Genomic DNA, 72,089 nt, shown 5'->3' with positions numbered 1-72,089 from the left:
ATGTATCCCTCCCCCCTTAGTGTTCTCCTGCTCATCCTTCGTGGTACACACCTTGTCCTTGGTCTTATGCACCTCAATGCCCTTCCCAACCTACCAATTAGTCATTTTAGCCATATGCTCCCCTACATCATCAATGGAATACCCCATCACAGGGGTGGAGGCCCCCATTCAACCAATATCCAGCCTTACTTCCTCCACCTCCATCTCAACCACAACTCCTTCATCCAAATCCACATAAGGAACCTCATATGCCTTCTCAACCAAATCCAAACCCAAACAACAAATAGGCACAACAAGTCTATAGTGGAGAGACATCTTACCCTTCCTATGCTTTGGAAATTCAATAAATCAACCTCGGGTCTGGACGAGTGCTTCCAGAGAACCAACCTCCATCTCCACCTCAGGAGCTTGAAGAGGAAAAGGAAGAGAGTGTTCCTAAAGCCAATCAACCTCATTTTCCTAAAAGATTGATCCATTCTAGTCAGCATACCCAAGAAGTGACTAAACCTCTGCGAGAATTGGAAAACTTGTGTGTTAAAATCCCACTCATCCAAGCCATCAAGGATGTCCCCATCTAGAACAAGTTAATCAAGGAGAAATGCTTCAAACATCCTGGGAGGAGAAATAAATACACCCCTATCATTAATTTCACTAGACAGTTGTTTGACTTAATCCCAGGGAGGGTGATTTTCCCAAAGTATTTAGACCGTAGGATTCATGTGGTATATGTGAACATTGATGGCATCATTGTCCCCCACACCTTGATTTATCTTTGGGCTGCCATCAATGTGATGACTAAGGAGACCATGCTCAAACTAAATCTCTAAGAATCATTGAGGACGACCACAACAATATTGCAGCTTGTAGAAAGATCGATAGTATCTCTTGTGGGAGTCGTTGAGGATGTGATGGTCTCTATTGAGTCCTGGAAGTACCCTACTGACTTCTTAGTTCTCCAGCCCAAGACAAAATTCAATGGTTATCCTCTCATCCTTGGATGGACATGGGTAGCCACTGCTAATGTTTACATAAGTTGCATGGTTGGGAACATGACCATTAAGAATGGCCATTTGTCCAAACAGTTGGTCTTGTATCCTCGTGCTCAACTATCCTTAGAGCATGACTTACCCTTATGGTTGGAAGAGGAAGATGAAGTGTACCATACCACATCCTATCCAATATGTACCCTATATACTATTATATGAGGGGGAAACCTGATGAAGATGACCTAATTGATCAAATCCGCCAGAACTAGCCCCTCAACACCATGCCTCCTTATGAGCTAGTGAAAGAATCCAAAGATAACCCATGGACTAATTTGTGCCTAACTGAATCAAGTCCTTCTCATATATAAATTGTATAATTTGGTCCATCTAAAACATTGAAAATCAACCCCTTGCTCTCAGCCCATCAGGAAGAGAAGTTGTGCAACATGTTGAGAGAGCACTTGGATACTTTTTCCTAAAGCTATAAGGAAATGAAGGGATTGCACCCTTTGGTATGTACTCACCATATCTACACCGGTGTACCAAGCTCAGAGGAGAATGAACTTAGCCCTCAAAGACATAGTCAGAGAGAACTACAGAAGTTGTTGGATGAAAGGTTCATTTACCCCATCTCAGATAGTGAGTGGGTATCTCCTCTATTTCTGCTCCCAAAGAAGAATGGAAAATGGAGGATCTATATTGATTACAGAGAGTTAAACAAAGACACTACAAAAGACCATTTCCCTCTACCTTTCATTGATCAAGTCTTGGATGGTCTTGCAGGGAAGAAGTTCTTTTCTTTCCTGGAGGGATTTAGTGGTTACAATTAGATCCACATCACCCCAAAGGACCAAGATAAAACCAAATTCACCTATCCTTGGGGTACCTTTTCTTATAGGGTCTTTCCTTTTAGATTATGTAATCCCCGTTCCACTTTTCAAAGGGAAGTTCTGAGCATCCTTGTTGAACTACTCCATGACCCTGCAAAAATATATATGGATGATTTCACTACCTATGGGTGTGATTTCCTGGGGCCTCTCTCTAACTTGGGGAAGTATTAAATAAGTGCATTGAAATGAACACATCCCTTAGTCATAAGAAGTGTGAGTTCTTGATGAATGTATGGATTGTCCTAGGTCACTCAATATCCTAGGAAGGACTACAAGTGGAACCAAATAAAATTTCTATCATAAAAAGGGTCCCTACTCCTCAAAAGCATAGGGATGTCAAGAGTTTCATGGGTTTAGCTGGATACTATAGGAGGTTTATCAACAACTTCAACAAATTAGCCTCACCATTGTTTGGATTGTTGGCCAAGGACTCTAAATTTTGCTAGTCAGAAAGTTTCCAAGTGACCCTAGAAACCTTGAAGGATAATGTTATGGGTGAAACCACCCTAGGGCTTTGGGTTGAGAACGCCAACAAAGCAGAGGGAAAACCTCAACAAGAAATGCTCAAGAAGTCATCAAAAATCCTTACCCTACTAAATCGTGTAGGAGTGTCCTGACCTGGATGTCCTTCGTTTGGGTAGATCCCGCAGGGTGCAAATCCTCAGCTTCTCCCGATGTTCTTGAAACCTGAAAATTATTCAAATGGAACATACACGATAGTAGAAACATAAAACATATACATGATGTTAAATGAATGACTAATTATACATCAATATAAGATTCATAAATGCATTACAACATAATTTTGATGCATAAACACATTTCATACCGGAAACATAACAACATTCCTTTTATTGAAGTAAGCTATAAAAAAGGTGGAGAAATATGACCTGAGTCCTTCTCTGACTCCAAGCAGAACCATCTTCCAGATCCTTCCTTTCCCGACCTTCAACAATCTTCCTCCATCACCAATACAAGGATATCTTAAGCAAGATGGGGGATATCTATAATCAAGGAAACAAGTGTTTTCTGAAGCATTGGGGAGTGCAAGAGGCATAGGGATCCTTCATAATCGATCAGGGATAATCTCACTATAGTATCAATATCTCATCCTTTCTCCCTTAAGGCCTTCCCATGGAGGTTTATTTATACCTCTCCAAATTAGGTTTTTCAGTTGGGAAACATTTGGGCCACGAGAAATAGGAGGTGAGTAACAGGTAAAACCCGTGAACTCCACTCGAAATTAAGGAAATTTAATTTTTTTAAGTGTTTTAACATATGTACGCAGTTCGGATATATGTTGACCCGCATGTACACTCTTTTATCACATGGAAAAGTAGCGTATATGGAATTGTTGAAGCCTCGAAAATCGGGTCTACAACAAGGGGGATACCCACCCGGTCTGGACCTTGAAAGCAGCTCCTTTTCCATTTGGGATGGTGGGTCCGACTGGGGATAATGGGACCAGTTTCCCAATTTGTGTGTGTGTGATGAGAATTGATATTTCCTTTCTAATAATTCCTAAGTAAAATGCTTTTATTCTAAATCTAATTTAACAGTATGCAATTGTATTCTAATGAATAGAAATATCTAATTCTAAAACTAACCCGGGATTTAACCTTTCAGTTATGCGATCTAAAATAATTTCTAACAACAATTGGTAATAAAGATCATTCAATTGCTATGAGAAAAGAATTCAATAAAAATGAACCATTTCGTATAAAAAGTTAGCCGAAACAATTGTGAGAAACATATTGCATAATAAGTCATTCATACATTAAGCATAAATAGAATAGTCATCACTGTACAGGAGTGCCAAATGATAACTCGAACATTCAAGCATTCATATATAAATAACTGAACATAAATATCACCTTAACACATAAGCAGAAACCATTAAGAAATAAAAGTACCATTGATAACAAGTTCTACTCATGAGCTTCAGCAATAATGATTTATCTCTTCCTAACTCAAGATCTACTAAGAGTACAAAAGTGCATTTCAGTAGCAGATATTAAACATTGATATCAATAAATCTTGTTCCATTCATTCATAAAAACCTCCTCCGAGGGTGCAGAAGTGCATGTTCTGAGGAAATTTTTTTCACAAATTTCAGGACCCTTCTCTAAATGCATGAGACAGGTTGAAATACTACTAGCTAAATCCTAAAAATAGTCTATTACAAAAATATAGGACGAGGTTTTGATGACCATCCTCATCTAAGGCAAAAATAAATCAAAACTAAAACTAAAACTCAATTTGGAAATTCACTATATATGTATATGTTCTCTGTGGTCACAAGAATTCAACATCGGCTTGAGGAGAGCTGGTTGGCTGACCTCCGATTCTAGTTTCCCTATGAAAACAGAATTGGCAAGTGTTGGCGCTAGCTTCTCGGCAGAGTTAATAAGGCTTTTGAGAGTCGTGCATTCACTATGTGGTTTAACCAAGTACTACCAGTAAGAATCCCAATTCAACTTGGTTAACTTCTTGATGGACTCTTCTCTTTCCTCAACCTTTTGTCTAAAGCTTTTATGTAGATGCTAAATCAAATGATCAGAAATTTACATACCACTTAAGGATATCCCTAATAAATACCACTGGTTTTTAGAGCTCGAGTTTTTCCTTTATCCTTTAACATTTTTTCCTACAATTTTTCGGGCTTACAGGCAAATGAGTGATCAGAGGCTTTCCTTCTCAAGGGGTTTTGCCCAGCGATGGACTAATCGTGCATCGGAAACTGCCTTCGTTTCTCAATTCGGGCTTCCCTGGTGATAGTTTTCGCCTGTTACGCGTTTTTGTTAGAGGATATATAAACCTTAAATTTTCTGGAGTGAACGACCCAATAAGTTCTTGGCTCTGAGTCTTAATTGTATGTCTGTTATTGTTAGCTACCTATACCAATAGGTTTCATATTTCATGATTGGCAAATAAAAGTTCCAAATATGCTCTGCTTTGGTGATTCAAAGATCCCATATTTCCATGAGAAGACAAGGTGTGTACAAAAGTTTGATGTTGACTCAATTTGGATGGATAGTCTAACAGCCTAATCTGGATCATGCCATGTTTCAATTTTGTGTTGTAGAATAGAGAAAGAAGTCTGTCCAAACTGTTTAATCTTAGCAGACCAGTAGTTAGGTAGAGAAAGTAAGGTTCCCAACTGCTTAATCTGGGACCTTGGAAGCAATAAGGGTAGCCTTAGATAGAAAGTCAAAAGAAAAAGCCAAAAGAAAAGAAAAGGCACATAAGGGTCTGCAAGTCTAAGTGCACCCTCCATAAAAAATAAAAAAAAATGCTAGGCAATTAGATGGGTAGGTAGATGGGGTTGCAGAAATGTCATTCATTTCAAATGAATCTGCTGGTCTGGCATAAAGGAAACATCAGTGGATAGAGAAGCTCCTCTTCTCCATCATGTTGCAGCAAAGCAAAGGAGCATGACTAACCCCCTTTTCTCCCCTTTCACATTCATTACTAACATCCCTTCATTAGTTGTGTTCATGAAAGAATTTAAGGTTTTATGTTGGCTCTTATTCCTTTAAAAGCCACATTTCTTGTCTAAAAATTCTTTTCATTTTGATCTACTCCCTAAGCTAAGTTGTTTTCACATAAACTTAGTGATATCACTCCTCATTCACCTCTTCCATTCATATTAACCCCTAACTTCTTACTATCTAAATCCCCTATGTTACCCTTTCCCTATTATTATAAACACTATGGTGTATAAACCCCAAGCATTCTATAAATATCCCTTCCCCCTGGCATTATAGCCATATGTTCACAGTCAGGGATTAAATTGACATCCGGTCAGTTTAAGAACCCAAACCCTACCCCTCTTCCCCCTTCAGAAGTTATCTAAACCATTAACCCCTTCATTTGCTAAAGAACCTTGTAAATAAACCCATTTTCACCCCTAACCCGCTCATTTGCAAAAATACATGAAAAACCCACTTTTTCATTTTACCCAAAGTTTGGGCGCTATGCGCGTTTTTATAAAAATACATTGGAAACCATATAAATTTGCCAAACTCCAAAGGTTCCCGCCGGGCGCATCTTCCAAAATATATATTATTTTAAACCCCACCCGTATTCGTATTGACCTGACACATTAACGATCCGTCGACCGTCGGATCTGGCCCTTTTCATCCGACGGCTCTGATGCATTTCGGAACGGGCCCGACGTCCGAAAGTTACCTTCCGAAATTTTTCAGAGGGTGACGTTAGGCCTCTGCCACGCGTCACCCCCAAATCGTATCGGAGCACCCTCTGACAATTCTGCTTCCGTATAGAGAGCGGTGCGATATTAAACCGCTTACCGTTTCCGGTTTCTGTGAACCCGCCTGGCCAACGTCACTACCACGTCATTACCGCATCACTGCTACATCACCGCCGCGTCAGCGCCCTCGTCCGCCACTGCTCTGACCTGCCCGCCACCTCACCATCCCCGTGGACCACTCCCAAAGCGCCACGTCACTCGATGACGTCATGCTGACGTCATCCGACCTTGACCCCACCTGATGAAGTCATGTTGACATCATCCAAAAAAGGCACCAAATAACCCAAAAGTCTATATTTTGGCCAAAATTCATGTTTTTCGTTACTTTTGCGAAAAAGACTGTTACTCCCCCTGCATGCATTTTACGTCCAAATCCATTGCCGACCAGTTGAAATCAACCAGGAGACCGCCGCCGCTTCCATCCCACTTGTATTTGCAAACTTTTCCAAGCAATTCACCAGGTATTTATCAAATTTACCTCCCCTGCGCTCGGTTGTGTCCATAATTTTCTGAAACAAATTTAAAAGAGTGGGCAAGCTTATAATTTACCGGAAAATCCCCTGTGGCTAGCGTCCATTTTCAATTATAAAGTCGAAATTCACCTGCAGAGCCTTGTTTAGCCAAATTCTCACAAAACATACAGTTAAGTTCGCGCATTCGTGAACTAAGAACCCAAGCCGCACCAATTCACCCTGAAGAGAATTGTAAGGCCGAGCATTTGCTCTAGTAGTCCTTTGGGCAGTATTCCAATTGCTGCTGTTGCAATTTACCCTCTCTTCCTTGCAATTCACCTCCCTATTGCAAAAATACTCCTCTGTGTTGCTCTGCATAGTAACACCAGTGCATACAAATAGAAGCCTAAAGTAACCATGGATGCACCTATGGCTCTTGTAGCCTTGAACATTGCTCCATTAAATGCCCCTCAGAGAGAATTGGAATGGCAACCATTAGCAGACCTGGATTATCAGATATCAGAAGAAATGCTAATGCACAGCAAGTACCACATCCACTTGTTAAATGAATTGAAGATTAAACATGAGACTGGAACAGATGTATTGGGCATTTGGGATTCTTTCCTCCCTCTCTTCAAGCTCCCTCAAGTCAACCAGTTTCCCGACCTAATCCACCTATGTGTTGAATGCTACGACGCCACTCAGAGGGCTGTGATTGACCCTTCAGGCTCAGTTGTTTTCTATGTCACCCCTGAAGCCATCAGAGAGATGCTGCACTTCAAAACTGAGAAGAAATTAGTCCCTTTATCACTAGCTGATCTGATAAAGCAAGGAGCTAAATTGACAGATGCTCAGGTGACCAAACTAAATCAATTGTACATTGACTCTGACACTGTGAAGTACCCTCCCATTTCTCATGTTTACCTCAACCAATTGGTCAAGGACCTTGTAGACATGATCAGTCCCATTCTGGGCTACAATTCAATTGAATTTGTTGATGAAACTGTGCTAGTGATGATGCTCATGTTTCCCCCTGGCAAGTCTCCAATCTGCTATGACTATGCCACCTACATATCTGACAAAATACATGAGCAATTAATGAACTTGGCAAGAGAAAGGGTGTTCAGATACACCTCTTACATCTACCACTTAATTTTGTATTATCAACATGAGAAATTTCACTTTGCTATGAAGAGAGTGGATGCACAAGGCAATCCAAGGTCAATAGTCTATTGGTCCTCTGCTATCCATTGCAGATCTTGTTCTCCATACACTTATTGTGAGTTTATAGACCTCTTCATCCACCCAGCCATGTCTTTGCTTATGAGCTCACCTCCTCCAAGACTAACTGATGAAATGCAGAGGATTCTTCAGCTGTCCAAGGCATACAGCATTGGGGACTGGTACTATTACCAACACCACACAGTCATTAGAATATATGGGTGTGAGTTGCCCCCATACAGATTGCCCAGATATGTGCCCATGAGATTGTTTGCCCTTGAATACTTCAGGCAGTTTGGGAACGCTGATGTGCTACATTTTTCAGGCAAAGGCAAGAAGGCACAACTCAAAGTGAGAAACCAATTAGGCCACTTCATTTACAACAAAAGGGAGGAAGGTTGGCAAGAAGCAGACGGAATGCTAGAATCCCTTGGCCTACAGACCAGTTTCCTTTGGAAACCTTATGACCCCAATCACTTCATAACTTTAAGAAGGGTCAAGTATAGGCTGGCCAGTTATGACCATGTAAGGTTGCCTCATATAGAAAAATATGCAAATCAAATAAAGTGGAGGAGAGGCACCTTAGAGGAAGCTGTCACACAAGAAGAATTAAATCAAAGAGCAGTTAAAAATCTTCAAAAGATGGCTGACTTAGAGCTTTGTGCACAGGTATTTGCTCTTCCACACACTCAAGTGGGAGCAGCTGCCTCACCCTCCACAACACATCAGCAAGCAGCCAAAGCTACTGATCAAATCTCTAGCAAAGGTAAAGAGAAATAGATGGAGCCAGAGCAGCCACCTCATGAACAGGTACAGCAGCAGGAAATGCAGCAACAACAACACGTACAACAGCAACAAGGGGGGCAGCACGAAAAAGAACAGCCAGTGCAACAAGAGCAAACATCACAGGCCCCAGAATCCACCGGGAAGCAAGCTCAGGATAATCTGCCTCCTAGGCAGGAGACAACAATGGAGGCCTCAGTCCTCCAAACCCCACAAAAAGAAGACATAAGTAGAAAGAGGGACAGAGAAACTCCCCTCACAACATCAACAACTCATGGGGAGAAAAGACACAGAATGAATCCTCTTTCTGAGGAAGAAATGCCAATAGGACAATCTTTGGGCATGGGCCCACCTAGCATGGAGGCATCTGCAAGTTCCTTCCAGCAGGAACAAGAGAGGACAGTGGGAGGAGAAGTCAGCTCCTCAAGCCAGCAAAGAGGAGCTGAGGTGGGCATCAAGCAGCAGTTCATTGATATAAAGAAGAGGAATGAGCCCATAAGAGTACAACTATATAATCATTTGTTGAAAATGGCTCCCACTAACCAGCAAAGACTAATGTCTGCATATGATGTCCAGGAGGGCAAGATGATCATGAGCCACTTTATGCCAGCCGTGTTGCAGCCGCAGTCAGCTGCAGATTACATAAGGACCAACCTTGAGGTCCTTGCCAAGGACATCCACCCAATGGATAAAATCGAATTACATAAGCAAATGGGTGAGATGGTGTATGCCTCCTTGGCAGATAAGACATTGGAGAACTACAGGCTAGAAAATAGCCTAAATAATACAGCTTCCCAACTTGAGTTGGAGAGAGCATCCTCTCAAGCAAAGGACAACAGAATCAAAGCCTTAGAGGAGATAATCATAGAACTTGGGCATGATCCCAAGGACATCAAGGTTGTACAAGCATTATTGAAGTTAAGGGATGCAGATATGGCAACACTAAGGAAAATGGTAAAAGTCCCAGCAACCATTCACTCACAAACTGGAGAAGTTGCCCAGCTGAGACATGACCAAGATGCATCAGCTATGCTGGTGTCCCTATACAAACAGCTGATCCAAACACAAGAGAAATTGGGAGAATCAGAGGCTGCACAGGCTGCACTGCAGGCAGCATTACAACAAAAAGGAGGACAAACATCTCAGCCTCCTCCAGAAATAATTAACCTGGAGGAACCTCCTCAGACTACAGCTCCTCCTACTGAACAGACAGCACCATCTACATCAGCAACTGCACCAACAACAGAGAAGGCTCCAAGCCTGGACATGCAGAAGCTCAAGAATGAAATCCGAGCCCTGGAAGCCCAAATGGCAGAGCTTAATGAGGCCAGGGAGAGTCTAGCTAAGCTCAATGAAAGATATGACAAATCCAAGCAGACTGTAGCAGAAAAAGGAAGGGAAATAAAGGCCCTTAAGGATAAGATAAAGGAGCTGGAGAAGGAGCTCACACTTGACAAAGTGACAACTGAGCTTAAGACAGTTTTATGGGCCAACATTGGCCAATCAATCACTGATTAATGGCAATACATTGAGACCATTCATGAACAAATAGAGCTCATAGGAAAAGCACACAGAGAAATCCAGAGATCAAGGGCATCTCTAGGAAATATGCCTGAGGTTGCCAATAGAATGATTAATGTGCTTAACAACAGAACAAGTGCTCAGCTGGCAGCCATGGGAATCTCCAGTAGAACTGAAACCATCCAGCTGATAAAGAGGGTCCTCACACTAAGAAACCTGGTACAAACACTGGAAAGAAGAAGCCAGGATATGTAGACAGAGGTTAATAAGTTCACGGACAAATTTGTGGCATTGCAAAACAGAGGTCTTCCTAGCTTACTGAACAGCGCAGGAAGACTACTTTCCCATGAAAATTATGCCAAAAGGGTTAACACATTTGCTACAAATCAGATTACAGAAAGACCCAGCACTTCAGAAGAGTCAGGGCCAGCATCAGGGCAAAGTCTCTACAACAGGGTTGAGAATTTATTTTTCATTATGAATGAGATCCAACATTTGTTTGAAGTGCCTCCAAATTTCTACAAATACACAGAGGCAGATTAGACTCTAGAGGCAATCCTGAGACATCAATTGCCCACACAGGAATTCTAGACCAAAATGATACAGATAATACTGTAAACCAGAGCCTGTATTCAAGTTTTTCTTTTTATATAAATTATCATGCACAGGAAAATTTTGATAAAATCAGCATGCATGGAGAAGAAAGGGCTGAGCCAACTTAGCAAAACTATTCGGCCACTAAAGCAGCACTGACAGTCATAGGTGACAGGGCCGAAAAGATACAGGAGGACAGAGCCACAAAGACACGTCATCCAGCATTTATAACAGAACATTCAACCGACTCAGTGGCCTCCAAAGGTCAAAAAATCTTCTGACAGAATTGAAGAGCATTTATGTTGTATTCAAAGCTGTAATAACTTCTTATCTATTGTTCTGTACAAGTTGGTGAACATATTTATTTCTCAGATGACTCAACGCCTCAGATATTTTGTATGACCGTTTGTATATATACCCCCCTCGCATAAGTTTGCAAGGTGGTTGTTGATTTCTCTTCTAGAGTTCCTTATGCTGTAAATTTTCAAAGTATTAATACAAAGGTTGATGGAATTTCCAAAGCTCTGCATGATCTGAGTCATTGTGGTGTTTTGCTGAATGTTACAGGATTCCTGCGTACTTCATGGCACAATAAGTTTTCCTTAAAAACTCTTCGTTATGTGTTTTGTTATCCTTTCATAGCTCATTCATGTTTCTGTGTTTCATAGTTAATGGCAAAGAAAAAGAATAGTTCCAGGATTTATTCACAGAATACCCTGAACTCAATCCATGTTGTTATAAATGTTTTTCTTCAGTTATAATCATAAGGTGTAATTCTTAACTGCTGCACCTCCAAACTATATCTTTCACAGTGATTGTTGTTTCAGGAATTCAAGTATGCTCCTGTGCAATATATCTCTTTCTTACACCCCAGCTTAGTGGAGAATTCTTAATTGCTTTTCACTGGTTAAACACACCTCATAATTACAAATTAAATTTTGTTTCCTGATGTATTTGAATGGCCCTGCAGTTTCAGCAACTCAACTTAATATCTCAGACAACCTGTAGCCACAGACTCCATTGCCCAATGGACTAGAACTATCTGAAGGTTTCCACCTTACCTACAGAAGACATCCTTCAACCAAAACATAAAAACAAATCCTGAACTCATAACTAGCCTAAAATCTTCACAAAACAGAGACAAACCTTAAAGAGAGAGCCCTCTCTAATTACAGTTTGGCTAGAAGCTGTAATCCAAAGATTGGTTAGTGGTTACCCCGGCCGTATTCACTTGGGAGTCAAAGGGAAAAACCTGGGTGTTAACATAATTGGCGACTCCACTGGGGAATCCCTCAGGATTTTCTAATTTCTGTATATTTCTTTAAGCTGCTTCAAGTCAATTTTCATCCTAGCTTTAAGATATACACAGTCACTCCAAAATCTTGTCTGGCCCTTGTAGACACAAAAATATTCCAAAAAATATACTCAAAAACAAGTTCAGAAGTTGGCTCCCAAGAAGAATCCACGATATACAAGGTCAAATCCTGACCCAAATCCTCCAACTGTTTTTGAAAATCCTAATACAATCCCTAAGATCATTAGAAAGCAGCAGGGACAAGAAACTCTTGCTGATTCAAGTCCTGAGACAGATCATCCAAACCCTGTTCCAACTCCAATCAAGGTTCTATTTCGGTCTACCCTTGATTCCCCCAGTTCACCATCCACATCTCAAAGCCCTCCTTTCACACCTCCATCCACTGCACATATTCCCTTGACCAACACTCTAGTTTCCACCGTTCCCACCACCCCTGTTGTACCAGTCGTTCATGTTATCCCAGTTATCCCTGTCAATCCTATAAATCCTGCAAATATGGCTAATAGATATGCACCCCTGCAGTTGCCTGCTAATGTTGCAGCTCTACCTCAGGACTACCAATCCAAGATCTCATATTTTGACTCCACTGGCCCTTTCACAGCAATTCAGCATGCCAGAAGGATGCAAGACCATTTTGAGAACTATGAAATAGATGATGACAGTGTGAGAATGAGAATCTTTGTTCAGAGCCTGACAGGGGATGTAAGAACTTGGTTTAGATCACTGGCTGTAAATACCATCACAACCCCTGATGAGCTTTATCAAGCCTTTACTAACAGATGGGAGAAAAAGAAAGATCCCCTGCACATACTTGGTGAATATGATACAATCAAACGAGGTCCTCAAGAGACCGTTTTGGAGTATTGTGCAAGATTCAACAACGTATATAACGCAATACCACAGAATTTAAGACCTCCTCCTGATTTAGCCTTGTACAAATTTCCGGATGGTTTTGACCCTGATATGGCATATCAGTTGAAGGAAAGAGCTCTTGAAACCCTTGAAGATGCCCAAAAGGTTACTATCACAGTAGAGGCTAACCTGATTGCCAAAAGAAACAGGGCAAGATTGGAAAAGAGAACCACCTTCAAAGAAGAACCCTCAGCCTTTGATCAAAAACTGGATGCAATACTCACTGGTATGAAGAGATTGGGGGATAGAGTAGAATCAGTTGAGAGAAAGTCATCATGGGAAGCACCACAAAATAACCCTATCAGGAATCCCAATTTTAGGAGAAATCAAAACCCAAACGTTGGAAAGGCCGGTCCTGATCCAGACATAAGGCCCCCTTTCCAGGAAAACTATACTGAGGCATCCACTTCAAATGAGCAAACAGATGACACCCACATTAACCTGATGGGCCTTAATGACGAGCAGCAAGTTTTTTTGAGTCAAGAAGATCATAAGGATGATGACATTCAGAAATTCCAAACCAGGTCAGGTGATTCATTTGACTTTAAACAAGGATATGACACAATTGTTTATGAAGTTCATAAGCAATACAAGCTAAGAAGCAGAACTATAAATGTGACACAGCCTGACAAGACAAAGGACACTCCACAGCCTAAGGAAGCTATTGTCACACAACCAAGTGACAAAACTGGTCCAATTACAGATGAGGTAACAGTTGAGGAAATAACTGAAACATCCCCCTCAAAACAGCAACCAGTAGATACAACACCCTTCCAACACAACCCAAGCAACATTTCTCAAAAGACAAGTAAGAGGGATAAGCCTCAAGATCAAAAAGAGAATCAAGAGGAGGGCATCAAGGATTCCATTGAAAAGGAAAGGGCTATTAACCAAAATACCAAGACCCTATCTGAAAGACCCTTTGACTTAGAAGCTGAAATTGGCAAATTGAAGGTAGTTATTCCTCTTTCAGAACTAGCCAAGCATGACATTTATAGACAACAAATCAAGAAGTCCCTTCAAATTACTCGTAATAAAGATAATGTCAATGTGTTGGATGACACCCCAGAATTGCTTTTCGGTCCAGAGGTTGATGGAAATACAACAGTTACAGGGGTCTTACCTTTCTATGTCAGCCTGCATGTTCATGATAAGATACTACACAATGCAATGTTTGACTCAGGTGCCTCTCACAACTTGATGCCTAAATCAGTCATGGAAAGAATGAATCTAGATATTACAAGACCATATAAGGACCTATTCTCATTTGACTCCAACCAAGTTAAGTGTTTAGGCTTAATAAAAGACTTATGTGAGTCCCTAGTTCAGTACCCAAATAAAACAATTCTAATGGATGTTGTAGTTGCTGATATCCCACCCAAATATGGGATGTTGTTATCAAGATCATGGGGGGCTAAACTCCAAGGTTCCCTACAATTAGACATGTCATATGCAACCATCTCAGTCTTTGGTCAATCCAAGAGGTTATATAGAGAGTCACTTATGAAATACATGGTCAGTAGTGAAGAAAAACCTCAAAACTTTCCCATATATGCTGTCCATTCTGATATAGATTCGTATATTCTCTTCAATGATAATTCAGGTCTTACAAATGATGATGAAACCAAGATACTCAAACAAGATCAAGACATTAATGAAGAAGCTGCTGCTCTAGAAATAAAGCTGATCCAATCAAGTGATGAGACTGTCCTAAAAGACAAACTAAATGAAAAACCAGAACTTCAACTCACAATCCCAGATCACAGAGAAGTTATTAAGTCTCCCCTAGAACAAAAAGTCCTATGGTTCCTTGAATTTGATGGGTCAGTCAACAAATTAGGGGCAGGAGTTGGAGTTTGGATACATAACAAGCAGAACAATCATGCAGAAGGTCGAGCCTATAGGCTAAATTTTAGATGCACTAATAACATGGCAGAATATGAAGCTCTTTTACTAGGCCTCAAACTAGTAAAATTCTTACAAGCCACAAAGGTTTCAATACTAGGAGATTCTGACCTAGTTGTCCAACAAGTAAAGGGTAATTTTGTCACCAATGACAAAAGACTGAGATCTTATAGATCTTCTGTTGCTGAAATACTAAATTCCTTCACTGAATTTCAAATTGCCAAAATTACTCGGACCCACAATCTTCATGCTCATAGTTTAGCCACATTTGCAAGCACCTGTAAACTACCCTTTGAACCTAGCCATTGCTTTACAGCTGAGGTAAAACACAGACCTTCTGTCCCAAACAATGTTAAAGATTGGCAAGTATTTGAAGATGATACACAAATAAATAATTTCTTGACCTTGCAACAAGAATTTGCAGGATTAAACATTGACACTGAGGGAGCAAGTCAATCACAAATACAGAGTGAACAGAATAACAAGCCAATATCACCCAAGACAGCTCACCAAATCCTACATCCAACAATTTTTAACAAAAACAACATACAAGAAATTCAACAAACCAAATATGAAGAAATAGCTGCTACAAAGGCTGAGATCATAGAGCTGAAAGACAATTTTCTTCCAACAGGCCTAACTCCCTTAGAGGACATCTTTGACTCAAATGATATCCCTAGAAAACCAAAAATGCAGCCCCTTAATGCTGCCATTGAGGAATGCAACATTGGAACTATTGAGAAGCCCAAAATAATAAAATTGTCTGCATCCTTACCTCCTGATCAAAAACCTAAATACATTGACCTCTTCAAAGAGTTTCAAGATGTCTTTGCATGGGGTTATGAGGATTTAAAATCCTATGACACCTCTGTTATCCAGCATACCATCCCTCTCAAGCCTAATCAAAAGCCATTCAAGCAGAAATTGAGAAGGATCAATCCCATGCTTCTCCCTTCAATTGAAAAAGAACTGCAAAAAATGTTTAAAGCTGGCATCATAGCACCCATCAAGTTTTCTGATTGGATTTCTAATTTGGTACCTACAAGAAAGAAAACTGGTGAGATAAGACTTTGTGTTGATCTTAGAAATCTAAACCAAGTGTCCCTCAAAGACAACTATCCCTTACCCAAGATGGATCACATTCTCCAAAGAGTGGTAGGGGCCTCAAGGATCTCATTACTTGATGGATTCTCAGGCTTTAATCAAATCCTAGTGCACCCTGATGATCAAGACAAAACTGCATTCACAACCCCGTGGGGAACTTTCAAGTATGTAAAAATGCCTTTTGGGTTGAAAAATGCAGGAGCAACATTTCAAAGGGCAATGGATATTGCTTTTGCCAAAGAGATTCATGACTTTCTTGTCATTTATTTGGATGACCTCACACCTTTCTCAAAATCTGACCAAGAACGCTTGAAGCATTTAAGACAGATCTTCTTAACATGTAGAAAATATGGAATTTCCTTGAATCCCAAGAAGTCTCTATTTGGTTTGGAAGAAGGTAAGCTGTTAGGGCATATCATTTCAAAGGATGGCATAAGAATTGACCCAGACAGGATACAAACTATCTTACAAATGCCCCACCCAAGAAACATCAAAGACTTGCAAGCTTTCTTAGGGAAGATCAATTTCTTAAGAAGGTTTATCCCAAACTTAGCAGAACTGATCAGATTATTGAACAACATGTTGAAGAAGGATTCAAAAGTGAAATGGACAGTAGAAGCAAATCAAGCCTTTGAAGGTATAAAATTGGCCCTTACCCAAACCCCAGTCTTAACAAATCCTCAATTTGATAGAGAATTTATCATTTTCTCTTTTGCCTCCCAGCATATTATTGCTGTTGTTTTATTACAGAAAGATGACCAAGGAAATGAGAAACCCATTGCTTTCTTTAGTAGAGCTCTTAGAGATGCACCTCTGAAATATCAGATCATGGAAAAGCAAGCTTATGCTTTGGTCAAGGCCATTAAAGACTTCAGGATTTACATCCTTTATTCCCATGTTATAGCTTATGTGCCAAGTCCCATTGTGAAAGACATACTCACTCAAGAAAACTTAGAGGGAAGGAGAGGAAAATGGATTGCCAACATTTTGGAATTTGATATTGAAATAAAACCTAAAAAACTAATAAAAGGGCAAGGTTTGGCCAAACAAATGACAGAAGCAAACTTCCAAGCCTTAGACATAAACCAGTTGGACAATGAACCGGAGCTGGCGACTCCAAAGATCAATGTAGCCTTTGAACAATCCCCTTGGTATTCTAATATCTGTTATGTGTTACAAAACCTGTGTGCTCCCCCAGGATTGTCTAGAACTAAATGTAGGTTCCTAAAAATGAAAGCTTCCAGATTTTGTGCTATGGATGGCAATTTGCTTTGGAAAAACCATGAGGGTATATTGTTAAACTGCCTGACTGAGAATGAGACTAACAATGTCACCAAAGAATTTCATGCAGGTGACTGTGGTGGACACTTGTATTGGAAGTCCACTGTGGATAAGATACTGAGGGCTGGTTACTATTGGCCCACTGTTTTCTCTGATGTCAAGAAATTTACCACCTCATGTCATAAATGTCAAGTGTTTGAGGGAAAGAGAAAGCTACTACCACTTCCTTTGAGGCCTATTGCAACAGAGAGACCTTTTCAACAATGGGGCTTGGATTTCATTGGAGAAATTCATCCCTCATCTTCAAGCCAACATAGATGGATTCTAAAAGCTACAGACTACTTTACTAAATGGATTGAAGTTGTTCCATGCAGACAAGCAAATGATTCCACTATCATTCAGTTCCTTGAGACCAATATTCTTTCTAGATTTTGTTGTCCTGACAAGATAATAACAAACAATGTTGATGCCTTCATATCTAAGAAGATGGTGAATTTCTGCCTCAAATTTCACATTACCTTGGGTCATTCTACTGCATACTATCCCCAAGGAAATGGCCTTGTTGAATCATCAAATAAAAACCTTGTGAACATCATAAAGAAGGTGTTGGAAGAAAATAAAAAGAATTGGCATAAGAACCTTGTCAATGCCCTATGGGCAGATAGACTAACAACCAAAAGATCAATTGGGATCAGCCCATATGAGTTAGTTTATGGATTAGAAGCCAAATTCCCTTCATCACTAGGGATCCCTGTCATGAAACTTCTTCAAGAAAGCCAGGCAGAACCAAATGATGTGCAAAGAAGGGTAAATCAAATTATATGTTTGCAGCAAACTAGAGACCAAGTCTATCACAGGGTTCAAGTTTTACAAGAAAAGTTAAAGAAAGCCTTTGACAGAAGGACTAAGGCTGAAGATTTCAACATAGGTGATAAAGTCCTCAAGTGGGATTCAAGAAGGGAAGATAAAGGAAAACATGGAAAATTTGATTCCCTTTGGAGAGGACCATTTGTTGTTCAAGCAGTGCAAGGAAATAATACTTACTTCCTTAGGAATCTTGATGAAACTGATTTGGATGAAGGTCCTATGAATGGCAGGATGTTGAAGCACTATTTTGACTACTATCCATAACTGTAGCCTAAGTTTCCCTTGTACATATTCAGGTGTATATTTTACTTTCTGTTAACATGCAAAAATGCAGTTTCTCAAGTTTTATTAGTTATCAGTAAAAGGCAAATAAGTTCAGAGATCTACCAAGAGGGGAAGAGCACAATTTTGAGATTTCAAAGAGGAATACTCCAAGTTGGGTAAGAGAACTCATGGACCAAGGCATTCTGACCTGTTGTTCTTGGTCTTTCAAATGGAAAAACCATCCCCATGTGGAACCACTGTTAGCTACCTATACCAATAGGTTTCATATTTCATGATTGGCAAATAAAAGTTCCAAATATGCTCTGCTTTGGTGATTCAAAGATCCCATATTTCCATGAGAAGACAAGGTGTGTACAAAAGTTTGATGTTGACTCAATTTGGATGGATAGTCCAACAGCCTAATCTGGATCATGCCATGTTTCAATTTTGTGTTGTAGAATAGAGAAAGAAGTCTGTCCAAACTGTTTAATCTTGGCAGACCAGTAGTTAGGTAGAGAAAGTAAGGTTCCCAACTGCTTAATCTGGGACCTTGGAAGCAATAAGGGTAGCCTTAGATAGAAAGTCAAAAGAAAAAGCCAAAAGAAAAGAAAAGGCACATAAGGGTCTGCAAGTCTAAGTGCACCCTCCATAAAAAAAAAAATGCTAGGCAAGTAGATGGGTAGGTAGATGGGGTTGCAGAAATGTCATTCATTTCAAATGAATCTGTTGGTCTGGCATAAAGGAAACATCAGTGGATAGAGAAGCTCCTCTTCTCCATCATGTTGCAGCAAAGCAAAGGAGCATGACTAACCCCCTTTTCTCCCCTTTCACATTCATTACTAACATCCCTTCATCAGTTGTGTTCATGAAATAATTTAAGGTTTTATGTTGGTTCTTATTCCTTTAAAAGCCACATTTCTTGTCTAAAAATTCTTTTCATTTTGATCTACTCCCTAAGCTAAGTTGTTTTCACATAAAATTAGTGATATCACTCCTCATTCACCTCTTCCATTCATATTAACCCCTAAATTCTTACTATCTAAATCCCCTATGTTACCCTTTCCCTATTATTATAAACACTATGGTGTATAAACCCCAAGCATTCTATAAATATCCCTTCCCCCTGGCATTATAGCCATATGTTCACAGTCAGGGATTAAATTGACATCCGGTCAGTTTAAGAACCCAAACCCTACCCCTCTTCCCCCTTCAGAAGTTATCTAAACCATTAACCCCTTCATTTGCTAAAGAACCTTGTAAATAAACCCATTTTCACCCCTAACCCGCTCATTTGCAAAAATACATGAAAAACCCACTTTTTCATTTTACCCAAAGTTTGGGCGCTATGCGCGTTTTTATAAAAATACATTGGAAACCATATAAATTTGCTAAACTCCAAAGGTTCCCGCCGGGCGCATCTTCCAAAAAATATATTATTTTAAACCCCGCCCGCACCCGTATTGACCTGGCACATTAACGATCCGTCGACCGTCGGATCTGGCCCTTTTCATCCGACGGCTCTCATGCATTTCGGAACGGGCCCGACGTCCGAAAGTTACCTTCCAAAATTTGTTAGAGGGTGACGTCAGGCCTCTACCACGCGTCACCCCCAAATCGTATCGGAGCACCCTCTGAAAATTCTGCTTCCGTATAGAGAGCGGTGCGATATTAAACCACTTACCGTTTCCGGTTTCTGTGAACCCGCCTGGCCAACGTCACTACCACGTCATTACCGCGTCACTGCTACATCACCGCCGCGTCAGCGCCCCCGTCCGCCACTGCTCTGACCTGCCCGCCACCTCACCATCCCCGTGGACCGCTCCCAAAGCGCCACATCACTCGATGACATGATGCTGACGTCATCCGACCTTGACCCCACCTAATGACGTCATGCTGACGTCATCCAAAAAAGGCGCCAAATAACCCAAAAGTCTATATTTTGGCCAAAATTCATGTTTTTCATTACTTTTGCGAAAAAGACTGTTACTCCCCCTGCATGCATTTTACGTCCAAATCCATTGCCGACCAGTTGAAATCAACCAGGAGACCGCCGCCACTTCCATCCCACCTGTATTTGCAAACTTTGCCAAGCAATTCACCAGGTATTTATCAAATTTACCTCCCCTGCGCTCGGTTGTGTCCATAATTTTCTGAAACAAAGTTAAAAGAGTGGGCAAGCTTATAATTTACCGGAAAATCCCCTGTGGCTAGCCTCCATTTTCAATTATAAAGTCGAAATTAACCTGCAGAGCCTTGTTTAGCCAAATTCTCACAAAACATACAGTTAAGTTCGCGCATTCGTGAACTAAGAACCCAAGCCGCACCAATTCACCCTGAAGAGAATTTTAAGGCCGAGCATTTGCTCTAGTAGTCCTCTGGGCAGTATTCCAATTGCTGCTGTTGCAATTTACCCTCTCTTCCTTGCAATTCACCTCCCTATTGCAAAAATACTCCTCTGTGTTGCTCTGCATAGTAACACCAGTGCATACAAACAGAGGCCTAAAGTAGCCATGGATGCACTAGTGGCTCTTGTAGCCTTGAACATTGCTCCATTAAATGCCCCTCAGAGAGAATTGGAATGGCAACCATTAGTAGACCTGGATTATCAGATATCAGAAGAAATGCTAATGCACAGCAAGTACCACATCCACTTGTTAAATGAATTGAAGATTAAACATGAGACTGGAACAGATGTATTGGGCATTTGGGATTCTTTCCTCCCTCTCTTCAAGCTCCCTCAGGTCAACCAGTTTCCCGACCTAATCCACCTATGTGCTGAATGCTACGATGCCACTCAGAGGGCTGTGATTGACCCTTCAGGCTCAGTTGTTTTCTATGTCACCCCTGAAGCCATCAGAGAGATGCTGCACTTCAAAACTGAGAAGAAATTAGTCCCTTTATCACTAGCTGATCCGATAAAGCAAGGAGCTAAATTGACAGATGCTCAGGTCACCAAACTAAATCAATTGTACATTGACTCTGACACTATGAAGTACCCTCCCATTTCTCATGTTTACCTCAACCAATTGGGCAGGGACCTTGTAGACATGATCAGTCCCATTCTGGGCTACAATTCAATTGAATTTGTTGATGAAACTGTGCTAGTGATGATGCTCATGTTTTCCCCTGGCAAGTCTCCAATCTGCTATGACTATGCCACCTACATATCTGACAAAATACATGAGCAATTAATGAACTTGGCAAGAGAAAGGGTGTTCAGATACACCTCTTACATCTACCACTTAATTTTGTATTATCAACATGAGAAATTTCACTTTGCTATGAAGAGAGTGGATGCACAAGGAAATCCAAGGTCAGTAGTCTATTGGTCCTCTGCTATCCATTGCAGATCTTGTTCTCCATACACTTATTGTGAGTTTATAGACCTCTTCATCCACCCAGCCATGTCTTTGCTTATGAGCTCACCTCCTCCAAGACTAACTGATGAAATGCAGAGGATTCTTCAGCTGTCCAAGGCATACAACATTGGGGACTGGTACTATTACCAACACCACACAGTCATTAGAATATATGGGTGTGAGTTGCCCCCATACAGATTGCCCAGATACGTGCCCATGAGATTGTTTTCCCTTGAATACTTCAGGCAGTTTGGGAACGCTGATGTGCTACATTTTTCAGGCAAAGGCAAGAAGGCACAGCTCAAAGTGAGAAACCAATTAGGCCACTTCATTTACAACAAAAGGGAGGAAGGTTGGCAAGAAGCAGACAGAATGGTAGAATCCCTTGGCCTACAGACCAGTTTCCTTTGGAAACCTTATGACCCCAATCACTTCATAACTTTAAGAAGGGTCAAGTATAGGCTGGCCAGTTATGACCATGTAAGGTTGCCTCATATAGAAAAATATGCAAATCAAATAAAGTGGAGGAGAGGCACCTTAGAGGAAGCTGTCACACAAGAAGAATTAAATCAAAGAGCAGTTAAAAATCTTCAAAAGATGGCTGACTTAGAGATTTGTGCATAGGTATTTGCTCTTCCAGGCACTCAAGTGGGAACAGCTGCCTCATCCTCCACAGCACATCAGCAAGCAGCCAAAGCTACTGATCAAATCTCTAGCAAAGGCAAATATAAAGAGATGGAGCCAGAGCAGCCACCTCATGAACAGGTACAGCAGCAGGAAATGCAGCAACAACAACAGGTACAACAACAACAAGGGGGGCAGCACGAAAAAGAACAGCCAGTGCAACAAGAGCAAACATCACAGGCCCCAGAATCCACCGGGCAGCAAGCTCAGGATAATCTGCCTCCTAGGCAGGAGACAACAATGGAGGCCTCAGTCCTCCAAACCCCACAAAAAGAAGACATAAGTAGAAAGAGGGACAAAGAAACTCCCCTCACAACATCAACAACTCATGGGGAGAAAAGACACATAATGAATCCTCTTTCTGAGGAAGAAATTCCAATAGGGCAATCTTTGGGCATGGGCCCACCTAGCATGGAGGCATCTGCAAGTTCCTTCCAGCAGGAACAAGAGAGGACAGTGGGAGGAGAAGTCAGCTCCTCAAGCCAGCAAAGAGGAGCTGAGGTGGGCATCAAGCAACAGTTCATTGATATAAAGAAGAGGAATGAGCCCATAAGAGTACAGCTATATAATCATTTGTTGAAAATGGCTCCCACTAACCAGCAAAGACTAATGTTTGCATATGATGTCCAAGAGGGCAAGATGATCATGAGCCACTTTATGCCAGCCGTGTTGCAGCCGCAATCAGCTGCAGATTACATAAGGACCAACCTTGAGGTCCTTGCCAAGGACATCCAGCCAATGGATAAAATCGAATTACATAAGCAAACGGGTGAGATGGTGTATGCCTCCTTGGCAGATAAGACATTGGAGAACTACAAGCTAGAAAATAGCCTAAATAATACAGCTGCCCAACTTGAGTTGGAGAGAGCATCCTCTCAAGCAAAGGACAACAGAATCAAAGCCTTAGAGGAGATAATCATAGAACTTGGGCATGATCCCAAGGACATCAAGGCTGTACAAGCATTATTGAAGTTAAGGGATGCAGATATGGCAGCACTAAGGAAAATGGTAAAAGTCCCAGCAACCATTCACCCACAAACTGGAGAAGTTGCCCAGCTGAGACATGACCAAGATGCATCAGCTATGCTGGTGTCCCTATACAAACAGCTGATCCAAACACAAGAGAAATTGGGAGAATCAGAGGTTGCACAGGCTGCACTGCAGGCAGGATTACAACAAAAAGGAGGCCAAACATCTCAGCCTCCTCCAGAAATAATTAACCTGGAGGAACCTCCTCAGACTACAGCTCCTCCTACTGAACATACAGCACCATCTACATTAGCAACTGCACCAACAACAGAGGAGGCTCCAAGCCTGGACATACAGAAGCTCAAGAATGAAATCCAAGCCCTGGAAGCCCAAATGGCAGAGCTTAATGAGGCCAGGGAGAGTCTAGCTAAGCTCAATGAAATATATGACAAATCCAAGCAGACTGTAGTAGAAAAAGGAAGGGAAATAAAGGCCCTTAAGGATAAGATAAAGGAGCTGGAGAAGGAGCTCACACTTGACAAAGTGACAGCTGAGCTTAAGACAGTTTTATGGGCCAACATTGGCCAATCAATCACTGATCAATGGCAATACATTGAGACCATTCATGAGCAAATAGAGCTCATAGGAAAAGCACACAGAGAAATCCAGAGATCAAGGGCATCTCTAGGCAATATGCCTGAGGTTGCCAATAGAATGATTAATGTGCTTAACAATAGAACAAGTGCTCAGCTGGCAGCCATGGGAATCTCCAGTAGAATTGAAACCATCCAGCTGATAAAGAGGGTCCTCACACTAAGAAACCTGGTACAAACACTGGAAAGAAGAAGCCAGGATATGCAGACAGAGGTTAATAAGTTCACGGACAAATTTGTGGCATTGCAAAACAGAGGTCTTCCTAGCTTACTGAATAGCGCAGGAAGACTACTTTCCCATGAACATTATGCCAAAAGGGTCAACACATTTGCTACAAATCAGATTACAGAAAGACCCAGCACTTCAGAAGAGTCAGGGCCAACATCAGGGCAAAGTCTCTACAACAGGGTTGAGAATTTATTTTTCATTATGAATGAGATTCAACATTTGTTTGAAGTGCCTCCAAATTTCTACAAATACACAGAGGCAGATGAGACTCTAGAGGCAATCCTGAGACATCAATTGCCCACACAGGAATTCTGGACCAAAATGATACAAACAATACTATAAACCAGAGCCTGTATTCAAGTTTTTCTTTTTATATAAATTATCATGCACAGGAAAATTTTGATAAAATCAGCATGCATGGAGAAGAAAGGGCTGAGCCAACTCAGCAAAACTATTCGGCCACTAAAGCAGCACTGACAGTCATAGGTGACAGGGCCGAAAAGATACAGGAGGATAGAGCCACAAAGACACGTCATCCAACATTTATAACAGAACATTCAACCGACTCAGTGGCCTCCAAAGGTCAAAAAGTCTTCTGACAGAATTGAAGAGCATTTATGTTGTATTCAAAGCTGTAATAACTTCTTATCTGTTGTTCTGTACAAGTTGGTGAACATATTTATTTCTCAGATGACTCAACGCCTCAGATATTTTGTATGACCGTTTGTATATATACCCCCCTCGCATAAGTTTGCAAGGTGGTTGTTGATTTCTCTTCTAGAGTTCCTTATGCTGTAAATTTTCAGAGTATTAATACAAAGGCTGATGGAATTTCCAAAGCTCTGCATGATCTGAGTCATTGTGGTGTTTTGCTGAATGTTACAGGATTCCTGCGTACTTCATGGCACAATAAGTTTTCCTTAAAAACTCTTCGTTATGTGTTTTGATATCCTTTCATAGCTCATTCATGTTTCTGTGTTTCATAGTTAATGGCAAAGAAAAAGAATAGTTCCAGGATTTATTCGCAGAATACCCTGAACTCAATCCATGCTGTTATAAATGTTTTTCTTCAGTTATAGTCATAAGGTGTAATTCTTAACTGCTGCACCTCCAAACTATATCTTTCACAGTGATTGTTGTTTCAGGAATTCAAGTATGCTCCTGTGCAATATATCTCTTTCTTACACCCCAGATTAGTGGAGAATTCTTAATTGCTTTTCACTGGTTAAACACACCTCATAATTACAATTTAAATTTTGTTTCCTGATGTATTTGAATGGCCCTGCAGTTTCAGCAACTCAACTTAATATCTCAGACAACCTGTAGCCACAGACTCCATTTCCCAATGGACTAGAACTATCTGAAGATTTCCACCTTACCTATAGAAGACATCTTTCAACCAAAACATAAAAACAAATCCTGAACCCATAACTAGCCTAAAATCTTCACAAAACAGAGACAAACCTTAAAGAGAGAGCCCTCTCTGATTTATAAAGATAAAAACAAAGTCTTCTCTGTAAATCAGTTTTAAATATGCTCATTTATCGTAGGTAGAGCCTCTGCTGCTAGCAGGCGTTTATAGCCTCGGCAGGGTTACCTGTTACCCAGCAATGATCCTGTATCCTACTTGGAGAAATATATGATTTTCAAAGGGAAATCTATATCCACACTTATTGATTTTATTTTCTTTTAATTCTTAAAGAACAATGTCTTGGTTTGGTAGCCAAATTATGGCAGTGCCACTCACTTTATTTATAACTTTGTTGAACAAGCTGGCTCGTGATGAGACCCCTTGTCTTTTGATTGCAATAATCTTGAGTCATTGCCCTGTTGTGGTATGCAGTTTTGGCAAAGTCAGCAAGCTATAATATTTATGATCATGATAAGTCGGCTCGTGATGAGACCTCTTATTCTTTAAGTTTACAGTGTATCACTGGATTATTCCTTGAAGCTCATAATTCTCTAGGTGGGGAGGAAGTCATTGGTTCCTTAAGAATAGCTCTGGACGACAATGGTAGAGTTTTTGGAAAGAGATTTTCTACAGAGAATCTTTGTTTTTTGTTATTGATGCTTTTCATTGATTGATATAAAACAAATTCCCACTAAAGGTTTCTTTTTATCAAAATTTGCAAGGTTGAAACTAGTATCATTTCCAGGCTTATAGCCTTTGACTGTATCTTTCAATAATAATGACCAATTTTCCAAATCAGTTCTATTTATACAAGTGAAAAACAAAATCTAAAAGAAATACTAGTCTTTTTCGTGAATTCCAAATGTAACCATTTACAACTGGTTTTATTATCAAAATAAAGGAAAAACTAATTTACAAAAAATAGAAGAAGTGATCTTCTATGGAAAGTATTTTTTGAGGATCTGCCCGTTAATAGGTAAAGATTCTCTTTTCCCTACTAAATCCTGCAACATAAAAGTGGATGGACCTATGATTTCCGCAATTTGGAATGGGCCAAGCCACATTTGTTGGAATTTCGTATGTTTACCTTTTTCTTCGTGAGCCTTATCCCATTTTAAAACTAAATCTCCAATTTGAAAGTCCTTTCTGGATACCATGTTTGAATCAAAAGAAGCCTTTACTAATACTTGATGATGAGCATGTGTTATTTTAGCCTGTGCTCATTTCTGTTCTAGCTTAAGGATTTGCAGTTGTCTTAGTTTTAAGGATGAAGTTGGTGTTTCATCAATAAATTGAACTAAGGCCAAAGAGGGAATTGCTAGGTGAGTTGGCAGAACCTCTTCTTTCCCATAAACTAAATTAAAGGGAGAAGTGCCAATGGAGGCTTTCTGCGTTATTCGGTCTGCCCACGGAGCATACATCAAAGATTTGTGCCAATTCTTATGATTTTGATCGATAGTTCGCTTAATGATTTTGATTAAGTTTTATTCGTTGATTCGGCCAACTTGTTCCCCTGTGGGTAATAATTGGCAGAGTATTAAGCTTAAAACCTCTTTTGAGCGCAAATTCAGTCATAGCATTTCCAGAAAAATATGATGTATTATCAAACATTAAAGCAGAGTGTAAACCAAACCTGGTGATTATGAACTGATCTATGAAGTCAATGATGTGTTTAGCATTAGCTGTCCTCGAAGGAACTACTTCTACCGATTTAGTAAAATAATCTGTAGCTGTAAGGATATACCTATGTTATTTAGAAGAGTGAGGAATGATCTCACCTATTATATCCAATCCCCATTGATTAAAGGGTTGATCGATATTGACTGGTTGCAAAGGCAACAACGGCTTCTTTTGTCTTCTAGTAGCAGTTTGACAAACTTAATATTTCCTTACATAGATATCCGCATCTTTAAATAGTGTAGGCCAATAGTACCCTACGCGCAAGATTTTATGTGTTGTAGCATATCCATCATAATGTCCACCTGTTGGTCCATCATGGAGTTCTTGCAACACTTTTCCAGCTTCAGATTTCTCAGGACATCAAAGGAGAATAGAATTATAATTCATCCTAAAAAGTACATCGTTTATGAGTTGATATTGCTTAGCCTTCAATCTTAGGGCTCTTTTCATTGTATAATCCAGGTTTGAATGAGCATATCCGTTCTTTAGATAAAATTTGATATCAGCATTTAATGATTCAATATCGTTTAGGCTTACCTCATACATTTGTACTTCCTGATTTTAAGATGGTATTTTAGAAATAAGTGATGCTCCAGCCAGCATTTTGCAAAAGCCTTGACCTTTTACAATCTTTGGTGGTTTAATTTCAGCGTCGTATTCTTGTAAGGTAGTAACCCAATTTTCTCTTTTCTCACCCACGTCTTTCTGTACTAAGAGATTTCTTACTGTTGGAAAAGGTAGTATGATTTTTGTATGGATTTTAAGAAGGAAGGGTTTGAAGTGCTTGATCGCTTTGAAAATAGCATAAGCTTGTTTCTTGACGTCAGAATAATTTAATTCGTCCCCTTGTAGATTTGAAGAGTGAATTCTTTTTAATCATTGCTTGTAAGGGAGATACAATCCTTGAGAATTCTGGAACAAATCTCTTAACAAAATTAATCTGGCCAAGGAAGGATTGCATAGCTTTCTTGTTGTGAGGCAAGGGTATTTTGGAAGTCTCCTTAATTCTATCGGGATCAATATGGATTCCAGATTTTGACACTATAAATCCAAGAAGTTTTCCTTTACTTAATGTAAAAAGGACTTTTTTGGATTAAGTGAAATCCCATACTTTTGGCAACGTTGGAAGATCTACTTTAAGTCTGTAATATGATTACCACGTTTTTTAGAATATACAGTTATATCATCCAACTAAATTACTATTAATTTGTTTACTAATCCCTTAAATGCAATGTCCATGGCCCTTTCAAATGTGGCGCCAGCGTTGATCAGACCAAAAGGCATCTTTTGATATGCGTAATTACCCCATTTGGTTCTGAACGTGGTTTTTAGTTGATCATCAGGATGGATCAAAACTTGGTTGTAGCTGGAGAAACCATCTAAAAAGGACATTAATTATGATCCTGCAAACGCTTGCAATATTTGCTCCATGGGAGGCAGGGGAAAATTATCCTTTTGGCAGGCTTTGTTAAGGTTTCAAAAGTCAATACAAATTCTAATGTCTCCGTTTTTCTTTCTGACAGGAACCAAGTTGGAAACCCATCTAGAATGTCGAACGGGAAAAACAATTTTGGCTTTCAATAATTTGTTGAGCTCAAACTTAATCTAGCTTTCTAGATTAGGATGGATCTTCCTCAACTTTTGTTGGATAGGTTTTTCATTGGTTATTATTGGGATAGTATGTTATATGATAGAAGTGTTGTAAGTCTTAAGGTCATCGTAGTTCCAGGCAAAGACACTTTTGTATTGTTTCAGGAGACGAACATAAGCTAATCTTTCTTCCGGGGCTAGGCCAAGACCTAGGTTGATATTCTGCAGCTTGGTATCAGTTCCTAGATTTACTAATTCATAGTTCAGAGTTGAACTCTGAAGTTTTGAATTGGTAGATCTATTGAATCGGTCTTTCAAATCACATAGGTCTTCCAACTTGACTAGTGATTTTGGCATAGCATTATTAGTGCTTTCTTGTTGCAATTGTTTGTCATGTTGGTCCTCATCAATTATCTAATTAGCGTAAGATCCATTTGATGTGAGTAAGCTTACAATATCAGGATCATCGTTGAAAATTCTCCAGTTTGTAACATTATCAAGAATCGAGGGTCTAGAGATCAATTAGATTGATAATCTGTCTGGGCTATGGTCTTCTGAGGGAATGAGCTTGGAAGCTACGTTTTCCATGAGGTCAGCACTAGATACTTGATATCTAATCCAATTTCCTTGTATAATCCTTGGACTAAAGCCTCGTATTCTGCAGTGTTATTGGTGCAATCGAACTCGAGTCTACAAGTTAGCATAGTTTTGTTTCCCTCTGGACTAACTAATTTGCAAAGTATCCATGAAGCTTTTCAGACCTATCCCTACTAATAATTAAGCCATAAAATTCTGAAATGTCTACAACTAAAATATCAATGACTTGACATACCTTTGGATTAGATGAGAGCCTTATGGTAACCTGATTTAGTTCACTGATCACTTCAACCTGTGACTGGTCCAGCTGAACTATGCGTACTGTAGATTTTTGAGGTTGAACGTTTAACTTTGCACATATTGATTTAGGTAAGATATTAGATGAAGCTCCTGAATCTACCAAACAATTATGCAATTTTTTGTTGAAAACTTCATAAGTAAGAAGAAATGGGGGAGTATGATATCTTGACCTTCCTCCAATTAAAGCAATATCATTTGGATAAACTTTATTAGTCACATTAGTTGGAGGTCTTCCCATCTCATGAGAAGCTTGTGAGATTACAATGGCAGGCAGAGGTGCAACAGGTATTGCGTGTAACTCTTTCAAAAGTAGCTTTTGTTGATGTTTTAATTTGCTCAATTCATGAAAAGTAATGTTAGCCCTAGTATTCTTCATGTCTTCAACAATATTATACTCCATCTCATCAGAAACAATCAATGTTTTAGATGGAGTTGGTGAATCAGATTGGACTGGGCTTGTTTGAGTCGCTTTGGGTGATGATTTCTTACCTACGACTTTATCTTTAGATATCGAGCTTGTGCTCTTTTGTTTAGGAGTAGTTTGTGGAGGATTGAGTTGATTTCTACTTTTGGTACTGACTGGTGATGCCTCTTGATCCTCTTCATCTGGGAGGATGAAGTCCCACATTCCCTGTACTTCTACAACTTCTTCTTCATCAGTAGGTTCCTTATTAGAAACTTCCTCTTCTTCTTCTTCTGATTCTGCATTTGTGATAGCATTGGGAGGCTTTGAATCAGTTGAAGGATTTTTTCTATAAGGCTTGTAAGGCTTTTTAGAATAAGTCTCTGCTACTTGTTTCTTAATGTCAACCATTTCGTTAGACATGGTTTTCAAAACTTTCTGCAATCCTTCTAAATCAAATGGGTCTTTTGATTATTTTTTCTTGGGATCTTCTCTAAAAGTGACCTTCTTAGATTTTTGTTCATCGAAAGCGTTTTTCTTTTCTAAGGCTATGATACGTTTTTCTACTGCTATTGCTTCCTTCATATTATCAGCCAAAGTTGTTTTGGTAGCCCTATCAACGAAGATCGCTATGTTTGATGGTAGAGCAGATATGTACCATTCACTTCGAACTTCTTCACTAGGCTTGGAAGCGGTAGGAATTTTATTCAAAAGTTTATTGAAACGTGAGTTAAAATCTTTGATAGGTTCCCTTGATTCAGTCTTAAGATTCAACAGATCATTGATCAATGTTGCAGTAGACCTATCATCACCGAACTTAGTCAAGAATTGCTCTTGGAAAATATCCCAACTAGTGATAGATCCTGATGGTAATGAAAAATACCAGGATCCGACTGCTCCTTGCAAAGTGTAAGGGAAGAGCCGGACAACAACATCTTCATTAGTAACTCCATTTAGATTTACATATAACATAAACTTGTTTATGTGTTCTTCTGCTAGCATGCCTGCTTCAGGATTAAACTTAGGCAGGTATTTGACTCAAGGGCGCAGGAATTAAGACTGCCCCTGGGTTATTCCATGGGGTTTGGGCCATCGTTGAACTACTAACAAAGGAAAGTGCAGAAGATGTTCCTTGTGGTTGGGAAGATGAGGATATTACAGTTCCAGATGATTGAGAAGCATATGTTGAAGTTCCAGTAGTTTGGTGGACAACAATTTCAAGTGGAGGGGTGGATGGTTGACTTCGCAGTGGAGAGGTTGAGATGGATGATGATGATGAAAGAGTCTCACTATCAAACCCTTTAGGTGATTTCCTTTCTCTTTTCCTTTTAGATAGAGATAATTCAGTTGGTTCGATACCAAACTTTTCACTCTACAATCTGGTAAGAGGATGAGAAGGATTATATTGCGAAGTCACATACCTTGAGATATTTCAGATTTTTGGGGGGATATAGAAAATCCTTGAAGTTTATGGATCAAAGATTCAACTTCAGGAGGTTCAACAGTACATTTCTCTAAAATGTTCGAGTTTGTGGCATTGGTTGTTATTTTATCAACTTCTCACTCAAGATCTAAAGATTCCAAGTGTGATGGTGAAGTCGGGGGAGATGTTGAGAGAGATTTACTCTCAGAATGGTATTTAGATTTAAATTTACTATCCATTCATAGTTAGGGCCCTCCTTCTAGTGCCAAATATGTTGAAGCCCCAAAAATCGGGTCTACAACAATGGGGATACCCACCCGGTCCGGACCTTGAAAGCAGCTCCTTTTCCATTTGGGATGGGGGGTCCGACTAGGGATAGTGGGACCAGTTTCCCAATTTGTGTGTGTGTGATGAGAATTGATATTTCCTTTCTAATAATTCCTAAGTAAAATGCTTTTATTCTAAATCTAATTTAACAGTATGCAATTGTATTCTAATAAATAGAAATATCTAATTCTAAAACTAACCCGGGATTTAACCTTTCAGTAATGCCATCTAAAATAATTTATAATAGCGATTGGTAATAAAGATCATTCAATTGCTATGAGAAAAGAATTCAATAAAAATGAACCATTTCATATAAAAAGTTAGCTGAAACAATTATGAGAAACATATCGCATAATAAGTCATTCATACATTAAGCATAAATAGAATAGTCATCACTGACAGAAGTGCCAAATGATAACTCGAACATTCAAGCATTCATATATAAATAACTGAACATAAATATCACCTTAACACATAAGCAGAAATCATTAAGAGATAAAAGTACCATTGATAAAAAGTTCTTGAGCTTCAACAATAATGATTTATCTCTTCCTAATTCAACATCTACTAAGAGTACAAAAGTGCATTTCAGTAGCAGACATTAAACACGGATATCAATAAATCTTGTTCCATTCATTTATCAAAGCCTCCTCTGAGGGTGCAGAAGTGCATGTTCTGAGGAAATGTTTTTCACAAATTTCAGGACCCTTCTCTAAATGCATGAGAGGGGTTGAAATACTACTAGCTAAATCCTAAAAATAGTCTATTACAAAAATATAGGAGGAGGTTTTGATGACCATCCTCATCTAAGGCAAAAATAAATCAAAACTAAAACTAAAATTGAATCTGGAAATTAACTATCTATGTATCTGTTCTCTTTGGTCGCAAGCATTTAGCATCGGCTTGAGGAGAGTTGGTTGGCCAACCTTCAATTTTAGTTGCCCTTCGAAAACAGAACCGACAAGTGTTGGTGCTATCTTCTCGGTAGAGTTAATAAGGCTTTTGAGAGTCATGCATTGACTGTGTGGTTTAACCAAGCACTGCCAGTAAGAATCCCAATTCAACTTGGTTAACTTCTTGATGGACTCTGCTCTTTCCTCAGCCTTTTGTCTCCAACTTGTCTGTAGATGCTAAATCAAATGATCAGAAATTTACAAAGCACTTTAGCATATCCCTGATAAATACCACTGGTTTTTAGAGCTCGGGTTTTGCCTTTGGCCTTTAGCACTTTTTCCTACAATTTTCCAGGCTTATAGGTGAATGAGTGACCAAAGGCTTTCCTTCTCAAGGGGTTTTGCCCAGCAATGCCATCGGAAAACTGCCTCCGTTTCTCGATCCAGGCTTCCCTGGTGATAGTTTTTGCCTCTTGCGCGTTTTTGTTAGAGGATATATAAACCTTAAATTTTGTGGAGTGAACGACCCAATGAGTTCTTGGCTCTGAGTCTTAAATTGTCTGTCTGTTATATCAACACTATCTAGTACCCATTTGACCATGTCTGTGTATGGAAGAATCTTGGGTCTTGCCACTATCCGGTGCAAGAATGAACATGCAAGTTCTGTAATCGACACCTCAGATGACCCGTGTGAGTCTGCAGTTGCTTTAACCTCCATTACTCTAGGATTTTCTTCTTCGAGTAGACTGTACATGCCTTCCCAAGTAGTTATGTCGACATCTCTATTACAGGTGGTGTCTATGTATAAGGGTGTCATTTCTTTGTCTTCAGAAATCGGAGCTTTTCCCTTCTTTCCCATTATACTCTGAACATTGATACGTATATCTTTCTAATTTTCGCTCCTACAATTTAAAAATAAGGAAAGAGTAATGATAAGAAATAAGGTGATGGGAAAGCTTTTAATGCCAAAATCATATAAAATATACCACCCTACGTGAAATGACCTTTCGATTAGATCCAAACCTTATCTCATTAATGATCATCAACTAACTCATTAAATTAACATTAATGCACATAACTTGGCATCGGATTACGGAAAAAGCTTTTTTGAACGATGAGCCCTGCAAATCTACGATAAAGCGATTTTGCGATTTGCTTCACAATATCACAGATCGCAATATCACTAATCCGTTGTGTTTAACAATCATCTATCACCACATGTTTCTGCAAGATGCGATTTGCGGGATGCATTATTGCATATCTCCGAGTTGAGGTATTTTACCTTAAGTGATACTTGAGGCATATGAAAACTGCGATGCGCGATGAGCTTCTTCAGTGTGCGATCTCGCATTGCAATTTTGCAATCTTAGTAGTTTGCTTATATGGTGTCATCCATTACCTTTTTGCGATGCGATGCTTTATTATTGAGAGAATGATTTTGTTCGAACTTATCATAAAACTTAAGTCCTTTTGGATTTTTTGCGGGTGTTCTCCTAAGTTTATGATAGTAAGATTTATTCAAAAAGGGAATATAAGTGCTAATTTATTTTTATTTTTTTTAGAGAAGGGTCCCCACTTATTTAGTATTAGTAATAAAACTAAATAAGAAGGGGGATTGTTGCTAGCCACAACAAGAATAAAAATTGTTTTTTATATTTTGGACCAAGTCTACAAGGAAGGGTTGCCCTAGGCCATAATCAGAGCATCAGATCTACCAAAAGTGGTAAATGGTGCTATAACAGATGCCCCCTAATATATGAGGTCAGAAGTGGTACATGATGGCCGAAATGTATTAAGTATATAGAAGGAATCATGCCGAGACTGAGGAGGAGTTCGCCAGAATTCAACCTGCCAAGCCATCGAAAGAGATCAAAAAGAAATTGTTGTCTGAGCAGACATACCCATGCTCAAAAATAGTAAAGCATGTCTGCATGTCAATTACAAAATCGAATCCAATATGAATACACGTATAAGTGATATGGATTTAAATAGGAACGCAACAAATTACAGATATAATTATACATACAGAGATGCAGTAGAAACAATACTTCATTTCGTTACTGTAAAATAATGAAATATGCTTAAAAATAAAAATGGAAATAAACTAGCTAGGGCGATGGTAGCTTATATTTGAGAAGAGATGTGGCAACTACATGCCTCTAAACTATCTTACAATGAGGCTCGAAGGCCTATTTATTGTTGAGAAACAATGGAAGACCCTAAACATCCAAAAACCCAACCCTGGGAGATGAAGCACCAAACTATGGGCCCCGTTTTGGGTAAATTGGTACATCAACTTCCCGAGGTCGTAACTTTGGCATATGATCTCCATTTGATGCGCACAATACCTCGTTAGAAAGATCTATCAGAGGACTACAACTTTGGAAAGAGAAACATGGGTCCATGGACCCATGTTTCTATCAAGTTTCCAAAAAAACATCATTTAGGTCTTCAAAACAGTTGTGGAAGCTCAAGACCCGAAAAGCTGCTAAAAATAGTAAACTATGCTACAATTAAGGAAACTAAAAAACTAAAAGAAACAATGGTGGGGGTCCGAGTGGAATTGGCAAGTGGCCACCAATATCCACTTGGATCATTCCTCCCCCCTTAGAAAGCAATGGTCCCCATTGCGTTGAGTTCCTCCATGAGATGAGGAAACTTCTGCTAGACTTGGTCCCCGGTGAGCCACTTGCCCTGGTGAAGGAGTTGGCCTGCTTTGACAACTCGATACAGTTGGACCTTCTACTAGAGAGTGTGCTTGATCTATGTTTCCTTGATCCGACTAGTTGCAACTTGTTCCATGCAATCTGGATTTAACTCTGTGGGTGTGAGTTGTTCTGCAATGTGGGATGTGTTTAGTAATGGTGGAAAGTATGGCCAAAGGCAGTCCACATTGAACACTGGGTGTATGCCAAGGAATGGGGAATGATGAGCTCAAATGCATTTTCTCCCACAGCCTTGGTAATGGTGTAAGGACCATATCAGAGTGGTCTGAGTTTCCGATAGGCTCTGGTAAGGCATTCCTTTTGCAAATGCAACCAGACTTTGTCACCCACTTGAAACTTGTGTGGCACCCGATGTTGATCATGTCACTACTTGTACTTGGCATTTTATTTCTCCAGAATGTCATGGACCTGCTGGCGAATATGTTGGATGTGCTCAATGAAGCTATTTTTCTTATTTCTTTCGAACTGGACATGAGCCGAATGTGCCTGAGTAGCTACAAATGGCATGGCCACATCAATGGGACATAGTGGTTGGAATCCCAAACCCACCTGAAAAGGGTTGTGTCCAGTCAAGTTGCGGAGAGCTTGATTATAGTTGTGTTGAACATAGTGGAGGCTCTCATCCCATGTGTGTGGATTCTTTGAGTTGTACATGCATCGAATGTGTACGATCATCCTATTGACAACCTCTATCTAGCGATCAGTTTGGGAATGGAAGGAAGTGGACTTAGTAACTTTGGTGTCCAGCATCGACTAGAGACCGGATGAAAATGTACTGAGGAACCTATTGTCTAAATTTGAGATGATAGATTGGGGGATCCCAAAGTGTACCCACACTCGTTCAAAGAAGAGTTTAGCAGTGGCTTTCGCTGTGGTATTCTTCTTGTAGGCCTCCATAATGGCCATCTTCAAGAACCTGTCGACGATCACAAAAACACAGTCAGTCCAATGCTTAGTAGAAGGAAGGCCCGACATGTAATCCATGGAGATGGATTGCCAGGGTCGATTAGGGGTAGGAAGTGTTGTATAGAGGCCTTTCTTCTTGATGGTTGGTTTGGAAATGACACAGTAGGTGCATGATCTGATATACTTCCCGAAATCCTCTCAAAGATTCGGCCAATAGAAATACTTATGCAGTACTGCCACTATTTTCTCGACCCTGAAATGCCCAACAACCCAACTATAGCGTGCTTCCCAAATCATCTTGGCATACTCGCTTGAACGAACACAAAGGTGACCCAAGTGGCATAATATGGCATCCTCGAGGTGAAAATCTGGAACATGCTGAGCCTACAAGAGTGTTTGGTATGTGTGGCCAAATTCTGGGTCACTTTTGTAGAGAAGTGGCCAATCAGAAGTCTTCTGCCCATAAGAGTTAAGTACAGTGGTTAATGCCATGATCGGTGGTCGACTGAGACAATCTACAACATTATTGGTGCTTCCCTTCTTATACCTGATATTCAAATGGAATTGTTTCAGGTATGTGGACCACTTCTGATGGTGATCATTCTACAATTTCCCTTGGGTCTGTGTGGATGATAGTTTCCTTCCCCAAAATGTAATGCTTCCATTGTCGGTAGGCATACAAAATGGAATACATCTCTTTGTCATCAGTGGGATACTTCCGGACTGCGTCTGAAAGTGTCTCACTATGATATGCCAGTAGATGCCCATGTTGAGTAAGGACTTCCCCAATAGCAAATTCAAAGGCATCTGTCTCAAACTCAAATGGTTGTTACAAGTCTGGTAATGGGAGGACTGGTGTCGAGTAGAGGTGATGTTTCAACTCTGTGAATGCCTTTTGTTGAGATTTAGACCAAAATTTTTTTTCTTTCACTCCTCCCTTGGTAACTTGACTCAAGGGCCAAGTGATACGAGAAAATGTCAACACGAACTTGCATAGAAGTTGGCAAGACCCAGAAAGCTACAGAGCTCTGTCAGAGTGGTTGGAGATTTCCAATCCCGAATGAATTTGATCTTGGTTGGATCCACATGCACCCCCCATTCATCAATAATGTATCCAAGATACTAAACCTGGGTCATGCCAAAAGTGCATTTCTCCAAATTGGCACATAACTTGTGTTGTTGCAGTGTTTGGAGAACCTGTCGGATGTGGTGGAGGTGCTCTTACCAACTCTGGCTGAAGATCAGGATTTCATCCAACTATACCACTACAAATGAGTTGGTTAATGGCTGCAAGATGTCATCCATTAGCCTCATGAAGGTTGCAAGAGAATTCATCAACCCGAAAGTAATAACCAACCATTTGAAAAGGGCCTCCTTGGATTTGAAGGCAGTATTCCACACATCGGAGGGTTCAATTGGTACCTAGTGATATCCTGACTTCAAATAGATCTTGCTAAAATATTTTTCCCCCTTCAGTTGGTCCAGGAGGTCATCAATCTGTGGGATCAGGTACCTATTACAAACAGTGATCTTGTTCAGTGCCCGATAGTCAATACAAAGTCTCCAAGTCCCATCCTTCTTCTATACCAACACGATCGAGCTCCCACAGGGTGATGAACTCATAGAGATGTGACCTTTTTGTAATAGCTCCTAAATTACCTCTTGATTTCATCATTCTCTAGAATGAAGCATTGATATATTGGTCCATTGGGCAGCAACGCACCTAGGGTCAGATCGATGGAGTGCTTGACCTGACAATGTAGAGGAACCCCTGCAGGGGAGGTGAAGATGTCCTCATACTCCTCCATGACCTTGTCCATCTATAGTTGTTGTGCAGAGGGGCCATGTCTCGAGGTCGTAGCCACCATGTTCTTCTTTCCTTGAGGGGGTATCATCAGGAAAATAAATTTCCTGGTTTTTGAAATGAGCTTACTACATTGTTTTGCAGTAACCGAAGAGATGGCAGTAGGCGGTGCTACCATCAGTACCCTTTACAACTTATTTCACAAAGTAAAAATAACAACATGAGGCCTTGATTCATACACAACATGTCACTTCCACAAGTATGTTTGGCCTAATAATACATCACAAACATCAAGGGGAACAACGTCGCAGAATACCTCATCCGTGAAGGGCTCGATGTTTTATGGAAGGAAACACTACTAGCTCACGCGAAGATCATGTCCTTGGTGAATCCACCCAATGGTGTAGGTTGTGGATGTGTTGTGGTTGGTAATACCAACCATTTCACGACCTCTACCGAAATGAGGTTATTTTTTCTCCCACTTTCGACGATGAACTGTAACGAGGAGCCCTTTACCCACATCTAGGAGCGGAAGAGGCGCTCCTCATCCTCTTGATCTTTGGTTTCCTCCTTCTGGATCTTCGTGGTGGAAATGGTGGCATTGGGCTCCGCATCGATAATTTGCTTCCCTTTGTCATTTCCCTTGTCAGGGTCTGACTCAGAGTCAGAACATGCATTTGATTTTGAAGTCTTAGGCTCGGCTACTGGTGACTGCTTGGCCCGACACTCACTTGTGTTTTGAGTGGAGCTCTTATGTAACTCACACCACTTTCCCATGTCCTCTTTAGGCTTCGTGGCACTGTTCTTTTCTTGCAGCTTTCGCAGGTTTTCTTGGGTCACCTTACCTTGGCTTTGTCCTTTGTTCTGCGGTTTTGGGGAACCTTTCCCTTGCTTAGGATTCGCAAATCCAAAGTCTCGCTTTTTCTCTTTAAACTTTTGCTCGATCTTGACGGCATATCTGTATGTCATGCCGAGAAAGGATATGTTTAGGAATTCTATTTCATCCTGGATGTACCTGTGAAGGCAGCCGCTGTATTTGAGTACCAAATGCTGCTTTGAATCCTTGATTCCCAACTTTGTGCGAAGGGTATGGAAAATATTTCTAAACTCCAGCACATCTTGGTCCATTCCCTGCAACAACGTGGTCCACTTTATGTATTGATCCTCATAGCTTTTGACAAGGTAGTACTGCTCCTTGATGGCAGCCCGGAATGAACTCGAAGTGGGTGTGGCTGAAAACAGGGAAGCCGTACTTTCATCCTTTTCTCTCAATAGGTTTCCCACCAGTCCTTGACGTTGGGGGCAACTTTGAGAAGAGAGAAAGTAATGTTTTCTAGGCTGGAAAAAATCATGAACAGAAAAATACCCTTCTAACACATTTTACCATTTATCTACCACATATGCATCTATCCGAGCCTCAAATATGAGAATGTCAAAGTTAACTTGTACCTTAAAAGGTGTGGTGCTTGTAGAGTAGCTGTTGGAAGTAGATGTGTCACCCTTGGGTAGTTGTTGAAGGATCTAGGTAGAGTTGTCCATCATCGCATTCCTTTGTCACTCGAGGGCCCCTTCAAGCAAGATTTTGATAGGATCTCCTACCCCCTCATCTTTCTTTTCATCCTCCATGGGAGGCCATCAGGATTTGCGATGTTGGTCTTGCAAAGGTTCAACTAGTTCAAGCCCTAACTCCTTATATCCCAACCTCGTTGGGGACATGCAAAGAAAGATAGAGAAATAACAGACTGCTCTGCTACCACTGATCTAGATTTAAACATGAACGCAACAAATTATAGATATAACCAGACATATAGAGATGCAGCAGAAAATAATACTTCATTTCAATACTATAAAATACTGAAATATGTTTACAAACAGAAATGGAAATAAACTAGCTAGGGCGATGGTAGCTTATCCATTAGCCTAACGAAGGTTGTAGGAGCATTCGTCAACCCTGTTAGAGCCTAGATTTGCCTCAGGCTGAAAAGGCAAAATTCTAGGTCCACATCAAACCACGCTCAGCCTCGTAGCTAGGCCTACGAAGACAGGAGAGGGCTCTCTCCGGGTCAATCTCAGCAAAAGATAATTAGATGGGGCTTGAGATGACTGATTTAAAAACTAATCTTAGGCTAGGTATGAAGTGCTAGGATTCGATTTGAGTTTTTAAGGGTTTTGTTGGAAAAAAGGGACAGGAAAATTTTGGGTCCGGGGATGAGGCCTAGTTTTTGCCGAGTTCTGATTGGGGCAAGGAAGGCAATCATTTTGATGCTTTGGATTGAATGAATGGATGAGTCATACTGGTGAGGGGCTAAGGAGGGTAAGAAGGTCTCAAGAGTCCTCCTCAAACAGATGAAAACATGTAGAATTAAACAAAATTTCAAGGCAGAGCATAGCAGTCCAATGAGTTCTACCTTAATCACTCATTTGTTTAATTGCAGAAGAAAAGAGAAGGGAAAATGATACACATAAACATAAATGAACTTAAAAATACATAGAGAGAAACAAGATCAAAACATAGAGCCACATGGATTCCAAGAAGTGCTGCAAAACCCTGGTCTTTCCTTTGCCAAAATTGCAGAAATGAAATGTACAATAGAGTGCCAAGCAATCCCAAGTATCCAACCCTGAAAATGACTGAGAAATTACATGATATAGACAAGGCTAGCTCCTTCCCATGCCTCTAGGGGTATAGCTCATCATTCTAGGAGCTGTTTGAACCAATTCTAAACAAGGAACTGAAATCTAGGTAGTCAAACAACTTACCCCTATATGCTAGGAAACTGATTCATTCATTTAATTTTCACTTTTTAGTGAATGAATCCTCTATAACAAGTAAAAACGTTCCAATATTACATCACGGTTATTAAATTACATAATTAAAGATCAAGAGTAACATCAAAAAGCAAAACTGGTCAAAACTGGGCGAATTTCTAAGTTGTACAGTGAAAAATAGGCAAAAATCCTCTATGCACCGCGCCTGATTCTCTATGAGTCGTGCCACTTTGGAGCTGATTTTGAGGCATTTCCTGAAGTCCAAATTGAGCTCAAGATAGCTTTTTGGAAGGCCCTGCCTGTCTAATTTGCAACCCAAGTGGAATTTCTAAATTTGGATGTCATTTGCCCCTCCAAAACTTCAATCTCCCAAGACTGCTTCCTGTGTGTCAAAATAGGGGCAGTGAGGTCATGTTTTAAGTGTTTTTGGCCTCTTGAGGACTCAAAACCTGCCCAAATTTCTTGGCCATGCACCAACAACCATTATTTTTCATGCCAAATCTAAAAATTCAAAGTTTTTGTAATTTGGAGCTCCTTAGCAAAAGCGCGCGCCACGTGGCGCGGCGCATAAGGAGGAAAACCCTGTTTTGTGACCAAAGAAATTCAAAAATGAAAACTTTCTCCAAATTCCTTGAAATTTGGACTAAAGGTGCCTCATCAAGTATCATGCTCAGCCAAAGAGGCTTCGGCCAAGATTTGGAGCTGATCTTGCCTTTTACGTCGTTCCAGTGTCCTCCTGGTGCATGCAGTTTCAGTTGTAAAGTCACTGTCTTGGTCATATAATGTATCAGTGTCTGCCTTCATGTTGTTTCAAAGTCTGTTTGGCTTTCAATGAGATGAAGAATGAGAATTTGGTGCAATTGCCAAACGTGGGAGGGACTGTGGGAAATAGGGCAATGTGGACAGTGGGGTTTTTCCCTTTGGAATTTTGACAAATGTAGGAACAATAGACAATTACTTGACTGTTTGGGAAACTTGAGGTTTTGGGAATTTTACAAATGACATGAATGATAAGGAATGCAATGAATTTATGGATAGGGATAATGGGACTTAGTGATGAGTAACTCGGGATATGAGGGAATGTTGGGATAGGGTTTAGTATATGGAATAGGGTTTGGGATTATGGGAAATAGGAAATGGGGGCATGGGCTTAATGAATTTTGGAGGTATGTTAACTTAATGAACAATGAGATTAAGGGATAAATGGGATAAGGGAATGATGGAAAGAGGATATACTTGGTGGAAAATAGTTGTCAAACCCTAAGCAACAATATTTGTGTGAGAAATTTGAAATGGTAGGGTTTGGTTTGATTATTTTTTTAAACACTCCAATCATCATAACATAAACACCAAACTTGGATGAAAAAAACAATGATGAAGGGTCTACCTACTTGTCACAAGGCAAATCCATGCGATTTGGGGCGATTTGATGAAGTTTTTGAGAAAATTGGGCTTGGCAGCTCTATGCACCGCACCTCAAGCCCAACGTGCCATGCCTTCCCTATGCGCCACGCCAGTGTATTTTTACACTGAGAAATGCAGCCCAATGCGCCGCGCCTTGTCTATGCGTCGCGCCACCAAACCCTGTGCTTAGTTCTTTTTGTAGGAGACTTTTGGAGGCCTTCTCAGTGTCCAAATTGAGAGTAGGATACCTTGTTGGAAAGGTTTTTTAGTCTACTTTCTAACCCAACTAGAATTTTTCAATTTGGATTTCATTTTCCCTATCAAAAAATAAATCTCACAAGACTGGTCAAAATGTGCCAAATGAGGCTACCTAGAGGCAGAGTGCTGTTGTAGTCAACTTTTGAATGCCTTCCTCAACTCCAAATTGAGCTCATGATAGCTCATTACAAATATATTTGTGTCTAGTTATCATTTTACTCATCAAGAAATTCATTTGGCCAACCAAGCTAGGAGAAACCTTGATTTTCCCAAGATCACTTCAAAGGTGCATCAATTCTCCCGTGGCAACTGTATTTTTGATATTTCTATAAAACCATGACACCTGTGTAAAAATTGAAGGAGGTTTTCCTTAATTTTCCTATTATGGACAAAAACCTCTCTCTGTTTTCCCGAATTCATCTTTTCTTGCTCAGAAACAGCATTTGAGTAAAACCTGCCCCGATGTGTGGAACAGGGGATTTTTTGAAATGAAGCGAAATGAAGGGGATAGGGAGATTCTAAATTCTTTAGGAAATTTTGGGAAGTAGGGAGGGATGTTAGGAAGTAGGGGAAAGTGGAATCTCAGAAATTGAGTGAGGGGAAGGGGTCCAAAACGGCAAAACATAGGCCTAGCATAGAAAATAGGGTTTGTAGTAAGAAACTAGGGTTTGTATGAAAATGAGGAATTTGGGGGATCTCAATGACAGGAAGTGTTTAATAAGGTACATTAAGGATATGGGAAGGTGTATGAACATCAGGATACAAGTTTTGTTGATGGTTTTGGCCATTCAAGAGAAATTGCCTTCAAAACCCTAGGAGAGGGAAATGAACCTTACCTAGGCGCAACTGAAGCATGAACAAGGTGTAAAATGACCCATTAGACCCTGACATGATGATGAAAACCCTTTGAATGATGGTACACTTAGATGAATGGTGACATGGACTGAAATTTGGACAACTTTGAAAGGAGTAAAAGCAAACCCTAGACCTAATACCTAGTGACCAAATTTTACTTGAAGACTCACTGAAATGACAAAATTTGACCTTGACATCTTAAAATCACTTCGTAAGAGTATGTTTGATCACTGGAGGAAGGCTGCAAAGACTGAAACTAACAAACTCGAAAGGCATAACCAACCATTCAAAAAGGCCCTCCTTGGCTTTGAAGGCAATCTTCCACACATCGGAGGGTTTGATTGGTACCTGGTGATATCCTGACTTCAAATTGATCTTGATGAAATATTTTGCCCCCTTCAGTTGGTCCAGGATGTCATAAATCCATGGGATCGGGTACCTATTACAGAAAATGATCTTGTTCAGTGCCCGATAGTCGATACAGACTCTCTAACTCACATCCTACTTCCGTACCAACACGATCGGGCTCCCACAAGGCAGTGAACTCAAACGGATGTGATCTTTCTGCAACATCTCTTGAATCTATCTCTTGATTTCATCATTCTCTAGAATGGAGCATTGATAGATTGGTCCATTGGATAGTGGTGCACTTGGGGTTATATCGATGGAGTGCGTGACCTGACAATGCAGAGGAACCCCTGCGAGGGAGGTGAAGATGTCCTCATACTCCTCCATGACCATTTCCATCTATAGTTTTCATGTGGAGAGGACCTGTCTCGAGGTCGTGGCCACTGTCTTCTTCTTTCCTTGAGGGCGTATCATTAGGAAAACAAATTTCCCGGCTTTGGAAATGAGCTTACTGCATTTTTTTGCAGTAACTAAAGAGATGGCGGTAGGTGGTTGATCCAAAATGGATCTTCAATAGAACCTCTACGTCTAAGTCTTCAAATATGTTAAAAAAAATGCAAACAAAGTATGGCAAAGAAACAATGACAGAATGGCGGAAAACCCAAATGTAGTGAGGAGAGAAGAAGCGCAGCCTTAATGCCCAAGAGCTGTTAGATCTACAAGATCAACAGATGATATTGAATCGCATGTAAATCCGAGAATAGAACCAAGTCAATTTTCGGGCCAGAGAATCAATGGCTACGTTAGCAGGACATGTGGCAACCCGGGATAGAGTCACAGGTTTCTGGTGATGTCAGTGCAGCGGATGAGGTGCTAGTTGGAGATTGGCTCACAATATCAAAGATGTGGAACAGGTTTAAAAAGCGGAAAACATGATTAATGAGGTTAAACATTGTTTACCACTAAACCTCATTAGGCAGTGGACCCAATAGATTTATGAATAAAACAACAAACCTTTTGAGTTACGTGGTAAATGGTATTTCGGGCGGGCTTCAAGCGAAAAGTGGTATTGGAAGGGTTGCCTCTGATTCCATACACCAGCCAGCACGTAGCACGCCACAAGAGAGAGAAAACTACTTTTTCGGGCGGGTAATCTCTGTGCAAGTGGGCCACCCAAAATGGCCATCAGTCATTGGATTAGCGATCACGGATCAGACGGTGGAGATTGAGCGAGCTGTTTGATGATCGGGTTGGATGCGAACCGTCAGATGAAGGTAGATCAAATGGTGTGGAATGTCAAGGGGCGTTGGCAGATGAGGCATGACAGCCGTCTGATCCATCCGTTTCAGGATTCGTGTCAGAGGAAGGCCGACGGTCGGGTCCACCCACGCCCGTCGGTCCCTTCATTGGTAAACCGTTATAGTTTCCACAAGGGTAACGAAATGGTGTTAAAAATGACGATTAACACAGAAAACGCAGAGATGCGAACAGAGGGACAGAGGCACGAAGAGGGAGAGGCTGGTACTCTTTTAGACTCGAGGATTTCGAGTGAATCCATGTGTTAATGTCACTGTTGTGTTGAGACTCTGTTTGAGCTCACACTTGTAATAATCTGTTCTTGAAGACATAATATAGAGGTCGACACTGATAGCTTGGACTAGGAGACGTAGCCAGGGGGTCTGGTGAACTCCTTCATTATTTTTGTTGTGTTGATGTGTTGAATTGTTATGTTTTCCAATTGTTAAATGTATGTATTATTCGCAATCTTTTCGATCCATTGCACTAAGTAATATAGGCATTCCTGCACATGAATTTGTAATACCTTTTCTTCTTGATTTAGTATCCATTTCAGATCAAGTGGTATCAGAGCATTTGGTTTTAGTTTTATTAAGGTTAGACAAGCTTGTGTTGGATTTTGAATGCTAACTAGACTAAAGCTCAGACTAGGAGAGAACTTATTGAGGCTAATCCAGAGATTGGAAGAGTCTATTCTCAAAGGAGAATGGCAGAAGAAGCTCCATTGTGATCAGAATCTCAATTTATAGAAAATTTTAAGACACTCCAAGCCATGGTGGAAGAGATTTATCTGGAATTTAAGAAGGGTCGAGGGGAAATCACTGCAACACCCAAACTAGACAAAGGAGCAGAGGAACCTTTTCTAGTTGCCCGTCCAGAAGGAAAATGGAAAGGAGGAATGCCTCCTCCACCATATCCTCCATCATCACCTTCATCATCTTCATCATCTTCTTCGCATAACACTATCTCTTCTAAGAAGAAGCAGAAAACTTCCTTAATCAAATTAGATGTGAAGTTTGATTTGTCAATTTATGATGGAGAACTCAATGCAGAAAAGCTAGATAATTGGATAAGACAAATTGATGTATATTGCAAGGTACAGAACTTTGATTTAGAAAAGAAGAAGATTCAGCTAGCTAGCCTTCGACTTGGAGGAGCTGCACTAGTATGGTGGGAAGGCAAGACACAAGCTGATCTACAAAAACATGGTAAAATCACTTCTACTTGGAATGAATTTTTTTCTGTTATCAAAAAGAAATTCTATCCTTTAGCTTACATGCAGCAGGCAATGATGAACTAGCAAACTCTTCATCAGCTGAAGGGTCAAAGCATACAAATTTATACTCAGGAATTCAAAAAGAGAGCTTTAACTCTAGGTATATCATTAGACTCACCTGAGACTTTATTGAAGTATATAGGTGGTCTTCATAGCTATTTAAAGCATACTATTCTCATGTTTAATCCCACTAGCTTAGATGATGTATCAGTTCAAGCCACACATCTAGAAGCTAGAGGTAAGAATGTAAACCTAGAGGTTGGGGGATCATCTAAATATTCTGCAAGCAAGAGCAAGGAAAAGAAGAAATTGAAATGGAAGGAGAGGAAAGCAAACACTGTAAAGAAGGATAAACCTTCATGCACTCATTGTAAGAAAGAAGGACACGATGAGGCACACTACTGGTTTTTGCATCCAGAACTGAAACCTACAAAGTTTGGTGGAAATGAAATGAATAATGCTACTGCTATTCAATAGGACTTGGGATCATATTCAGGCGATTAAACAATAGTTATAGCCACAGGTATTAAAGGTAAAGATTCTGAAGCATCCACAAGTAATTTTGCACAATCTGTTGATAATGAAAATAATGAGAGGGAAAGAAATGAGCTTTTTTGTATTAGAGTGATTTCTAAGCATAATAAGATTGATACTTTATTTGATAGTGGATCACAAGTAAATTTGATTTCTGAAACAATTGTAAAGAAGTTTGGATTACAAACAAAACCTCATGAGAAGCCATATCCATTAGGTTGGGTCTGTGATAAACGAAGCTACAAGTAACAAGACAATGTAAACTTAGGTTTTCTATTGCATCAACATTTGTAGATGAGGTTGAATTAGATATAGTTCCATTGGATATATGTGGTATTGTTTTGGGAAGTCCATACTTTTATGATAGAAAAGCTATTTTCTATAGAGCTAAGAATAAGTATCAACTAACTAAAGAGGGAATAGAATACATTGTAAGAGCTCATAAACTCAAAGGTAATTATTATCTCATAAATTCAGGGTAGATGAAAAGAATTGTGAATTCAAGTAAGCAATTTTTACTAATGGTTGTAAAGGCAAAGGATCCTGAAAAATCCAATGCATTTGAAGGCTGTGATTCTAAACAGAAAGTTATTTTAGTTAAAGCTGTTTCAGAATATGATGTTCTATTTCAAGAACCTAAAGGTCTACCACCCAAGTGAGAAATAGTACATGATATTTATTTACAGCAAGATGCTCATTACCTAACATTGGAATGTACAGGTTGTCATCTTTAGAGAATGCAGAGATAAAGAAGTAGGTATAGGAGTTGCTCGATAAGGGGTTTATACGACCAAGCACATCACCATGTGGGTCTCCAATCGTGCCGGTGAGAAAGAAAGATGGTTAGTGGAGAATGTGCATTGATTATAGAGCACTAAATAAAATAACGATCAAGAATCGTTATCCTCTTCCTCGTATTGATGATTTATTAGATCACTTGAAAGAAGCAGTTTGCAGTTTGCTTTTCTAAGTTATACTTGTGAAGTGGTTATCATCAGGTCAGAATTGCAGAACAAGATGCATGGAAGACTGCTTTCAAGACAAAGCAAGGACTATATGAATGGTTGGTTATGCCTTTTGGCTTAACTAATGCTACTGCTACATTTATGAGAGTCATGAATGATGTACTCAGACCATTTATTGATGATTTTGTGATTGTTTATTTAGATCACATTCTTTTTTTTAGTAAGACTTGGGAAGACCATGTAAAGCATGTGAAGCAGACTTTAGATGTTTTAAAAAGAGAAAATATCTATGTAAAACTATCAAAATGTCAATTTGGCAAAACATCTTCAAATTATTTGGGTTATATTGTAGGGGGTGGTGAATTGAAGATAAGTCCAACTAAGGTTGAAGTCATTATGAACTGGCCTAAACCCAAATCTGCTACAGAGGTTAGGAGTTTCCTAGGGGTAGCACAATACTAGAGAAAGTTTATTGCTAAATTTTCTTTGATTGCAGCTCCATTACATGCTTTAACAAGATTGAAATAGGTGTTTAAGTGGGGAGGAAAATAGCAGAAAGCCTTCGACACCTCAAAAGAAAAAATCAGTACAACGCCAGTCCTAGCACTGCCAGATCTTCAACGTCCATTTAGATTGAGACAGATGCCAGTGACTATGCCATGGGAGCAGTGTTGATGCAACACAGAAAACCCATATGCTATCATTCTGAGACATTTTCTTCTGCAGTAGTTAATTACCCCACATATGATAAAGAATTATATGCATTAGTACAAAGTGTGAAAAAGTGGAAACATTACATAATGGGCAAAGAAACAATCTTACATATAGATCATCAACCACTTCAATATTTCACTCACAAACTAAATTGCAGCAATCAATACATTATGGATGGATGGGCTTTCTACAACAATTTCATCTTGTTATCAGATATAAGAAGGGCATACACAATAAGGTTGCAGACATGTTATCAAGACCAGTCATAAATGCATCTACTACTATACTTAAGCACAACTCAGTAATGCATGAAAGTTACATTGAACAATATGCTAAAGATGTAGATTTTAAAGATGTATATGCAACTTTAAGTCATGGCAAGCAAGTAGAAGAATTGGATTATTATGTAAAGGACCAACTCTTATATCATTTGGGAAAGTTATGCATTCCACAAACTGAAAGAGTTAACATAATTCGAGAAGCACATAATTCTCTCATATCAGGCCATTTTGATGTAAGTAAAACGGTTGCACAATTAAAGATTCTATTATTGGCCAAGAATGCATGAGAAAGTTTCTAGATATATCAAATGGTGTACTATGTGTGCTACAAGCAACCAAATAATAGAAAATTAGGCTTGTACACTCCACTTTTAATGCCTTCTCGTCCTTGGGAAAGTGTTTCCATGGATTTTGTTGGGGGATTGCCAAAATATAGGAAAGGTCATGATTATTTGTATGTTGTTGTGGATAGGTTCAGTAAAAAGTGTATCTTAATACCATGTAACAAGCAGGTTACAGTTGAACAAACAACAAAGTTGTTCTTTCAGAATGTATGGGTTCATTTTGGGTTACCCACTTCGATTCTATTTGATCGAGATTCTTGATTTGTTGGGAAGTTTTGGTCAAGTTTATGGGAGTTGATGGACACCAGGTTGAAGAAGAGCACAGCATTTCATCCAAAAATAGATGGTCAGACAAAAGTGGTCAATAGGACAATGATCCAGCTGCTCAGAGGCTATTGCAGCAAGCATCCCAAGCTTTGGGATGAGCATTTGTGTTACGTGCAACATGCTTACAACCGTGCCAACCACTCTTCTACTCAGAGATCTCCTTTTGAGACTTGTTTTGGTTTTATACCAAAGTCTCCCTTGGATTTTGTCTTTGGTAAAGACATAGTAGTTGATGGATGCAGTGATGTGGACAAAGCAACCAAGTTCATTGAACAAATCCAGGAAATTCACCAGGCAATACAGGAACAACTGGAAAGAAGTCAAGCCAAGTACAAGGCAAGACATGATAAGCATCGAGCTAAAAATAGTTTCAAAGTTGGTGATCAAGTCTGGTTGTACATCAAAGATAGAATGCAGGGTGAAGGTAAGAAGCTAAAACCAATAAGGTATGGACCTTTCAAGATACTTGATAAAATTGGTGAAAATGCTTTTCGCCTTGATTTGCCAGCTTATATGCAGATCTATTCAGTCGTTAATGCAGAAAACTTGAGATTGTATGAACCTTCATTGAATGAAGATCCTGAAGAGCAAAGTAAGTTGCCTTCTACTGGGGATTTGTTGCATGAATATCTCAATGAGTTGCAAGAGGACACAGTTATGGACAAGAAGGTAAGAACTACGTGTCAAGGGGATGTTGAGTGCCTGAGAGTAGGACTCAAAGGTTCAAATCCAAGCAAGGCGTGATGGATAGAAATTGGACAAGTGAGGGAACTGTATCCTCACTTGATCGATGCCTAAAACCAACTTTTGGTGGTCCAAAAGCTTTTCAGTGGGAAGGCATGATCCAAAATATATCTTGAATATAACCTCTAAGTCTAAGCCTTCAAATATGTTAAAAAAACACAAACAAAGTATGGTGGAGAAACAATGACAGAATGGCGAAAAACCCAAATGCAAGGAGGAGCGAAGAAGTGTAGCCTTAATGCGCCAAAGCCGTTGGATCTACGGGATCAACGCACATGATTGAATTGCATGTAAATCTGAGAATAGAACCAAGTCAAACTTCGAGCCAGAGAATCAATGGCTACATTAGCAGGACATGTGGCAACACGGGATAGAGTCACAGGTTTCTGGTGATGTCAGCACAACGGATGAGGTGGCAGTCGGAGATTGGCTCATGGCATCAAAGATGTGGAACAGGGTTAAAAAGCAGAAAATGTGATTAATGAGGTTAAACGTTATTTACCACTAAACCTCATTAAGCAGCGGACCCGACAGATTTAGGAATAAAACAACAAACCTTTTAAGTTCTATGGTAAATGGTATTTCCGTTGGGCTTCATGCGATAAGTGGTATTGGAAGGGTTGCCTCCAATTCCATACACCAGCCAACACGTAGGACGCCGCAGGAGAGAGAAAACCGCTTTTTTGGGCGGGTAATCTCCGTGCAATTGGGCCACCTGAAATGGCCGTCAGTCGTTGGATTAGCGATCATGGATCAGATGGTGGAGATTGAGTGAGCTGTTTGATGATCGGGTTGGATGCAAACTGTCGAATGAAGGCAGATCAAATGGTGTGGAATGTTAAGGGGCATTGGCGGATGAGGCATGATAGCCGTCCGATCCATCCGTTTCGGGATTCATGTCAAAGGAAGGCTGATGGTCGGTTCCACACGCGCCCGCCATTTGATTCGTTGGTAAACCATTACAGTTTCCACGAGGGTAACGAAACGGTGTTAAAAACAACGATTAACACATAAAACACAGAGATGCAAACAAAGGGACAGAGACATGAAGAGGGAGAGGCTGGTACTCTTTTAGACTCAAGGATTTCGAGTGAATCCCTATGTTAATGTCACTGTTGTGTTGAGACTCTGTCTGAGCTCACACTTGTAATAATATATTCTTGAAGACATAATATAGAGGTCGACACTGATAGCTTGGACGAGGAGACGTAGTGAGGGGGTCTGGTGAACTCCTTCATTATTTTTGTTGTGTTGATGTGTTGGATTGTTATGTTTTCCAATTATTAAATGTCTGCATTATTTGCAATCCTTTCGATCCATTGAACTAAGTAATATAGGCATTCCTGCACATGAATCTGTAATATCTTTTCTTCTTAATTTAGTATCCATTTCATATCAGCGGTGCTACCTCCGATATCCTGCACAACTTATTTCCCCAAGTAACAATAACAACATGAGGCCTTGACTCATACACATCATGTCACTTCCACAAGTATGGTTGGCCTAATAATACATCACAAACATCAAGGGGAGCAACGTCACACAATACCTCATCCGTGAATGGCTTAATGTTGTATGGAAGGTGACACTGTTGGCTCACGCGAAGATCCCCTCCTTGGTGAAGACACCCGATGGTGTACGGTTTTGGATGTGTTGAGGTCGGTAAGCCCAGCCGTTTCACGACCTCTAACGACATGAGGTTCTTTTGGCTCCCACTCTTGACAATGAACTATAGCGAGGAGCCCTTTACCCACATCTGGGAGTGGAAGAGGCTCTCCTCCTCATTTGGATCTTTGGGTTCCTCCTTCTAGATCTTCGTGGTGGAAATAGTGGCGTTGAGCTCCGCATCAATAATCTAATTCCCTTTGTCATTCCCTTTGTTGGGTTCTGACTCAGATTTGGAACATGCATCTAATTCTGAAACCTTTTGCTCGACCACCAGTCACTGCTTGGCCCGACACTCACTTGTGTTGTGAGTGGAGCTCTTATGGAATTCACACCACTTTCTCGTGTCCTTTTTCAACTTTGTGGCATTATTCTTTGCTTGCAGCTTTGGCGGGTGTCTTAGGCCACCCTGCCTTGGATTCCTCCTTTGTTTTGCAGTTTGGGAAAACCTTTCCCTTGCTTCGGATTCGCAGATCCAAATTCTCGCTTCATATGTTTAAACTTTTTCTCGATCTTGGTAGCATATTGGTATGTCGTGTTGAGTGAGGAGATGTTCAGGAATTCTATTTCATCCTAGATGTACCTATGTAGGCAGCCGCAGTAGTTGAGTACCAAATGCTACTTCGAATCCATGATACCCAACTTTGTGCGAAGGCTATGGAAAATATTGGTAAACTCCAACATGTATTGGTACCTTCCCTACCGCAGTGTGGTCCACTTTATGTATTGATCCTCATAGCTTCCAATAGGGTAGTATTTCTCCTTGATGGTAGCCCGGAATGAATTCCAAGTGGGTGCAACTGAAATCCAAGAGGCCGTAATTTCATCATTCTTCTCGCAGTAGGTTTCCCACCAGTCCTTGACGTGGGAGGCAACTTTGAGAAGAGCGAAAGTAATCTTTTCCCGACCGGAAAAATCATGACCAAAAAATACCCTTCTAGCAATTTAACAAGTTATATACGGCGTCTGCATCTATTTGACCCTCAAATATGGGAATGTCAAAGTTAACTTGTACCTTAAAGGTTGTGGTGCTTCTAGAGTAGCTACTGGAAGTAGATGTTTCGCCCCTGGGTAGTCGCTGAAGGATCTGGACTAAGTTGTCAATCATCGTATTCCTTTGTCGCTCGAGGGCCTCTTTAAGCAATATTTTGATAGGATCTATCATCCCCCCATATTTATTTTCATCCGCCATGGGAGGCCTTCGATACTTGCGAGGCTGGTCTTGCAAAGGTTCGACTAGTTCAAGCCCTAACTCCTTATATCCCGACCTTGTTGGGGACATGCAAGGGAAAACAGAGAAAGAGCAGACCCCTCTGATACCACTGATCTGGATTTAAGTAGGAATTCAATAAAGTACAAAGATAACCAAAAATATAGAGATGTAGTGGAAATAATATTTCATTTCATTACTGTAAAATACTGAAATATGCTTACAAACAGAAATGGAAATAAACTAGCTAGGGCGATGGTAGCTTACCTCTGAGAAGAGATTTGGTGGCTACATGCCTCTGAACTATCTTACAATGAGGCTCGAAGGCCTATTTATTATTGAGAAACAATGGAAACCCTAAACATCCAAAAACCTAACCCTAGGAGATGAAGTGCCAACCCGTGGGCCTCGTTTTGGGTAAATTGGTACATCAACTTCCCAGGGTTGTAACTTTAGCATATGATCTTTGTTTGACACGAACAATACCTCGTTAAAATGATATATCTGAGGAATACAAATTTGGGAAGAGAAACATCAGTCCATGGACCCATGATTCTCCCAAGTTTTTGCAAAAACGTTTTTTAGGGCCTCAAAACGGCTCCAGAAGTTCAAGACCCGAAAAACTACTAAAAATAGTAAATTGTGCTACAATTAAGAAAACTGAAAAACTGAAAGAAATAATGGTGAGGGTACAAGTGGAATTGGTAGGAGGCCACCAATATCCACTTGGATCATTCCTCCCCCTTAGGAAGCAATGGTCCCCATTGCGTTGATTTCCTCCATGAGATGAGGAAACTTCTACTGAACTTGGTCCCTGGTGATCCACTTGCCCTGGTGAAGGAGTTGGCCTGCTTTAACAACTCGATATAGTTGGATCTTCTGCTGCTGAGTGTGCTTCTTGTTCCATGAAATCTAGATTTAACTTTGTGGGTGTGAGTTGTTTTGCAATGTAAGATGTGTCTAGTAATGGTGGAAAGTATGGCTGAAGGTGGTCCACATTGAACACTAGGTGCAGGCCAAGGAATGGGGAAATGTTGAGCTCAAATGCATTATCTCCCACAACCTTGATAATGGTGTAAGGAACATATCAGAGTGGTCTGATTTTCTGATAGGCTCCGATAAAGCGTTCCTTTTGCAAATGCAACTAGACTTTGTCACCCACCTGAAACTTGTGTCGTACTTGATGTTGATCATGTTGTTGCTTGTAGTTGGCATTTGATTTCTCCAAGAATGTCATGCACCTACTCGAGAATATGTTGGATGTGCTCAATGAAGCAGTTTTCCTTATCTGTTTCGGACTGGACATGAGCTGAATCTTCCCGAGTAGCTACAAATGGGATGGCCACATCAATGGGACATAGTGGTTGGAATCCCAAGACCACCTGAAAAAGGTTGTGGACAATCGAACTATGGAGAGCCCAGTTATAGTTGTGTTGAGCATATGGGAGGCTCTCATCCCATGTGCATGGATGCTTTGAGTTGTACATGCACAAAATGTGTACAATCATCCTATTAACAACCTCTGTCTGGCCATCATTTTCAGGATGGAAGGCTATGGACTTAGTGACTTTGGTGTCCAGCATCGACCAGAGTCTGGACCAAAATGTACTGAGGAACCTTCTATCCCGATCTAAGATGATAGACTAGGGGATCCCAAAGTGTACCCACACTCGTTCAAAGAAGAGTTTAGTAGTGGCTTCTACTGTGATATTCTTCTTGCAAGCCGCCATAATGGTCATCTTTGAGAACCTGTTGACGACCACAAAAACACAGTCGTTTCCATGCTTAGTAGAAGGACCGACATGTAATCCATGGAGATGGATTCGTAAGATTGACTAGGGGTAGGCATCAGGGTATAGAGGCCTAGCTTCTTGATGGTCGGTTTGGAAATGGCATAGGCAGTGCATGATCTAATGTACTTCCCGACATCCTTTCGAAGATTCGGCCAATAGAAATACTTCTGCAGTACTTCCACAATTTTCTCAACCCTGAAATTCCCAACAGCCTGACTGTAGTGTGCTTTCCAAATCATCTTGGCACACTCACTTGAAGGAATACAAAGGTGACCCAGGTGGTATAACAGGGCATCCTGGAAGTGAAAATCTGGAACATGCTGACCTTCTAAGAGTTTCTGGTATGTGTGGCCAAATTCTGGGTCACTTTTGTAGAGAAGTGTCCAATTAGAAGTCTCATGCCCATAAGAGTTGAGAATAGTGGTTAACGCCATGATCGGTGGTAGACTAAGGCAATCTGCAACATTATTGGTGTTGCCCTTCTTATACTTGATATTCAAATGGAACTGTTGCAAGTATGTGGACCACTTATGATGGTGATAATTATGCAATTTCCGTTGGGTCTATATGAACTGCAGGGGCCGGTGGTCTGTGTGGATGATGTCTCCTTCCCCAAAATGTAATTCTTCCATTGTCGGTAGGCCTGCAGAGTGGAATACATCTCTTTGTCATAAGTGGGTGTTGACATCTAATAGTGGGGATTGGGTGAACAACTCTAATTAATGTAAATAAATAATAGAGGAAATGGAGAGTCATTGGGAAATGAACTGAACAGTAACTCCCTCTTGTATATAATAATGAACAACCTAAATGAATAACACAAGTTCATTTTAGGAGTTATCTCCTAGTTTGACATGGTATCAGAGCCAACTCTATCTTTGGCACCACAGTTTGCCCTTGTAACTCCCTTCTAGCCTATGTTCTGCCTATTTTGTAGAACTAACACCTTTATCATGCACCAAAGGCCTGTATAGTCCATTGTCATATACTTTTCTATTCCTGACTCTTCAGAGCAGCCAACATTTACATGCGCTGCTCCATTAAGCGCTCCATCCCTCCCTTGCCATCTCCACGCTGCATATTGCGCTGTTCACACATACAGTTTCTTGAATACATACAACTACTCCTTATATGTCAGCTCCATGGTACGGTCGGCCTGGCCTGTCCAGCCCTGGTTATAAAGCCCGTGGACTACGGAAAAGCATCGCGCTTTCCCAATCATATGAGAGCCTGAGAGAGCCACCAAATCTTTGACAGAGAGGCTGAAGCATTTGAATAGTTGGATGAGAGTTGTGGCATTGGCTCAAGGACTGGGCATTATCTTGTTTGAATCCTCAAGGCTAGCAGTCAGGTTGTCTCTTCTTCCCATAAACGCTTCCCACAAAGGCCCACCAGTCAGAACGATGGCATCCCTTGCTACTATTATGATTATTTCTGCACAAGAGACATTGTAATAGCCTTCCATATAGTGGAATAATGAAGCACTGAATGATTTGGTCAGTATGCTCATCTACAAGTTTGTTGACGATTTCGTGGTTTGCTCGGGCATCTGCCAAGTATATACATTATCATATACAGTGTCTATGCTCTCTCCACATTTTTTTTAATACAAGTGTTTAGGATATAACGCAAGCCTGTTTTATATATTACTGTGTGGAATGGGTACTATTATGTAACACTTATTGGGTTTTGTGAGAATGTCCATACCTTTGTTATATACATTAAAATTGTAGATTTTGTTTACAAGAAGAAGTGCAATTTCTTACAGCGTATTTGTAGCAAAAGTATATATATATTTTTTTAAATTCCCTCATTAATATGTATTGTGGGAGTGGTCCTCAATGGGAAGGAAAATTGTCCTTAGTGATCTTGGAAAATCAAACACACTCTCATTTTTAATGAGCTTTGGAAAGGAGTGTGTGTTGGAGACGAAGACAAAGAGCCAGAATAGCCTACCTCAGACAAGGAATTTGCCATTTTGGAAACTAATAATAGCAAGGCTTATGCATTGATTTCAACATCAGTAAATGAAGAGGCGAGTCACCATATTTCACCATTTTCAAATGCTTTCGAAGCCTTACAAAAAATGAAGGAACTATATGACTCACACTCTCCACTTGAATTTTTTCAACTCATGATTAAATTGTTCACCCTTGAATTACAAAATGATGATCCTCTTGCTCTTGCATCATAAGTAAAATATATTATGCATTATATCAAAGTCACTAATGTTGAACTAGACATTCCTCTGATAGCTTTTCTCAAGGAACTTTATCCCACTTACTCAAGTTATCTTGAGTCATTGCAAGAAAATGGAAACCTCAAAGATATTACCTTTGAATCCCTTGTAAAAAAATTTGTTGAAAGAGAGAAAGCTTTTGGGAAGAAGACAACTCCTCAGTCTTCTGAAGAGGCTGTGTGCCTTGCACATAGAGAGAAGAATCTTGCTCAAGATTCTTCCAGAGGAAGAGGTAGTCGAAGAGGAAGAGGAAGAAATTTTAGAGGCAGGGGGGGAAGACACTCTCAAGGAGAAAGGCCAAATTTGCACTGCATAAGCTACAAAAGAGATGGATCACATGATGCATCCACATGCAAGTTGCCTTGGGACAGAATTGAGCAGGAAAGAAACCAACCCAAAGGTAAAACTAATGACAAAGAGAAAGGTAATGCACCTGAATCTGCTCACTATGTTGTGACACACTATAATATTGGAGTAAATGAAGACTTATTTAATTCTTCACTTGCTTCTTGTAAAAATGATTGGTTGCTTGATTCAGGAGCAACTTGCCACATGAATTTTAGAAGAGATTTTTTTGAAGAATTTACTGACAATTTTGATGGAGCAGTATACTTTGCAGACAAATCAAACTCAAGCCATCAGGGCTTGGCACAATCAGGCTTAAATTGCCTAGTCTTCCATAATTTCTTCTGCATCATGTTTTATATCTCCCACAGTTGGGGAGAAACTTGTTGTCCTTGGTCCACATCCGCCAGTGAGGAAACTCCATTCACATGTTTGATGGAAAGCTTGAGGTGAGAAAAGCATCAGACCACTCACTTGTCCTGATGGGGATAGAAGAAGAAAGACTTCTCAAGCTGCAGGGTACCTCTGCTCGTGCACAAAATTTCTCATACAATTCTCATTATGAAGAAGGTACATTTCCATCAAGTTTATTATGGCATGCTATATTTGGACACTTGAACTATGACAACCTCCGCTTCTTGAAGAAAAATGGTTTTACTGGTTTGCCTTCAATTCCTAGGAAACTTAATCAATGTGATGCTTGCATTCTAGGAAAGCATAGCGAATAGTCTTTTGATGATTCACATTCCAGAGCACATAGAAAAATTGAACACATCCATTCAGATTTATGTGGTCCAATGCTTGTTCCTTTTGAAAATGGAAATAATATATGATCACATTTATTGATGACTACACCAGAATGTGTAGGGTTTATTTATTGAAGAACAAATCTGATGCTTTTCAAACATTCAATAACTTTCATACATGGATTGAAAATGATGCACAATCTCATATTGGCTCTATTCGCACTGATAATGGAAAAGAATATACTTCAAATGAATTTGAAAACTATCTTCGCCAACATGGGATCAAAAATCAAACAATTGTGCTCTATAATCCCCAATAGAATGTAGTAGCTAAAAGAATGAATAGGACAATCTTAAATATGGTGCACTCCATGATGATTTTAAAAAATGAAAATTGATGTTTTGGGCTGATGCAGTTCTATGTGCTGTATATGTAAAGAATAGATGTCCATCTAATGCTATTAGAAACAAGACTCATGAAATGTCATATAGGCACATTCCTTTGGTAAATCATCTAAGGGTCTTTGGTTCCACATGTTATGCCTTGATACCAAATGTACATAAAAACAAACTTGGTGCAAGAAGTCGTAAGTGTATCTTCCTAGGGTATTCAAACACCTCCAAAGCATATTGTCTCTATGATGAATTCAATAAAAAGTTTGTTGTATCTAGAGATGTAATCTTTCTTGAATCATCAAAAACTGACAATGTTGTTGAGCGGCAACTTGATCTCTTGGATAGATTCGCAAATGAAAAACCATTTCAAGAATTTGATAATCTGATTCCACATCTTGAAGGGGGGATTCCTATACTAGATCAACCTGTGGAATCTTTTTCTGAGGCACTCTCTCCACCGTTTGAAACTCCAACAATGGATGATACTTTGAGTGATGTGATTGATAGAATTGGGAGACTCAAACTTGATCTAGTCCCAACTCAATCAACAGAGTAGCCTGGACCATCTCAGAAAGGTCCCCCGAAGTGGCTGACAAAGACACTTGAAAGTGTTCATCCTGTTGAGGTTGGATGTTTCTTATGATTGTGAATTGAATTTGTCTACAGATTTTGAACCAATTTCCTTCAAAGAAGCTCCTTCTCATGATGAATGGAAAGAAGCAATTCAAAAGGAGTATGATGCCCTGATAAATAATGGCACTTGGGAGCTGGTTGATCCTCCATTAGGAATCAAACCAATTGGTTGTAAGTGGGTCTACAAGAACAAGTATAAAGCCGATGGCTCACTTGACAAGCACAAAGCCAGGCTTGTGGCAAAAGGTTTTGCACAGAAGGAAGGGGTTGATTATGAGGATCCTTTTGCCCCCACAACAAAATGGGCTACTATCCAGACACTCTTTGCCCTAGCAGCTCAGAATGGTTGGAAACTCCATCAAATGGATGTAAAAACTGCTTTCTTGAATGGAGATCTAAAAGAGAATGTTTTTATGTCCTAGGCTGAAATATTTGTTGTAAAAGGACATGAACATAAAGTATGAAAACTTGTGAAATCCTTGTATGGCCTCAAACAAGCACTGCGAGCCTGGTATGAAAAACTAACTGGCATCTTCTGAAACTCAATTTCAAACATTATGATCTTGATTATGCAACCTTATTTGTCAAGAAAGTTGGAAAAATAGTTGTATATCTTGTGGTATATGTAGATGATATTTTGATGACAGGGGACAATGAGAGCTACATTGCATCCATAAAGAAGGAATTGAGGAAAGGTTTTGAAATGACTGATTTGGGTTATGTTCATTACTATCTTGGTATTGAAGTAACTCAACATCCGAAGTCCATATTCCTTTCTCAAAAGAAGTACATTGGAGATCTGTTGAACAAGTTTGGCATGACTCAATGCAATCCTCTGACTACTCCAATGGAACAAAACTTAAATCTCACATCCATTGAAGGGAAAGAAATTGAGGATGCAACAAACTATAGACACCTTGTAGGAAGTCTCAACTACCTGACTACTACCAAACTAGACATTTCGTTTGTTGTTGGAATCCTCTCCAGGCTTATGCAAAAGCCTTGTGAGGGACATTTGTCTGCTACAAAAAGAGTTCTAAAGTACTTGAAGGGAACTCAAGACTTTGGAATCAAGTATACACAGGTGGTCGACTTCAGCACGATTGGATACTCTGATTCAGACTTCGATGGAGACAAAGAAACTGGGCTATCTACTCCGGGTTATGCTATGAGCCTTGGATCATGAGTTGTCTCCTATAGATCATGCAAAGAATTAGTTCCAGCAGATTCCACAATAGAGGCAGAATATGTGGCAACAGCTAAGGCAACAAAAGAAATTGGGTGGCTCAGGAAAATTATGGAAGATTTCCAAGTAAAGCAAGTACAATCGACTCCACTCGTGATTGACAATACCTAGCCAATAAAGTTGGCCAAGATCCAAAAGTTCCATGATCGAATGAAACAGAACAATACAAAATATCATCTAATTCGACATCATGTTGAGGCCAAAACAATCCATCTTCGCCATTGTTCCACTAATGAGCAGATTGCAAACATCTTCACCAAAGCGCTTGGAAGAGAAAAGCTTGAAAGATTCAGAACGATGCTTGGACTCACCAACATCCCTTCAGATTAAGGGGGGGAATGTTGACACCTAATCATAGGGATTGGGTGAAAAAATGTAATTAGTGTAAATAAATAATAGAGTAAATGGAGAGTCATCGGGAGATGAATTGAATAATCATTCCATCTTGTATATAATAATTAATAACACAATTTCATTTGAGAAGTTACCTCCTGGTCTGGCAGTGGGATACTTTCGGACTGTGTCTGAAAATGTCTCACTACCACTGGATTCTTGTGTTGAGTAAGGACTACCCCAATAGCATACTCAGAGGAATCTGACTCGACCTCAAATGGTTGTTGCAAGTTTGGTAATGCGAGAAGTGGTGCCGAGTAGAGGTGATGTTTCAACTCTGTGAATGCCTTATGTTGAGATTCATACCAAAGGAATTTTTCTTTTTCTCCTCCCTTGGTGACTTGACTCAAGGGCTAAGTGATATGAGAAAATCCCAACATGAACCTGCGGTAGAAGTTGTAAAGGTCCAGAAAGTTGCGGAGCTCTGTCAGAGTGTTTGGAGATGGCCAATCCCAAATGACTTGGATCTTGGTTGGATCCACATTCACCACCTATTAGTGTCAATGTCTTCACACTGCCATTAGTGATCAAAATTACTCTTTTTCATTTCATACTAGGTGTCACATTCTGATGAGTTGCATTCCATTAGGTCATGGATCAACTGATGGTATGGTTCAATTCAGTTTTTTCCCTCATAAGTGGGTGGTCAAACAAAACCCTTTCTTGATTCTAGAATAGTACAACCAACTGAAAAGACAGCCAGGGGAGACAATACAATAGTTTTCTGCCGGATTTAACCAAGTTTATTGTTTGATGCCTATTACTCTAAGACCTCCTCCTGGATCTACTCTCTTGCACTATCCAGAAGCCTTTGATCCAGAAATGGAGTTTCAGCTGAGAGAAAGGAATCTTTCAACACTTGAAGAGAGGTAAAATAGTGCAGTAGATGTAGAGGCTAATATGCTGATCAGAAGGGCAAAGTTGAAGGAAGAAGAGGTGAAAAACATAGATCCAGAGGAATTGACATATTTAGAGGTAAAGCTCGATATTTTGGTAAGTGCAGTGGAAGATATGATGCAAAATATCACCACAAGGAATGAGCATGATGTTCAAGACCATGGCTCGCTGATTGAAGAAGAACAAGTGGCTGATCCCAAACAATTCCTTTCTTATCCTAGTTGTCATAGATTTGATAATGATTGTTTTATAGATCATCTTGGAGAAGAGAGAGTTGTTGACCTGACATATATGCTTGATGATGTATCTTATACTGATGATTTTCCTCATTTTGATCAGTATGATGATGATTATGTTCTCCAAACAGAAGCTAATCTTGTAGACAAATCAGCAGCTGGTTTGTGGAAGGAGGAAGTTCATTTTCAGCAGCTCAAATACAGTGATAAGCCGTTGCATATCAGCTATGGAAGTGAGAAGGAAAGTGCAGAAAATTTTGAAGTAAGTGAAGGTTCATTGCCTTTTTGTTTTACTTCATTTCAGATCATTAGAGACAACTTTCATGCAATCAGAAGTCAACCGTCAATAAGTTTTGATCTGTACCATCTTGACGGAAATGAAATCCTTGTTCAAGACTTCTCATATCTAGATCTACAGCCTCTAAATTCCATTGATTATTAGGTTGTAGATGAAGACTTAGAAGCTGTAACATATGATCAAATGATGCAAGATGATTCCATACCATTCTATTTTGAATCATTTCAGTTTTTGAAGGGAAATTTGCATAGTATATCTTCAAATGAGCAGCCTGTCAAAAATCATGCAATCTCATTAGAACCAATAGAAAATGGGTTACAATAGTATTTTCAAGTTTTTCATGATCCAATATCTGATGTGTTGGATGACATCTGTAGTCAAAGTCCTTCTCCATTAGCTACCTATGAGCTTGAAAAACATATTGGTACAAACATGATCTAGCAGCCGGTTTCGTTGTCATTTTCAGCACGAGTCTCGTCACAAAGCTTAGATGAAAGTTTGCATTCATGGTATAAGGAGAAGGAAAGTAATCTATTGGATGAGCTAAGCCCAAGTGGACATGAATTTCAAGATCCTTACGCAGTATTTTTGGAGCCAAATAGAAAATCCATATTATTCAATCCAGGAAAATTTGGATCTATTTACAAGCTTTCATGGGACTTGCCTTTCAGTAGTTCTCTCTTATTGCTCGAAAAAAAGAACTTGAGGAAAATTCCAACAACATCCATAATGGTTACTTGGTTGCATTGGTTGTTTAATTTCACTTGATCCGGTGATGAATGGAAAGTTAGAGTAGGTTTTACTAAATAAGCTCCATTTTGAGCATATTTTCCAGTTTGTCAGTTGTGTTTTAGTATTGAGATAGTTTCAAGTTAGTTTGTGTCTTTGAGTCAGTCAGTAGTATTCAGTCATGTAATTTCAGTTTGAGTTTTTGACTCCATGCCCAATGGATAAGGCTAATAGGTCTACGATGTTCTTGGCACCTCCAAGGAGCCACCATCCCCATTGGAGCCAATGTTAGTGTCAGTGTCTTCACACTGCCATTAGTGATCAAAATTACTCTTTTGAATTTCATACTAGGTGTCCCATTCTTATGAGTTTCATTCCATTAGGTCATGGATCAACTGATGGTAGGGTTCAATTCAGTTTTTTCCCTCATGACATATATCTGCTGACCTTTGTTCATACTTTTTCAGGTCAATGGTTCATGTTTAAATAGGTCTTAGGTTTTAGGGTTTCAGTCTCATTAGGTCTAGGGTTTCCTCCATGGTCAAATTTTAGTGATTATTGCTAATAATGGTCAGCAAAGACATGAGGAGGTTAATAACGATCAGAAAAGTCAAAATGTGTTAATTTGTAAGCTTAATGAAGGGCTCACCTCAAAACTAGTTTTGAGGTGAAAACAGAGCATTTGGATTTCATAGTTAAATTTAATGTAATTTTATCATTATCATATGTAATAAATGGTTCCATGCTGCTCCTATTCACTCGATGATATTGCCAAGCACCTGCCACTGCAAAAATCAAGTCAATTTGAGCACCAATCCGCCTGCAAAAGCAAAAGAGAACAAACACTAATTTCCTCTCCCATTGAGCTAGGGTTGGCTATGGGATCAGAGATATCTAAGCAAAGCAGGCATGAGAGATATCATAAGGAATGATTCCATCTCATATCATCAAACATCAGGTCTCCACCATTTGTCGAGAAGTCATTCCAAGGAACAAGCCATTCATCGCACATAAGGGACCATTTTTCTTCAAACTGTGTTTCTGAGCAAGAAAAGATGAATTTTGAAAACTTGAGAGAGGGCTTTTTCCAAAATAGGCCAAGGAAAAAAAACCTTCTTCACTTTTTACACAATTTTCATGGTTTTAGAGAAATGTCAAAAATATGGTTGCCTCAAGATAGTTAATGCACCTCTAGAGTGACCTTGTGAAAATCAAGATCTCTCCTAACCCAGTTGACCAAATGACTTGCTTGATGAGTCAAATGATAACTAGACGTAAATTGATTTCCAATGAGCTATCATGAGATCAATTTGGAGTTGAGGAAGACCTTCAAAAGTTGACTGCAACAATACTCTTCATTTAGGCAGCCTCATTCTGCACATTTTGACTAGTCTTTGGATATTGGACTTTTGACAAGGAAAATGAACTCCAAATTAGAAAATTAAAGATTTTCTGGAAAGTAGACTCGACAATCTTTCCAACAAGCTATCACACGACCAATTTGGACACCGAGAAGGCCTCCAAAAGTGGTTTTCAAAAGGTGATGCACATAAGATTAGTGGCACTGCGCATAGAAAAGGCGTTGCGCACCTGGCAAAGTTTGACAGTGTAAAATTACACTGGCGCTACACACCTATCTAGCCAAGCCTAAACTTCCACCAAAATTACCAAATCACTTCCAAGTTTCCTCTTGAAGGTAAGTACTATCATCTTATTGTTGTTTAGGGTGCTTTTATGAATATTTTGCTTGGTCTTTCCTCTTTTAAATTAAAACCCTAAATTTGTTGTTCTAAAACCTAGTTTTCTTAGTGTTATCACTCATTATTGATAGTAAACCCTCATTCCCTCTATCCTATTACACTCCACTCACTCTCTCCCTAAACTCCACTCCCACATATATTTTTCCCTAATTCCATTCCCCTCATACATTTCCCCACTCCTACTTACACTTTCCCCAAACCCTACCTACTCCCCCACAAACCCTACTTACTTCCCTAAAACCATACCCTCTCTCCTAAATCCCATTCACATTCCCTAAATTATGTTTACATATCATACATTCACATACCCCTCCATACACTCCATTCCTCCACTTTGTTTTCACTTCACCATTGTCCGTACAACCACAAGTGTTCACAGCCATAGGCACATATTCAGATGTTAAATGACAAGTTGGCAAGGGCCAAATACATTATCATTAATTATCTTGAGCAATAAAACAACCAATTGATCGACAATAGGCCCTCATGGAGATGCAAATGATCAAGGAAAACTAGCAAAAGGCAAAGAAGGCAAAGGTCAAGATGACTTCCATTGAGCAAGAGATTGAGAATGACCTGGAAACTTGGCTTGAAAAGGTCAATATACACCTTGAAAAGCTACTTGAGAAGGCCAATAGAGACAAGAGGATGCTTTACCACTTGGCCTATCACTATTTGACCCGGAACAAAATATGTAACACAAGGATGAAGAGGCTTAAGGCTAAGTTGAAAAAGGCCTTAAGGAGCAAAAAAGAGCATGACAAGCTAAAAATCTTAGTTGAGGCCTCACTATCCAATCAAAGCACTTAATGAGAATGCTTTGTGCCAGTTTTGGGAAAATTTTGGTAAAATTTTGTAATTTTCAAATTTTAAATTTTGCAATAAGTGCGCAGTGCCAATGGAACTACGCTTTTGACTGACGCACGTGTTGGAAGAATGGCTTGCATATTTGGATTCAGCATGAAAAAATAAGCAAACCTAGAAAGTTTCACCAAATTTGGAGTATATCTTGGTCACCTAAAGGCCAAAAAACCATCAAAAAATGACCTCTCTGCCACTTTTTGGACACACAGGAAGCAGTCTTGGGAGATTCCACTTTTGAGGGGGCAAATGACCTCCAAATTCAGAAATTCAAGATGTTCCAGAAACTAGACATGCAGACCTTTCCAACAAGCCATATTGAGGTCAATTTGGTTAAGGGGAAGGCCCCAAAAACTGGGTTTGAAAAAGCGTTACGCATAGGATCAGTGGCGCTGCGCATAGGATGAATTTTACCAGTTTTGCTCAAAAATCAAAATTTCGCCTAGTTTTTCTACAAGTTGAATTTTACTCTCATTTTGGATGAATCTATGAAGGTAAATGATGCTATGTTATGTAAATGTAATTGCAAGATGACTCTTGAAGGTAGATACATCATTTTGAGGTGGTTTGGGGGTAAATGAATCAGTTTCCTTGGTTTTAGAGGCAAGTTGTTCCATTGCCTATATTCCTGTTCTTAGCGTAGATATGGTTGTAACCACCCCTCTTCTCATGGATTCGACCCCTGAAGGTCAACATGAGTTGTTTGATGCATTATTATGTACTTTTTTAGTCATTTGTAAAGGTTGGACTCTCTTGGATGCTCTGAGCTACATTGTACATCTCTTCAACAGTTTGGCAAGGAAATAAACCAGGATTTGTAGCTATTTTTGTGGGATTCTTGTGGTAATGTGTTTTTTCATTGTTTCTCCTTCTTTTGGTAATGTGTTTTTTCATTGTTTTTTCATTGTTTCTCCTTCTTGTCGAAACAATGAAAAAACAATGTGGTAATGTGTTTTTTCATTGTTTCTCCTTCTTTTGGCTTCGGCTGTCGACAATGAACTATATTGGGGAGCCCTTTACCCACATCTGGGAGTGGAAGAGGTACTCCTCCTCCTCTGGATCTTCAGGTTCCTCCTTATAGATCTTCGTGGTGGAAATGATGGGGTTGGGCTCTGCATTGATAATCTGCTTCCCCTTGTCATTCCCCTTGTCGTGTTCTGAATCAGAGTCGAAACATGCATCAAATTCTTAAACCTTTAGCTTGGCCACGAGTGACTGCTTGCCCCGCCACTCACTTGTGTTGTGAGTGGCGCTCTTATGGAATTCAAACCACTTTCCCGTGTCCTTTTTTAGATTAGAGGCGTTGTTTTTGGCTTGCAGCTTTGGTGGTTTGTCTTGGGCTGCCCCGCCTTGGCTTTGTCCTCTGTTCTGCGGTTTGGGGGCACCTTTCCCTTGCTTCAGATTTGCAGATCCAAAGTCTCGATTCTTCTGCTTAAACTTCTGCTCGATCTTGACGGCATATCAGTATGCTCTGTCGAGCGAGAAGATGTTCAAGAATTCTATTTCGTCCTGGATGTACCTGTGTAGGCAACCATGGTATTTGAGTACCAAATGCTGCTCTAAAACCTTGATACCCAACTTTGTGCGAAGGGTATGGAAAATATTGGTAAACCCTGGCACGTCTTGGTCCCTTCCCTTCCACAACGTTGTCCACTTTATGTATTGATCCGCACACCTTCCGACAGGGTAGTACTGCTCCTTGATGGTAGCCCAGAATGAATTCCAAGTGGGTGCGACAAAAAACAGGGAGGTCGTAGTTGCATACTTCTACTCGCAGTAGGTTTCCCACCAATCCTTGATGTGGGGGCCGGCTTTGAGAAGAGCGAAAGTAATCTTTCCCCGGCCAAAAAAATAATGAACATAAAAATACCCTTCTAGCAGATTTAAACATTTATCTATGGTGTCTACATCTATCTAACCCTCAAATATGGGAATGTCAAAGTAAACTTGTACCTTAAAGGGTGTGGTGCTTCCAAAGTAGCTACTGGAAGTAGATGTGTCGCCCCTGGGTAGCTGCTGAAGGATCTGGGAAAAGTTGTCCATCATCGTGTTCCTTTGTCGCTCAAGGGCCTCTTTGAGCAAGATTTTGATAGGATCTCCTGCCCCATCATCTTTCTTTTCATCCGCCATGGGAGGCCGTCAGGATTTGTGAGGCTAGTCTTGGAAATGTTCGACCAATTCAAGCCCTATCTCCTTATATACCAACCTCATTGGGGACATGCAAAGAAAGACAGAGAAAGAGCACACTGCTCTGATACCACTGATCTAGATTTAAACAAGAATGCAAAAAATTATAGATATAACCATATATACAAAGACGCAATAGAAATAATACTTCATTTCATTACTATAAAATACTGAAATATGCTTACAAACAGATATGGAAATAAACTAGCTAGGGTGATGGTAGCTTTTCTCTGAGAAGAGATGTAGAGGCTACATGCCTCTGAACTATCTTACAATGAAGCTCGAAGGACTATTTATTGTTGAGAAACAATGGAAAACCCTAAACATCGAAAAATCTAACCCTAGGAGATGAAGCACCAAACTATGGGCCCCGTTTTGGGTAAATTAGTACATCAACTTCCCGGGGTCGTAACTTTGGCTTATGATCTCTGTTTGATGCACACAATACCTCGTTAGAAATATCTATCTGAGGACCACAACTTTGGGAAGAGAAACATCAGTCCATGAACAAATATTGCTCCCATTTTTCCCATAAAATGTCATCTAGGGCCTCAAAACAGCTCTAAAAGTTCAAGACCCGAAAAATTGCTAAAAATAGTAAAATGTGCTACAATTAAGGAAACTAAAAAACTGAAAGAAAAAATGGTGGGGTTCCAAGTGGAATTGGCGGGTGGCCACCAATATCCACCTGTATCATTCTCCCCCATTAGGAAGCAATGGTCCCCATTGCGTTGAGTTCCTCCATGAGATGAGGAAACTTCTGTTGAACTTGGCCCCTGGTGAGCCACTTGCCCTAGTGAAGGAGTTGGCCTACTTTGACAACTCGATACAATTTGGATCTTCTGCTGGCGAGTATGCTTGATATGTGTTTCCATGATCCAATTATTTGTAGCTTGTTCCATGCAATCTGGATTTAACTCTATGGGTGTGAGTTGTTTTGCAATGTCGGATATGTCTAGTAATGGTGGAAAGTATGGCTGAAGGTGGTCCACATTGAACACTGGTTGCAGGCCAAGGAATGCGGGAATGCTGAGCTCAAATGGATTGTCTCCCATAGCCTCAGCAATGGTGTAAGGACCATCTCAGAGTGTTTTGAGTTTCCGATAGGCTCTGATAAGGCATTCCTTTTGCAAATGCAACCAAACTTTGTCGCCCACCTGAAGCTTGTGTGGCACCCGATGTTGATCATGTCGTTGCTTGTACTTAGCATTTGATTTCTCTAGAATGTCGTGGACCTATTGGAAAATATGTTGGATGTGCTCAATGAAGCAACTTTCCTTATCTGTTTCGGATTGGACATGAGTTGCATGTGCCTGAGTAGCTACAAATGGCATGGCCACATCAATGGGACATAGTGGCTGGAATCCCAAGACCACCTGAAAAGGGTTGTGGCCATTCGAGCTATGGAGAGCCCGATTATAGTTGTGCTAAACATAGGTGAGGATCTCATCCCATGTGCGTGGATGCTTTGAGTTGTACATGCATAGAATGTGTACGATCATCCTGTTGACAACCTCTATCTAGACATCAGTTTGGGGGTGGAAGGTTGTGGACTTAATGACTTTTTTGTCCAGCATCAACCAGAGACTGGACCAAAATGTACTAAGGAACCTGTTGTCCTAATTTGAGATGATAAACTGGGGAATCCCAAAGTGTTCCCACACTCATTCAAAGAAGAGTCTAGCAGTGGCTTCTGCTGTGATATTCTTCTTCCAGGCTGACATAATGACCATCTTCGAGAACCTGTCGATGACCACAAAAACACAGTTGTTTCCATGCTTAGTAGAAGGAAGGTCTGACATATAATCCATGGAGATGGATTTCCAAGGTCGACATGGAGTAGGCAACGAGGTATAGAGGCCTTGCTTATTGATGGTCATTTTGGCAATGGTGCAGGTAGTGCATGATCTTATGTACTTCTCAACATCCTGTCGAAGATTTGGCCAATAGAAATACTTCTGTAGTACTGCAACCATTTTCTCGACCCCGAAATGTCTAGTAGCCCGACTGTAGTGAGCTTCCCAAATCATCTTGGCACGCTCGCTTGAAGGAACAAAAAGGTGACCCAAGTGGCATAACAAGGCATCCTCAAGGTGAAAATCTAGAACGTGTTGACCCTCCAAGGGTGTCTGGTATGTGTGGCTGAATTCTGGGTCGCTTTTGTAGAGAAGTGGCCAATCAGAAACCTCATGCCCACAAGAGTTGAGCACGGTGCTCAACTAAGGCAATCTGCAACATTATTGGTGCTTCCCTTTTTATACTTGATATTCAAATGGAACTATTGCAGGTATGTGGACCAGTTTTGATATCGATCATTCTGCAATTTCCCTTGGGTTTGTATGAACTGCAGGGGCTAGTGGTCTGTGTGGATGACCGTTTACTTCCCCGAAATGTAATGCTTCCATTATCGATAGGCCTACGCAATGGAATACATATCTTTGTCATAAGTAGGATACTTCTTGACCGTGTCTGAAAGTGTCTCATTGTGATATGCCATTGGATGCCTGTGTTGAGTAAGGACTGGCCCAATAGCATATTCAGAAGTATTTGTATCGACCTCAAATGGTTGTTGCAAGTCTGGTAATGTGAGCATTGGTGCCAAGCAGAGGTGATGTTTCAACTTTGTGAATGCCTTCTATTGAGGTTCAGACCGAAAGAAATTTTATTTCACTCCTCCCTTGGTGACTTGACTCAAGGGCCAAGTGATATGAGAAAATCCCAACACGAACCTATGGTAGAGGTTGGCAAGACCCAGAAAGTTGCAGAGCTATATCAGAGTGGTTGGAGATGGCCAATCACAAATGACTTGGATCTTGGCGGGATCCACATGCACCCCCCGTTCATCAATAATGTATCCCAGATACTAAACTTGTGTCATGCCAATAGTGCATGTCTCCAAATTGGCACATAACTTGTGTTGCCACAATGTTTGGAGAACCTGTCGGATGTGGTGGAGGTGTTCTTCCCAAATCTGGCTGAAGATGAGGATGTCATCCAAGTATACCACTATAAATGAGTTGGTGAATGGCCACAAGATGCTATCCATTAGCCTCATGAAGGTTGCAGAAGCATTCGTCAACCTAAAAGGAATAAGAAACCATTTGAAAAGGCCCTCCTTGGCTTTGAAGACAATCTTCCACACATCGGAGGGTTTGATTGGTACCTGGTGATATCCTGACTTAAAATCGATCTTGCTAAAATATTTTCCCCCCTTCGGTTGATCCACGAGGTCATCAGTCCATGGGATCGGGTACCTATTATGGACAGTGATCTTGTTCAGAACTCGATAGTCAATACAAAGTCTCCAAGTCCCATCCTTCTTCTATACCAACACGATCGGGCTCCCATAGGGTGATGAACTCGAACAGATGTGACCTTTCTATAGCAGCTCCTGAATCTCCCTCTTGATTTCATCATTCTCCAGAATGGAGCGCCGATAGATTGGTCCATTGGGTAGTGGCACACTTGGGGTCAGATTGATGGAGTGCTTGACTTAAAAGTGTAGAGAAACCCCTGTGGGGGAGGTGAAGATGTCCTCGTACTCCTCCACAACCTTATCCATCTATAGTTGTCGTGCGGATGGGCCTGTCTGGAGGTCGTGGCCACCGTCTTGTTCTTTCCTTGAGGGCGTATCATTAGGAAAACAAATTTCCCGATTTTGGAAATGAGCCTATTGCATTGTTTTGCAGTAACCAAAGAGATGGTGGTAGGCGATGCTACCTCTGGTATCCTGTAAAACTTATTTCCTAGAGTAACAATAACATCATGAGGCCTTGATTCATACACAACATGTCACTTCCACAAGTATGGTTGGCCTAATAATACATCACAAACATCAAGGGGAGAAATGTCACACAATACCTCATCCGCGAAGTGCTTGACGTTGTATGGAAGGCAACATTGCTGGCTCACGCGAAGATCACATCCTTGGTGAAGCCACCCGATAGTATATGGTTGTGGATGTGTCATGGTCGGTAAACCCAGCCGTTTCACAACCTCTGCCAAAATTAGGTTCTTT

This window comes from Pinus tabuliformis, chromosome 9 (assembly GCF_031772625.1).
Source record: "Pinus tabuliformis cultivar Carrire ecotype Pingquan chromosome 9, CPIR1, whole genome shotgun sequence".
In the NCBI taxonomy this organism is placed as follows: domain Eukaryota; kingdom Viridiplantae; phylum Streptophyta; class Pinopsida; order Pinales; family Pinaceae; genus Pinus; species Pinus tabuliformis.
Note: the sequence above shows the minus strand (reverse complement) of the source record.